Here is a 60,364-nt window from a genome sequence, read left to right on the forward strand (position 1 = left end):
GATTATCTAAGTATACTCAACTGTGCTATTTTGGGACACCATTAATGTACATCATCAAAAATCCGTATTGGACCAATTAGTTAAGAGAATCAGTGACATTATTGATAAGGCAAGTTAACTGCAATGGCACCTACCATCTATTACTCAATAAAAACCTTGGTCCATGTTTATACCCCCCAATTTTAGTACCGCGTAGCTTATTCTGTACATTAACTAATAGGTACATACACCAGTGCGTACATAGGAAGTATATGGAAATAGGACTGTAAAATAAAGTGCACCATTTTACATAAACATTACACAGGAATTACCAGTTCTTCAAACTTTGTTAAACTTTACCATGTATATGCCATTAGTAAGTATAGTAATGTGTCTTATTACTTACCATATACTGACACTATGTAAGTGACCATTATTGCACACACTTGTTTGTAAGTACTACATATTTACCATGTGTATACTAAGTACAGTATGTGTCTTGTTTGTTACCACATAATACCACAATTGTTTTCCGTAGGTGCTACACATTTACCATGTACATATCATTAGTATGTACAGTAGTGTGTCTTATTAGTTGGGACTTGTAGTACACTTGAGTGTGCTAGTGTATGAAAGATGGGTTCAAGTGTGCTACAAGTGGTAACTAAATACATTTTTTAAGTGCAGAGATAGTATGTTAAAAGTGCATTTTAGTTCATATTCATGGTGTCTCAAAACAGCACAGTTGAGTACACTTAGATGATCTTAAGTTTACCTTAAGTGTACCTTAGAAGTACACTTGTTTTTCACCTGGGACAGTAGCTACAGCAAATTTTAATATTGCAGATTTATTGCTAATATGAAATATGTTATTGGAATTACTTATCTGTTGAGATTCATTCTTTCTCTATTCAAGTAGATAGCAGCTGTATTAGTATTAACAAGATGGCTGGCGAATTAGTTGACCTGCTTTAAAAGGATTTTGCTGTTACTCACTCCTGGACTCTCAGCATATGCAATTAAGCTTCTGCAGCCGGTCCGGGCACCTGCTAACTGGCCAATATTCAACATTCATAGATACATGTAGCACCTGAGCTCCACTCCCTACACTGGCTTCCATCCCTGCTTGGATCAAGTTCAAAACAAGATCAAGCATACAAAGCATTTAACAGGCAAGAACCACTTTACATACAGCTAATGCTGAAATCATCCTCTTTGGCCCAATATGTTTATGTCATCCACTCTCAAATCTGTGCCTATGGATACTGCATAACATTGCATAATGCATTAATAATGCAGGGGTAATGATGAATTAACTATTACATAAGAAATACATTACTGTGTGGTTTTTATAAAATACTACAGAGAAAAAAAGTTTTTAAAAGTTTGTATACACACTCCCTTTAGACTTCTCATCCTAACACACACATTTACAAACATCCCCCATGGAGAACCACACTCTCATTAACATCTACAAACACTCCGATATAAGTGTACACACAGTTTATGAGCTCCACACTTTTTAGGATTCACAGTTTAGTCGGTTTAATCAGATGTGCCATAAAATATGAAAATGCAGTCACATTGTGCATATGAAAAGACTGAGTGACAGTTCACATGGATCACTATGAATGGAGATAACAGCATCTTCTCCATATGGAACACCCGCCTAAAAAAGCTGACACAGAACAGAACTTGTAGTTTAGCCCGTTCTTTCCCAACCCAGCAATTTGCAAACCATGTATGCATAATTTATGTACATATCCAGGGCTACCAGGAATGAAAGCAATAGTTGTGCGTTTATAACCAGATGCATTCAGTGCTACAGTATAAAATGTTTATAATGTTTATAAAAGAAAAAAAAAAGAAAAACTTCAATTGCAAGCCAAAACAACAGCTAATTTCCAGAATAATAATAGTTTTGGTGTTTTAATTAGAAGTTACAATGTCTGGATGATCTGGCATGCAATCAGGTGTACATCAATTAAAAACAAACTGCTATTTAGTCATCATTGGCAATGTATAACCCTTAAAAAGGAGCTTCTAGTAAGAATATGTGCCAGTGACAAGCACACGCACGTATACATACATACACACATATAATAAATTTAAGAAATACTGCACAAGTAAGACTGCTTTTGTTTTGAATATCTCAAGGCTGTGATTCAGCCGTAAGCACTAGGCCACAGGCCAAGTGCCGCAGGTCATTTTAAGTAGTTATAAACAGACAAAAAATAATGTTTATTCGCTTACATTTTAGACATGATACAGCAGGTTATTTTGTCTCTTTTTTTCCTCTGTCAATGAAATATATATTCCAAACGAAAAACAAAAACAGAAACAGAAAGTTGCTACATATACGTATCTGAGTAACATAGTGGTATTTTGTTCCTGAATAAATCAGTGTTTTTGAACAAAGCATGTGAGTAAATGATTTAGTGACTCACTCATAAAGACAGTCACTCAGCACCACCTACTGGTGTAACTATGTAGCATGACGTAAAATGGCAGGCAGACAGTGTGTCTGGAACAAACCCAGACAGGTAGATTGATACAAACAGTGAAAAGTCCCAGTGCTGTCAGTCCTCTTAAAACACTGTTAACACAACCAATCAAATTAGAGGACCGGAACTAACTGTTATACAGTATAGTAAAGGTCAATCCTACACACACACATACTGTGGTGATAAGAATGTTGTTCTGCTATGTGACACTAACCTTGTTGCAAAGTTTATTGGATGCCCATAACCTCATTTTGCCTCCGGTATACCAAAGTCAGCTATTTATTTTCTCTCTCGCTTGCTCTCTCTCTCTCTCTCTCTCTCTCTCTCTCTCTCTGTGTGTGGTGTTTTGGCAGATAGCTCTCTCTCATATATTCAAATAAAAATTCACTTACTCCATGGCATCATGTATTCCTTCACAACTTGTGCTATACTAATTTCCATATTTCTCACAATAATGTACGCTTGTCCTCACCAGAGCCCAAATGACAAACAACCCAAATGTGATTGTATGTGTTAGTATCATTTATTGAAACAGAACAGAGAACGAGTGACACCCAAACCAAGCTGTTAAGAATGTCTCACACAGTCTTTGGCTCGTGTTTTAAACTGAGGTCCAAAATACTGAGATGAAGATCAATCTGGGATTCAAAATCTAATTTAAACCAGGAAAAAAAAACATTTCTCAAATTACACTGTAAAAAGTGATAAGTTGACTTAACTTAAAACTTCACAGTGTATGTTGGAGAACATGATCTTCACGTTTTATTAAAACCAGTGAAGTTTGCTGCTGCCATTAAAGCTAAAGGAAGATGAACCAAACACATTCTATAACTCATGTTAATATTTCAGTTATGCTGAGAATATAATTTGTAAGGAAAAATGTATTAAAGGTGCCATAGAATGGAAAACTGTGTTTACCTTGGCATAGATGAATAATAACAGTTCTGTACATGGAAATGACATACCGTGAGCCTCAAACACCATTGTTTCCTCCTTATGTAAATCTCTTGAATAAAAAAGACCACTGAAAAATAGGCGAATCAGAACATAACACCGACTGTGACCTAACAGTCGGGATCACTAATAGTTACGCCCCCAATATTTGCATATACCCACCCATGTTCTAGGCCAGCCACCAGCCGAACCATCAGAAGTTCTGCAGGTATTGTAAAGAAACAAGCGAGGACAACAGCGAAAATGTCAGATCATGGAAATAAATGTTATGTTCCAGGCTGTGCATGGGATGTGAAGTGCAGGGATCGGTTTGTGTATATTCAGAAAGGCACGGAAAGCAAAAATAACCCGTTCTAATAAAATAATGCAAGCCACTTAAGGGACATGGTTAGCTCCTTGCTAGCGGTAGCCTGTTAAATTACATAAGATTTCACTTACCACATAAACAGAGTAAAGAGAGATGACTGAGGATGATGGCGAATGATTTACAGATCCTGAGCACCACTGACAAGCATCTGATCTTGTAAAATGTGTGGTAAGTACTGCCGCTCCATAGTATAAACAGAGTTCATGCGATCGCGAATCTCCAAAGTGAAAGTGAAACTAAAAAGCAATTGTGCATTTGAAAGCAGTTTCAATGCCCAGCATATTAATAGCGGCTCCTTGATGCCCGCATTTTATTTACTGTATAATTACCCACCGATATAACAGCATGAGAAAGTATTGAAATATATATTTTTCCTGTGTTTCCTTCCTGTAAGCTACTGAAATGAGCTGCACTGTGAAACAGCCAATCAGAGCAGAGCTCAACATTGAGCCGCACTGTGAAACAGCCAATCAGAGCAGAGCTCAACATTAGTATTCATGACCCTTCCAAATAAGCTAATAACAGGGATATTTCATTCTAGGGAGAAATCCTAGGGTTGTAAATGAACATGTAAAACTGTTTCTGGAGAATAAGCCACATACCTTCTATGTAGATATCAGAGAGCAATTTAAAATATTGCATCAATGCATTCTATGGCACCTTTAAAAATCTGAAAGAAAGAAAAAAAACAAGCAAAATATGAGGTATTTTCACTAGTGGTCTCAGACTTTTGGACCCCACGTAATGCATTCAGCACTTTTGCATTAAAATGGAAATAAACTTTGTTTCTACACCACAGGAAGAATTTTTACAAAGAAAAAGAAAAACACAGATGAATAGATAAGGACACCTTGAGAGAGATAGGGTAATTGGGGACACATTTTCATGAAGCTCTATATTCATGCTGAGTCAGACAGTGCTGGAAATCATGACTGCTGCGTGTGTTTTTACGGAGCTCGCTTTACTGCCCGCAAACCACATGGCCTTTGATACAAAAAAAAATTTTTTTAAAGGCAACAAAAGCTTAGCCCTTTAGTTTAACCTTATAATATATGTGCATGACAGTATGTGTTAGATTAGACATAGCTAAGATGCTTTAATGTTTTTGAAAATCTCTTATACTCACCAAGGCTGTGAAAAACAAATATACTTTAATGTAGTTTAAATATATTTATTTCATGCTAAGTATACTACAAATATATTTACACATTTATGTACTTACTAAAAATACCCTGTAATTGTACTTTTGGTATACTAAACTGGTTTACTTAAAGTCTGCTAAATGGAACAACTAATTTTGAACTTAATGCACTTTTAACTGTGCGGAAGTAGTGCTCAAGTCCAAATAAAGATACACTGAAGTATATTTGATTGTGCTAAAGTGGAACTATTGCAGGTATACTTAAGGTACACTCAGTGGTCTAATTGTAAAAAAAAAAAGAAGAAGAAGAAAAAAGAAAAATCAGTGGGGTTGGTGTGGTCAGTTTTTTTGTTTGTTTGTTTTTGAGGTGTGTGTGTGGGGGGCTACATTTACACAATGATTACAAAATTTGTCTCATTTTTAAAAAGGTTTTTATTTAATGAAAAGGGCCAGAAATTAAGGAATTTTGGTCTATATTTATAATTAAACAATATTTTGCTGAATGTGTTTTTGTGCTGTCACCTTGACTGATTTAGGCCTGTCATGGATAAATAAATATGACTATAAAACTGCCAGTAGGTGGCAGCAAGTCCCTGTTTTAAAAAATGATTTATTGAATACTTCAAATTAAATGATTCATTCAAAACAGCAAGGCCTAAATCAATTAGAAACTAAACAAGTGAGTCTATCTGAATGGAACGGTGAATCACTAGCTCACTCGATTTGTTTAAAAACAGATTCATCCAAGGATAGAAACGCGTGTTGCTCTCCACTGTTGTATAACATTAATAGCACATTTGTGCTCGCACACATGTGCTGATATTCAGAAAAGTACACGACTTGTGCAATGAATATAATAACATAAAAACTCATATATGGGCATTTTTCTTTGATTGCTTGAACTGTAAGGGCATTCTAACTGCATTCTAAAGGCCAGTTCACACTGCACAGACAAACACCAACAAACTAGTCTGTTGAAGTTTGCTGGATCAGTGTGTTACCCCTGTTAGCCTTTGCTGGCGTTGGTTGGGGTTTGTTTTCACCCGACTGAACATGCTTAACCCCTTCAGACCTGGCATCCATTGGAATGGACATTACATTAGATCAAAAGCATGTGTAATTATTCTCAGGGTCCACTTTCTTGACTATTAAAATAAATCAATTGCGAAGTCATAGCTTAGCTATGAAATGCTAAGTTTCTGAGTCTAAACCAATAAAAAATCTCTGATTTCATTGTTTGGATAATGCTTATTACTGATTGGTTCCTGATTATCCAATCACAATGGAGAAATTACTTTTGACTTGATCTGAGAGAGCTTCAGACCTCAGACAAGACAAGCATGGGAGGAGTAAGTGCCTATTTTTCATAAAAAAAATGATAATTTATGTTCATGCTAGCCTAATACATTTTCTCTCAGCATAATTTTAACAATTTCAAGTGTTAATATTTCAAGTTATTTTGAAAATATTTCATTTCATTAGGTTATAGGATTTTTTCAAAGTTTAATGTCCATCCCAATGGACATCAGGAGTCAAGAGATATTAGCCAGCACTCAGTTAGTTCATGCAAGAAACAAAATACCTATAAGCATTTCATAGCTAAGCTATGACTTCACAATTTATTTATTTTAATAGTCAAGAAAGTGGACCCTGAGAATAATTACACATGCTTTTGATCTAGCTGTGGTCAACAGTTGGTTAGATTACAGGCTGGATGCCAAGAGGGCCAATCTCCAGACAAAAGACACCCTGGATCTACTCCATTTCAAGATGAATGTGGCCCAGTGTCTGGTGAGTGTCCATAAACCAGTGGCAGCAAAACGTAGAAGACCCAGTATGTCTCCAGAACCACAACCGCATGCCCACAGACCACGAGTTCAGGATGCAAGGCCTCTACCTGAAGTGCAGTATGATATGGTTGACCACATGCCGAATTATGATGAGAAGACAGAGGCCACCAGATGCAAGAGGCCATGCTGCACAGGGAAAACACATGTATTCTGTGACAAATGCAACATCCACCTTTGCTTTGTGCCACACAGAAACTGCTTCAAGGCTGCTCATTGCAAATGAGAGAATATATGGGAATATCCAGCAGATGTATTTTTGTTATTTTCCATTTGTTAGTAATTGTGTGATCTCTTATTAGCTTACAATGTTAAAAGTTAGCAATGCGTTTGGAAGTTCCATGATAACTGAACGCAAAACTGATTTCTTGGGGTTACATTGCCCACAATCATCCAACCCATTCAATCCGCCAACCTCCTATGTTAAAAACATGGCCTTTTTTAATCTAAGATTTCATGGCATTTTACGTTCATTTAGTCATGGCGTCCATTGTAATGGACATGAAAAAAATATCAATAAAAACATGAGTTATCAAAAATGTTTTTTTTTCCCCCCCTTTATTTCTGCTGGAAGGGAGTAAAAATCAACTGAAAATTTTTTTTTTACTCAGCAGAAAAAAATCGGGTCTGAAGGTTAATTGCCATTTGTTGGGTCGTGGAATGTTTGAGCAGAGTGAAATGATTTTCTACAAATTACAACAAACTCTGACGTAATCTGATGTGGCCACGAACCGTTGCCATGACGATGCACATATTTCACTTTTTCATTAAACACTTCACTATTTAAACTACGGCCTCTTTCGTTTTATTCGCCATCTTTCAGGCGAAGAATGACAAACAAAGACATTAATAACAGTAAAAATTTTATTGTGGCTACAGGATCATCCATTTCTTCCCCAGTCAGACTTAAGCCTCGTTTATACTCGCGCCTGGCTCTGCTTCGCGAGACTCCGCTCTGTCCCTTCTCTGACAAACGCCTCGATTATTTCCTGTTTTTATGAAGCCCCTCCCTCAGAAATACGTGGTGGGCTCTGATTGGTTAGCTGGCTCAGTGTGTTGTGATTCACTAAACCGCCGAGTGTGCGTCTAAATGTCCCACCCCTCAGCTCAGCGGCATGTGCTCCGGTTGTATTGTTAACAATGGCATCGTCTATATTGCTTATCAATTTGAGCCCGATTGAGACGCAGATGATATTAGTGAAGAGGATCGCGCAGAACCTGTGCAGGCACGGCTCTTAATGGTATGTTCGTTTGTTTGTTTGTTGTCTCATACTTTTAGATAACCTGTTATTATGCTACTGCTTATGTTAGCTTTTAATATACGGTTTTATTCTGAATAAAGCTTTAATACAGTATGGCAACCACACACGCGTCCATGTATAACACTTCTCATTGCTGTGTGAAAATGTATAATTGGAACAGTTTGTTGGAGCTGATCTGACGATCTGAATGAGAGAGAGAGAGAGAGAGAGATGCAGAGCAGGATGACACGAGGAACAGTATTAAGAAGGCTGTTTTAGAACATTAATTTTGAAACTTGTGAATCCATTAGAATCGTTAGAAGACAGAATCGCGATTCATATATGAATAGATTTTTACGTACTCCCCTAGTTTTCTCTTCCTCTTCTCTAAAGCAGCACAGCATGGCCTCGCCCCCTTCCTTACATGTTCCTGAGGGCGGGGTTTATCTGGGTTCGTGACCTAACAGACCCGGGAAGTAACTCGTTGTAGTCCCTTATAGAGGTCTTCACGGAGGACCCGAGACCCGGGACCCGTACGGGTTCGGGTCTATATTTTAAATGGTCAGCCGGGTCCGGGTTGGGTCCCAATCTATTACTTCGGGTCCCGGGTCTGTTTAACATTGTGTGTAATACCCGAGTCAATCGGAGAACACTGCACCCGCCAGTGATCAGTGTCAGTCAGCATGCGTGTGTTTTGTAACTTGCAGTTTGTAAAATTAGGATGATAAAATTGTGAGTAGGAAATAAGGTGAAAAAAAAAAAAACACGCGTTACCTCAGCCGCCAGAGCACGGGCGGAGTTAATGTAGCCTACAGCACACGGACTGTGATCATGGATTCCTTCATGAGTGATTTGGGAAAAAAAAGAGCTGAAACAAAACTGAAGAAGAGACGCACCTGTTATTGAACACACACGCAGTAAAGTGTAACGCACTTCTTGTTCTGCACGTTTTTTGTTAAAAAATAATTGCTCCGAGTCTTTATTGCAACCAGCAAAAAGTATTGTTATTGTTGCGGAAACGCAACAGTTGAAGTTGACTCGAGATGGAGAAAAAAAAAAGAAAAAAAACCTGCTAAGTTGCATTAGTCATCTGTTACTGACTAGAAGGCTTCTATGCTGCTGCTTCTCTATCTCTTGCCACCCTCAGCTGGACGGAAGAGGACCAAAATAAGTCCAAGTGATGCAGTGGACAAAATGGTGCACTTTCACAAGGTACGTTTATATGTCTCATTTGTTAATATTCCATGAGAAGAGTTTTTTTTTTAGTTCTATACACTTGCCAGCTTTTCCTGTCCATATTTTGCTTTTAAGTGCGTTCCTTCTAGGGATGTGACTGTGAGAATTTTCCCACTGGTTAATCGTCGTGTGACAACACCGGTAATACCGGTATCACTACATATACTGGGGTGTAGCGGAGTTTTTCCCTCTTTTGCTCCTCGTTTTTAAATCGCTAATTTGAAAGTGAAAGTAAAATGGGCACGGCCGCACAGGCATTCATAACGGTGCCCATGTCTCTCGCTGAAGCTCAACTTTCATAAGAATGAAAAGCCTGATCTCTTGAAAGTGCGTATCAATAGCACGATTTTCTGTTTCTATGTGGCGTTCTATTTATACAGAGAAATGACTTTTCCTGTGCATATGATCCGCACTTCTGGCGTACCTATAATACGTCCCCACCCCACACCCCTACCCATTACGTATCATATGCAAGCAAAAAGTAATTTCAGTGTATAGATAGCACGCCAAATGCAAACATAAACTCGTGCTATAGATACGCAGTAGGAGATCGTGTTGGAGCAAACTGAGAATGCTCGCTCCACGCCAGTGGTCACGCACCGTTATGAATGCCCATGCGGCCGTGACCATTTTACTTTCACTTTAGCATCAATTCGGGGGCGGCAATTGCTTGAATATTGGGTTAATTATTAAAGTATAAAGACAAACTTGCTAAATAGGCGCTTTAACATTTCACTTTGAAACCAAATCTTCCACCATCGTCTTGTCAGACCGTGAGGTGAAATCTGACTCCTGCTGCTGATCTTACTGTTATTACTGGCCAGTATGTCCCAATTATTTGGGAGGACTGTTTTCCCATTGAAATGATCTCAAATCACAGGGGCAGTTTACAAAGTATTACATTAACATGGACCAGCAAGTACCATATTCACTTGAAGGTGTACACATTTATAATATATTTTTTCTTCTTTTAGTCATGCTGCAGCATCAATGAATATATGCAGGAAAGAGAGGGTAAACAACCATACATCCTTGCAGTTGGCCGAACCCAGAAGACGATTGATGCCTTCTACATCGCCGTTGACAAACAGCTCATCCTCTGCCAAGCCACCAGCTCATTGGGTGCTTTTGATGAACTGTTTAAATCCCACTACGTCTTTAACTTATCTTATGATGAGTCCCTGGTCCATTTCTACACTTTTTTGCAGACAACGGTCTACAACATTGATGTTACCACAACAGATGAGTCTCCAAGAGTTTGTGAGTTACGGCAAAACTTTTGAATAACATATGATTATGTTTAAATGTTTCATTTGTCAAGCAGTGCATGCTACCAGCCAGTGCCTAATAACTCATTTGCGAATCGGACACAGTTTCTATCCAAGCACCAGGTTTAAGTTAATTTGTGCACAAGATGATTGTAGGCGTCAGTTTTCAACATTTGCAGGTTTAAAAAAACATTTAGTGTGTGTTCATAAGAGTTGTCAAAGTGGTGATGCAGAAACCTCAGAGTCATTTCAGGCTGATTTTCACATTTTACAAAATGGTACAGAAGTTGCAGGAACAAGTGTCGTGCAGAGCCCTGATGCTGGGTATTTTGAGAACAATGGATCAGGCCAAAATATCACAAACACAAAACATATCTGTGCTACAATTGTTGCCAAACTCCATGGTAGTGGTATGGCAAATAGTGTAGTTTCATCAATTATTAGTGATTTGGAAGAACTTGCTGGTGGACTGCACTCCCAAGTTCAGCATGAAATACTGTCCGCTGTGCCAAAAGATAATCCTGTAAGATCTACATTGGAAAAGGGTTTTGAGAATTTTGAAAACCCATTTGTGAGTTTTAATACTGAAACTAAAAGAATGAAGTATTTCAACAAGAAATGGGGGATTGTGGAGCCAGTGCAAAAAAATTTAGGAGTTCGATTTGATACAAGGCGAAATAAAAATACAGGTACTTATGATCAGGTCCCAGTAAAAGACACTTTTGTTTACATTCCAATTTTGGAAACTATTAAATTTATCTGTCGCAATTCTTATATTTGTGAACTACTTTCAAAACCATGTGAATCAAAAGAGAGATATGAAGACTTTTGTGATGGAAGTTATTTTAAGTCACATCCATTGTTCTCAAAAACACACACTTCTTTACAAATTCAGCTTTACTATGATGACTTTGAGACTGCTAACCCACTGGGTTCAAAGCGTGGTGTTCACAAAGTTGGTGCTCTCTATTTTGTCCTCCGAAATCTTCCTCCAAAGTTAAACTCTGTATTGATGAACATCCATTTGGTTGCATTGTTTCACGCAGAAGATCTGAAAAAATATGGCTTTGATCCTATTTTACAGCCTCTGATTGATGACATCAAAATATTGGAGAGTCATGGCATTGATTTGCCTTTCTCATCTGAAAAGGTCTATGGCACTATATGTCAGATAACTGGGGACAACTTGGGGATGCATGGAATAATGGGTTTTGCAGAGTCTTTCAGTGGACGTCACTTCTGTCGTTTGTGTTTGATTTGAAAAAGATGATGCTCAGAATGTTTACAAAGAGGATGACCCAAAGATAATCTTGCGTGGAAAAGAGCTTTTTGAAATGCACTGCAGTGAGTTGCAATCAGATCCACAAAAGCTGTGTGTGTTTGGTCTAAAGAAGAATTCAACTCTTAACAGCCTACAGTACTTTCATGTTTGCTACAACTTTTCTTTGGACATAATGCATGACATACTTGAAGGGGTGGCTCAGTATGAGATTAAGTTACTGTTTGAATATCTCTCTGAAAATGTTTTGGCAAAACCTGTTCTTTTGTCACGAATCTATGCTTTTGACTATGGCTACTTGGAGCGCAAAAATCGCCCGACAAGGGTCAACTTGGACAGTATAGGCAATAATATAGGACTCAACTCTATTCAGACTCTTTGTCTGGTAAGAAACATTCCTTTGATTTTTGGTGACATTGTGCCGGAAGGAAACCAGAATTGGACGTTGCTGTTGCTCTTACTGCAGATAATTAACATCATATTCTCTCCATCTGTTACACTAGGCATGACTGTGCATTTGAAGCATTTAATAATGGAACATCATGACTTGTTCAAACACTTGTATCCAAGTAGGAACCTGATTCCTAAACATCATTTTATGTTACATTACCCGTCTTGTATTCGAAAAATTGGACCATTAATACATATGTGGAGTATGAGATTTGAGGCAAAACACAGGGTTTTCAAGAGCACACTTAAAAACTTCAAGAACATCACAGTATCACTTGCCAAAAAACATCAAATGTCCATAGCATCCAATTGGGAAACCTCTCCTTTGAACCATGTTGAGTACGGACCTTTGAAAACATTTAATGTGGACAATGAGGAAAATGGTGAAATGTTTGCCCAAGCTCTGCCCGCTGAAGCAAAAGACATCTTCTCTACTAACTGGGTAAAGATCAGTGGGGTAGAGTACAGAGCCGGGTTAGTCATTTGCAGTGGCATAGAACAGGAAATGCCTGTGTTTTGCAGAATAAAAAAAATGCTTTTAGTCAACAGTGTGATCTACTTCATCGTGAACAAGCTTATGGTTGACCATTTCAGTGAGCACTTTCATGCCTACAACGTGTTTGAAAGTGATGAAAAAGATGTGATGAAAGCGGACTGTCTTCAAATTTATAAGCCTTTTGACTTACAAAGTGCTTATGGTGAAGATGATAGCCTTTATATTGTACCATTATTTTCTCTGTAAATGTGCATAGAGTTCAGTTGTATGGTGCTTGGATATTTTGCCTTTATTAAAAAAAGTTGAATTCTTCGTATGTTTATTTTTTCCTATAGTGAAAAAGCATTTTCAGAACATTGTATGTAACAACTGTCATGAATACACTTTAGTGTTATTATAATAACACTGAATGATTTAAATTAATGCTTTAAGAGTAAGGGAGTAACACGATTTAAAAGAGTTGAAAATACTATTAAAGTGTCATTAAATATCACTGAATGTTAGGAATTAACACCACCCGGTGAAAAGGAATAATACAAGTGTAGTGTAAAAATTACTCTTAAATGTGTTAAGAAACAACACTCTGGGTGTTAAATTTGTAACACTATTATGGAGTTAAAATATTATCACTATTCAAAGTGTTAATTTAACTCTGAACTGGTGAGAATTATATAAACTCTGGGAAAGTGTTAAATTTAACACTATGGGAGTTGAAATAACACTGACGTTTTTGCTGTGTATCCCTTTAATGTTTGTGTAGTATGCAATTTGACTGGAAGCGTAAAACTAAGTTCATTTTCATGAGTTTGTTTGGTTACAGGTAATTAGATTTAGCGTTCTGACTGTATGTGTGTGCTACAGTAAAAGCTACACATTAATTTAGAATGGTGACTGAACTGATTGTAATTATCTGCATTCATTGTTTTAATGCACACCTTCCAGTCAATCAGAGAATCAAAGAGTCCACCAAAAAAAAAAAAAGGTAACACTTTATTTCGATAGTCCACTTTAGACATTTTACTAACAGTAAGTAACTTTGCAACTACATGCCAACTAGCAGTCATTAGAGTATTAGTAGACTGTCTGCTTAATATCTTCTAACACTTTATTTTGATGGATCCACAACATACAACATACTGACAATGAGTAACTTTGCAAGTATATGTCAATTTAATTATGTCAACTTTTTTTGGAATGTGTTGCAGGTCTGAATGACAGGAAAGGATGTATATTTACAAATGACATGAAGTTGACCAAACAAAACATGAAATATTTTGTTCATATTGTCTGCAATGATATACAAGTCAAAGTAAATTTGGAAATCACTACTTTCTTTTTTTATTTGCGTTTTCCATACTGTCCCAACTTTTTCTGATTTGGGGTTATAGATTTCATTACCTTTCCACTCCCTCAGCTCTCTCTCTGTTTTCATACTGACTTGGCACTAACATTGTAAATCCTCTTTGATTTAATTTAACTCCTCGATCTCTTCATGTCTGAAGATCTCTTCCATGGCTGAGACGACGGAGGACATGGTACACTTGGTTTCTCCAGCACTCCCACAGGTCTTAGTTCCTGAAATACAATAGCAGCTATTATGTATTCTAAACTATAAAGATAATAGTTAATAAAAGATAAAATAGATTACTGCTCCCCATTATTTGATGGCTTGTTTCACCAGAGTCATCATCTTCTGTTGAATTATATTTTTGGTCTTCTTTATTTTAGTTGTTACCAGTGCATTTTCCTGAAAATAGCAATCACACACTAAAAATGTCCATTTCCACACATTAATGTCACACTACTGAACATAAATGCTGATTTATTCTATTTTTGTGTTATCCAGTACTAAATATTGTCAGATATTCCTAAGAAAATTTACATTTAAAAAAAGGCAAATACAGTTATCATTAATAAACTGTATTTTGTGTTTATTCAGGTTTCCTGTGTTTCATGGACTTTTTTTTGAAGATCTGAACTAATTTAAGTTTAAGTTTAAGAAAGTATGTTTAGTTTAGGGATCAGTTCTCCTCTGGCCAACAAATGAACATGGTGTGATTATGATTCAGGCTGCATCACAATTTAGTGTGAAATATACAGGACTGTAGGCCTACAAGTAGCTGGTGTTATTAATCACATTTAAACACTATCTAAAATCAGGTTTACATTTGTGGCTAACTAGAATGTGAGTGACCTTTAATGCATTTCCAGAAATCAAGTCTCACCAACATCTGTTGAGTGCCTTCTCACTTTCTCTCTTCTCCTCTTTCCAAATGCTTCCTCTGTTGCAAACAGGTGTACACTGAACACTTTTCAATGATTTGTTTCCTTATGTCAATTAGGGGTTGACACTCTCCTAGAAACAAACAAACAAATACACAGTATATTCAGTGCAGCTTTGTTCATCCATTATTGTAAATGATGTACTGATGCTGTTGGATTAAGAACTGAACTGAGCTGGACAATGACATAACTAATTTCTACAGAACTGCTTATAACAAATTGCTGAGCCATAGCAGAATTAAATGCATCTATACACAGGGTTGTCACTAGTTGGATGTTTTATTAGATTAGATTTTATAATATAATTATAATTTGTTTTATTATAGTAAAAGTGTAGTAAAAACAACATTAAACCAGTTGTTTTGTCTTCCTCTCAGACTTCAGTTCTGTGTGTTCTGTGCACTCACCCGCGTGCGCTACAGACCTACAGATCAGTGCTGAAGCGGCGTTCTTCTCTTTTGTAGCATTTGTGAATGGCCTAGGAGTGTAATGTTGTTATATCTTTGTGCTTTAATTGTGATAGTTCACATATGAACGATGTTGTAAAACCAAAACGTATTTTATAACTTTATATCCATCCTGCAGTCCGTTACAAGTAATCAGCTGCTCGCGAGACTCCTTGTCAGGACAATGACCGTTGGCGCGAAGGAAGATCCCACGTGCGGGCTATTAATCTACGCTGGTGAAATATTCCATAGACAAATATTTTTTTGTACAAAAATAGTTTTGTACGAATATTTTATAGGAAGTCTACATTACAAAAATAAATAAATAAATAAACACTTGCCAAGTCTACTGTAACCACAGCACTTGCTACATGTTGCACAATACAACATAACTGCAGTACAGGGCCTATACAAGAAGACTTTAATGGCAATGAAAAGAATGAAATTACTGAACCTAATCATAGGAGCTTTATTTTAAAAATGCTCATAAAAAATAAATAAATTAAAATAAATTTAATCAGACAGACTTAGAAGTTTTTGCATCTGAAATCTTCACATGCATTTCAGCATATCACTGAACTGCAGTTATATTGTATCTATACTTCATTATACTGAAATCTACAGTTGCACTTCACTGTACTGCAGTTACACTACTTTGTACTGTAGTTTTACTGCAGTTGTACTTCAATGAACTGCAGTTATTTACTTCATTATACTGCAAATGTCCAGTTGTACTTCAATGAACTGCAGTTATTTTTTGTAAGGGTAACATTTACGCACAGTACAATGTCGGGGGAATGTCTTTAAATTCTAATCAAGGAAAAATCATAACTTCTGTTTTCTTTTTAAACAACTTCAAAAGTTGCGCTTAAACCATTTTGAGTGAAAAATGATGAAACCTTGCTTCAGCTTGTGCGCAGCTTGTTAGCCTACTGAGTTCTGATTGGCCAGTTGCTGTTATTTAGTTAAGAAATGATCATAAGTAGACAATTTAAACATTTAATTTGCATGATGAGTTTTACGTAATACACAACATAATTGTTAACAACATAATAACCTAAGGGAATGGTAAGGGAGATGGTGGTTTTACAGAGGGGATGTATTTGTAATTTTTTCATCCAGGGGGATACCATATTATTCAAAGATCATACAATCCTCATCAATAGTGACATTAAAACACATTTTGAGTTTAGCATTAAAGGTGCAATAGGTGATTGTCTTCACACAGCAAAATCTCCAGTGTTGAAATCCTAGTGTTAAGGACTTTTAGAGTAAAGTGTTAAAGTTGTGGTGTTGAACTTCAGGGGATTAACACTAGCTAGTGTAAACAGCACCCTCTGGCCGGTGTAAATACGCAGAGAAACTCTTATAACACTCTGTTGAGTGTTATTAGTCACATCCGGGACATTTGCTCGTGTGCGCGCTTGACCCATCTGGAATATTTTTCAAAGACGCCATTTTCTTAGACTCGCAATGCGGAGCATATGAGGACGGAAAACAGCGAAATTAAGTGTTTAATCTTAATCACAATATGTGTTTTGTAATATCATATAGTTTTATAGCGATATTTATGAAGTGTGTGCGCATGAACTTTTTTTAAAGACATTTCTTCCACTCGCGAGGCGGACCAGACGAGGATGTTTCTTTTTAAAAGGGAAACGCCGAAAGTTAAGTGTTTTATCTCATTTGTATGTATTTCACAACATCATATTGATTTATAGCGATATTTGTGTGATGTGCACTCCTAAACCTTTCCTCAGAGAGATATTTTCCTTCACTCATGATGCGGAGAAGACGGGGAAATTGGTTTTATCATGGAAAACACCGAAAGTAAGTGTTTAACCTCATTTACATTTTGTATTTTATAAAATATTACTTTATGACGATATTTTTATGCTGTGCGCGCCTAAACGAGCCTAAACGTTTCTCACAGATGCATTTGAATGGCTATGCATTGATGCGGAAGTTGCTTTTAACAGGGGAAACATAAGAAGTAAGTGTTTTACCTCATTTAAAATTTGTGTTTTATTACATCACATATTGATTAATAGCGATATTTATGTGTTGTGCGCTCCTAAACCTTTCTCAGAGAGACATTTTCTTTCACTGGCGATGCGGAAAACACTGAGTGAGTTAAATTGTTCGTCATTCAAAGTGATTTTGTGCCCTCACAAGTCTTGGAATATGGCACATGAGTCGCATAAACTACTTTAGACACTTTATTATCTTTTTTTTAAAGCATGAACTTGTTTTGTGTTCAGCAAATGTGAATCGTATAGGTTTGGAATTACAACTTTAAGTTAACTGTTCCTTTAATATTGTTACAGATGGTTCATGCTGGCTTAACAGAAAAATCGAAAGGAGATGATGTGTTGAAGAATATGAAGCCACCAATACATTAATTGGGATGAGAAGAGCTTTGTTAGGACACATACCAGAGACATGGCTAAGCCACAATTTCATATTTTAAGATTATTGATTGTCATGCTTAATTTTTTTGATTATTAAACAGTAATAATAAAGAGTGATCTCCTAAAAATGTTTCATAAAAAATGCATCAAATGTAAGTTTTTGGTATGCTTGCATTGTCATTTATTTATGTGCTGTCCCATTTATGTGCAATCATTTTGGTAGGAGTCCAACCATAAGTGAACAGTAAATGTTTACTTGTACTCATGCCTTTCCACAGATGCCATGTATGACAGTTTCTTCTGTTGATTGTTCAAAATATCTATTTTTGTGTTCCTCTGAAGACAGAAGGTCCTACAGGTGTGGAAGCACATGAGTATAAATAAATGATGACAGAATTATCAGTTTTGGGTTAACTAATCTTATACTGTAAGTGATACTTGTCCCTGACATTTCACCTGATAAATGGATGTGAAATACCGTATTGTCCCGAATATAAGACGACCCCCCTTTTTCCAGATGTACCTTTTGGAAAAAGGCTTTTTGAAAACCAAATCTTGTTTTCTTGTTTGTTTTTCTCTTTGTAAAACAAATTTTTTTCTTAAATTATTTTCAAATTGCATATTTTTCCTATTTTAATTTTTGTTTTGAAAGTATGGTAAATACTGGTAAAATGTACCAACAATGACATTGAAAAATATACACTTTTTGATATACCATAAAAATAACAGGTAGCCCATCTGATTTATATAACATTTAGGCTATCCATCTCATAGTAGCCAACCAAAATTTTATTAACAGTAGAAGTGAAATCTTATTGTAGTCTTCAAATCTGGGTACTGTCTTATGTTTTAAAATCACTTAGAGGAAGTTTGGTCCCATCAGGCTAACATGACAGTCACGACTGGTGCCGCTGTAAGCTTTTCTTTTTGTTTTGTTTTCGCCCGCGATCTTTACAACACACATTATATTACATATTTCATTGCACACTCGTTATATGCGTTTTTGGCGCCACCTATTGTTGTGGGTGTTTTACTGACATGTCAAAGTCTAGACCCCGAATATAAGACGACCGCGTTTTTTCAGATGTATTTCCAAGAAAAAAAACATCGTCTTATATTCGGGACAATACGGTAATCTTTTTTTTCTCCTATTTTACAGGAGCACTTTTGTGATGCTGCAGGTGGGAGTTGGGTGTCTTGCTTGGCTGAAAACTGCAGGGAAACGCATCTCGTCTTGCTGAAAACTACTCTTTACAAGGAGGTCCAAACACCATTAGCAGAGACTTTGTTCAGTTAGCATTAACATGCATTCTGCCTGGATGCTAATGAATAGGATGCTGTTGTTTAAGCTGATAAATGTAAGCATTATAAACCTCATGACATTAAGTGTACAAATGGACCAAATAAGAATATGTATTCTGTGCCTTTGCACTGATTTGCTTTGACATTATGATGTTTTAATTGTTGTAAGAACATGTTCTTTACATGCAAAACATTGAATGTGAAAACATTTTTCTCAGGGAAAAAGATTTACAATGTTTCAATTAAAAATTAATAATTGTAAAAGTGTATTGTTTTGTGGGTTTATTTTTTTATATTTTTACCTGAACATTGGTGCAGTGTTCACCAGTTGAGGGAGTTAAATTCACTCTTTAAAATGTGCAGTGTAGGTATATGTTTTAATCTGCATTACCATTTTAAAATAAGTATTTACAATATTTACATTAAATCAACATTAAATAAATACACTGGGTGTGTAGGATTAATCACCATAAAGTGTTAAATGTGTATACTTGCTAGTAATAATTTCTTACTACCCTTAGTGATTAAAATTAAACACTAACACAGTGTTCGTATAATAAACACTTTCGTCAGTGTTGTTTTAACACTAGCAAAGATGAACCTGTATGTTCACCTGGAAAGTGATAATTTTAACACCCATGGTGACAAATCTCCCAACATATTTTTGCTGTGCAGAAAAATTTGTTGTTATGCTGGTTGAAAGTCTCTTCACATCCCAATAGCAATCATTAAGTTAAGTGGTCTAAATGTATTTATCTGTATTTATATATTCTGTGGAAGGCGTAGGACCAAGAATGTTCGTCCAATCAAAACGCTCGGTCCGAGCGTTTTAATTGTCTCTCCTGCCTGCCTGTCTACGTATGTATTTGCATACCTCTGCGCACCCGGTTCGCGCAGACAGGATACGTCATCAGACAAATATACCTCTGTAAATAAATACTATTTAAATTTACGTCTCGCACATGTCCAATTCGCAAGGCACTTACAGTTGAATAGATCAAACGTTGCATGTGATAATAGAGAAATTATGAAATGTAATAGATACATATGAAATGTGAAAGGTGGGGGGCGCAAGGACTGGAATTGGGAACTGCTGATGTAGTAATGAGCGTATGAGTTCAGGGGGCGTGGCTTTGGACGGAGATTGCAGGGAGGGTGGGGCGTTCGCTTTCAGTGCTATCAGGCTAAATTTAACATTTTCCAAGATCTCCTACTGCACCTTTAAGAAATGTGCATTGTGCACAAGTAGTACTACAAATAAAGTTTAATTGTAATAATTATTGCAGTCGTCTCAAGTGATATGTCAGTAAATATATGAATAGATTTGAACTATACTTATTATGAAATAAATACATTTTAAATTAATTTATACTTTTTAGCAGGTGTATGTATGTATGCAACAATGCTTCCTTTGCAAATGTGGTAAATAACAGTTTTAGATTTAATTTTGGCTTTAATTAGAGTAGCATTGGATGGTTTGGAGAAATGAATACATGAAGTGAAGTAGGGTTTTGTTTTTTGTTTATTGCAAAGGGGATTGAGAGGTACTGACACCTTTATGACCGCTACCTGAACAAACTGAGTGGACTGTTCCATGCCACTTCCTCCCTGAGTCATGTTAATAGCAAATGACTGAATGTCTCCTCCTTCACACCAGTCTGTAATATACATCAACATGACCACAGGCAGCCTGAGCTCTTGAGGGAGTCATGCTTATAAGACACAATGAACACATGCACTAAATATTTACATTCCATAGACTATATAAATGCAGTACATAAACTAAATCCTGATAGGCTGAAAGAAAAGATCAGAGATTATAGTGAATATTTTTTTGGAATCCGGGTGTTGAGGAACCCTGGCAAAAATTTTGCAGTTGTTGTTTGTTTTGATGTTTTAGGAGGAAAGAGTAAATTGAAAATACACACTATTGGGAGGCTTCTGGCGATCACAGTGAAAGTGTTGCTGATTACTGAAAGGCGATTGGTCCCCCCCACCCCCCAAGTGTTTCTGCAGAGCTGACATAAAAATTACTGCCAATAGACAGAGCGAATGATGGGAATTTTATGTGCTGCTCTTCACAAACAAAAGCATCACAAAAAGCATTTCATGAACACATGATTCTTCCTTCAAGTGCCTAACCCTCACCCAATTCGTGAATATGTGACAAAAATACACAAGTGAGAGCACCTGCCTGCATGTCTCCTTCATAAATGTGCCTTGTACACACGTTTTTTTCTTTCTTTCTGCATTACCCTTATACCCAGTGTCACCTTTGCAGAGGGTTAAATAGCACTATGGCTAAAGTGTATACAAACTGATTGGGTTTGAAATAAGCAGGCACGACAAACAGGGTTAGGCTGAAAAAAAAGAAGGAAAAAAGAGAGAAAAGAGGGGTGGCAGGGGGGTTAATAAACTGGAGCCGAGTATGAATGAATTTCAGCCAAAACATCTCAGCCTCAATTCAGAAGCGCAGAAGCTTTGAAAGACTAACTGATTTTGTTCTACAATTTCAAAGTGATTGTGCACAGGTGCATTTGTGTATGTGTGTGATCATCTGCTCTATTCGTGCGGTATTTTTGCAAAAGTTTCATTAATTTGATAAATTTTGTTCCGTAATCAAATCCATTGAGCCCCATGAAAGCATTTGTTATTTTATTAGTAAGCCATTTGTCTTCATTAATCAGAGTAAATTATGTTTTAACACTCCTTTTTATGTCAATCAATTTTCTGTCCTAGTCTTGATGGATATTCTTCGCTAATTACCTTTGTGTGTGTAAGATAGTGTATTATTTATTAAATGTGTATCCTTGGGAATAGCATGACATTAGGCTAGCAGAAATGCTTTTACTACAGTATGACCAGAAAATCCGTCTTCTTGATGTTTTAAATACCGCGTTAATGTGATTATTCTGCACCTTCAATAATATTGTGACCAAATATGACTATTATTATCAAACGGAAAGCTAGAGGACAACATCTGAGATTGGATTTAATGCTGCCATATACAGATTTTTTTTATAGCGCTGCTAATCTTGTTAACAGCGAGCCTGTCCTAAACAGAATCAGGCTACATAAAAGTGTGACAGAAAGGCTTTATAGATAGACTTGATGTTGTACTAATACCAATTATTATGATATTGGAAGCAATGGCAAGTGAAATGTGTTACAACAGATTTGAAGTGTATGTTTGTGAGCACTATCATTGAGTTGTTCACTGCTTTTTAGAGGGTGTCCAGTGGTCTGTGAAGTCAGGCTATTTTCACAATTGATAGTCAAGTCACAGCACACACACTGTATTCCCCAAATAGACTGTTCTCAATGTCACCAGATAGAAAAGCATGACAAACATCATAGAACATTTTCAGTAGAATCAAATAATTTTTATATCCCAGGGATTGAATTTTATTGAAACATATTTCAAAAGTTATTCTTCTCTTTTTTTTTTTTTTTTTTTTTGTTATATGAAGGTCATGTCATTTATTTATTTATTTAATTTGTTTTTGATACTTTTCATTATGTGTAGAATGTATTATTTTAGCCTTCTCACAGACCTAGACTTTCAGTCTTAAACTATGAAGATCTATTATAAAAATATGCATTATTGCAAGTTTAAAATTATTACGACCATCATTTGAGATATAGGTGGACATGGCTATGTGGTGGAAATAATTTTTAGAAACATGGAAGACATGTTCATGTGATGTGTTTATGTCTATCGTTAGACATTGTCACTGGACAAATCAGTGATTTGTGAAGCCTGTGATTTGAGAGAGTTTCTTTTCTATTCCTTAGGGTCAAAATCCCCACATATAAACTTAAATGTTTGAGACATTCAGGCTGTTTATTTTTGGCTCAACTGTAGTCCAAATGCAGCACAAACTGATTTATTTTCCTGTAATATTTTGGAAGGAGTTCTGATTTCCTGACTCACCAGTACTTTTTAAGGTATGTTTTGGGGCTTTTATACTTTTATTTTGGCAGGCCAGTATGAGACGGACAGGACAGGAAGCAATGCAAGAGGAAAGAGGGGAACTGGATAATGAAAGGATCTCGAACCGGGACTTGGACACAGGTTATCTGAGGCACTGCCACACCATATGTCAGAGCTCTGCCCACAAGATTATGGCTCTGACAGTTTACTGCTATTTTTCATTTATTTGTTTAAATCTTTATTTGGCTTTTTATTACAGAAAACCATTAATAACAATGAACGCAAGGACATGTGTCAAAAATCCAACCTCCTTAAGAATATCAAAAGTGCAAAAGTTTATGCTTTACATGAGAAATACATCCATAAGAACTTAATTAAAAATGAATAGCATTACACTAATAATAAAGTAGATCAGCTAGACATTGACTTAGAATTCATAAATAAATACAAAGTAAAAACATAAATGGCAGCTTAGCCAACTTGCTGCTGTTTCCTAGGCTAACATTCATATTCCAGTTTTCCACTATTTTTAAGAATTGTATGGTTTTGATCAAGTATTTTCAAATATTTTTATTCTAGAAATATGAAACTCTACCCCAGATTTTCCACATCTCAAGCAAATTCAAATTAATTGAAAGGCATAAAACTGGGAGGGTTTCTGGTCATAAAAGTGTGATCCTAATTAGATTTGAATATATTGTGTCCAATAGAATCCCTAAGGCTCTCAATAGGGTACACACACACTGTTAACTACAAAAGCAATAGGCCTACCAATTCAAGGACTTGCCCTTCAGCCAGGCGTCAAAGTGTGGCAGAGATTAAATTTCCCAAATCAAACCTGAAACATTTTTGAATAATTTCTCTGAACACAAAGGCCACGGTTAGGCACATGTAGTGTTCAGTGAAGTCCTGCATCTGTCTGGCCGTGTGAGTGGAAATAAGAGGACACACCAGCCCTCTCCTTCATTTTAATGCTGCACTGGTTGCTAATTGATTGTCCCCACAACGTTTGTGCTCTAGTTAAAAATGCAGCTCACGCAAACACATTCACACACACGTACATGTTGTTTATACTTATCATCATTAGCATCATCTACCTTTTTCTTCATTTGACCCCTGCAGTGACCAACACGACATAGCAAACACACCACACACTGCTAAGAAATGAAAACATTACTCCTTTTTCACATGCAAACACACGCACACTGTGTATATAACAGAAGGTTTACTTTAGTTCGAGAGGAGAATGTGTGGCGATCGTGTGACTTAGCTGAAGGTTTTTAATAAAGCTTGTCAGCCGGCAATACGCCACCGGAATTAAGAAAATGGGATTTGGGGTTTTCAGCCGCTTGACGCACCCTCGCACGCACACTTCTCTTCACTAAGAGTGGGAAGCATTTGCCGTTTCTGTTGTTTGTAGTCCCCAAGCAGCATTTTGGAGGATAAAACTGGCATCCAGTGAGATTATGTAAACACAGATATACATGTTCTCGCAGAGAAGTACATCTTTATTTACACGCAAGCAGACTTTGGAAATGAAATATTGCACTGAGCTGTATGGAGAAAGAAAACAACATCCGTCAAAAGAGAAAGAAATATGCAAAAATAAAAAAGGAGGGCGATAAGAGGACAAAAGTGTGTGTTTGGTGTGCCTGTACACTGTGCTTTAAACCTCCCACGACTCTCAATGAATCCATCAGCAAAGTCATTAACAATCATTACCACAGTAATTAAATATACCAGTCGGAGATTTGATTGAGTCCCGCGTCTCATAATTACTTTTCAGCTTCAGAACTGTATTCGTGCAGGAGCAGCTGAGATGTATGGAGACACAGCTAATTGAACTAATTATACAATTATGCAAGGAGACTGAACTTCCACTGGAACTGGACTGTAGTGTTGAGAGGGAGAGGAGAAGTGAGGACACTTACTGAGACAGTGGACAGAGATTGGCAGGAACAAGATTGAGTGAAGCATGTGCTCAGTTTTTCTTCCTCAACATTCATGTAGCTTTACACTATTCTAAACAGGCACATATGCCTTCAGTTTGGGGATAATGATCTACAAATTTGGCATTTTAAAAGAATAGTTCACCAAAAAAAGAAAATTACTCTCAGGACATCTGAGGTATAAATGAATTTGTTTCTTGATCAGAACAGATTTGGAGAAATTTAGCATTACTTGCTCACCTGTGGATCCTCTGCAGGAATCCACAAGTCATCCACACAACCCTTACGAAAAAGAAGTTTATTCAAGTGTACTATTAGTATACTTCTTTAAACTAAAAATAGGAAAATTTACTTTTAGTCTACTTTTTATGTACTTCTCAGAAATGGGCGTTATGTTCTTCTCATAAATATACTTAAAATGACATTTAAGTATACTTGACTTATACTTAGAAAAAGTCTAAATATATTCGAGCTACTTGTGCTCCTAGAATCCATATTTTCATTGTTGTATGGTAGGGGGCGCTAGTACACATCTTCTTTACAGAGTTACCAAAAAAAAAAAAAAAACATAAGTGAAGAAGAAACTGAAACAACAGATGCTTCCACAGGATCAACAGACATAAAACAGCATTGAAACTGTGTAACGTTATGGAATAAAATGTCGACCAATGAAGACGTAATAATGACTGTCAAGCTTTGGGGTGTTGACTGGCTCCATCTGCATTTTGATTATCATTGTGAATCCAGTTCGTAGTCTTTTTTCAGCTTTTTGTCCAAAATGTTGTTTATTTCCCACCTTTAAGTGTTTAAAAAAAGAATGCATAAAGCTAGAATAAAATGTTTTTATTTGCAAGCAGATACCCTGTTCTTCCTTTTGATGTTTTGTATGTTCAGATATTCATATAACAAAATATATACAAATTAATAAATAGGGAGATAGTAGTATACTTAAAGTATGATGTAAAGTTCACTTAAAGAAAACTTACGAGTATACTCGCGGTATAAAACTGCTAAACTAATAGTGTACTGAGACTATACTTCAAAGTATACTAAAAATGCTACCACAAATATTTATTTAGTAAACCATCAGTATATCTATAAATTCACTTTTAGTATAGTTGTTATGGATAGACTCGGACACGAAGGTGAGTGGTAAATAAAGAGTGGTTTATTAAAACAGGTGAAGCACACTGGTGTATGATGCTCTTGTGGATAGGTGAGTAGATGATCTTGACGTGAGTCTTTCGTGGATAGGTGAAGGATGATGATATCTCTTTCTTATCCACAGCGTTTCTAGGAGACAAGACGGGGGAATCCACGACGACACTCACACACTCTGTTGACGGGCACTCTGGGAGGAGAAGAGGACACAAGGAGGAAGAAACACAGAAGGTAAGGCAAACAAGGTAAGTCAATTCTTCTTGGAAGGATATAGTCTTGATCTTGGATGCAGCGGTGTCGGAGTCCACGTTGAATGAACGAGATCGGACAGTGAAGTGAGTGAGGATCCTTTGTAGTGAGTGTTGATGAGGTCGTGATTTGGTGCAGGTGTGCATGATCAGAACTCTGGTGAGGTGGAACGCTGTGATTGGTGGAGTGAAGGGCCTGACTGATCCGTGACAGTACCCCCCTCTCCACGGCCCGCTCCTGAGGGCCTACCTCGGCGTCGTGGTGGTCTGCCCCTGCCTCGGGGTGCTGGGCGATCTGGGTGTGCTGTATGGAACTCTTCAAGTAATGATGGGTCTAAGATGTCGTCTCTGGGTACCCAAGAGCGTTCCTCAGGGCCGTAGCCCTCCCAGTCGACGAGGTACTCTAGCCTGCCACCACGACGCCGGGATTCCAGGATTTCTTTGACCTGGTAGACTGCGCCTTCGTCCAGGATTTGTGGGAGAGGGGTTTCTTCCTCGAAGTCAGGCCCTGTGGAAAGAGGTGGAGAGAAGGGTTTTAGTAGTGAGACATGGAACATAGGGTGAATCTTGTAGTGAGGTGGTAATTGGAGTTTGTAGGTGACAGGGTTGATACGTTCCAGAATGGTGAAGGGGCCAACGAATCTGGGACTGAGTTTCCTACAAGGCAGGCGCATCCTGATGTCCCTGGTTGACAGCCAGACCTTTTCCCCAGGTTGGTAATTTGGGTTTTCCGATCTTCGGGTGTCGGCTGTCACTCTCTGTCTGCGCACTGCCTGTTGGAGTTGGTGGTGAGCTGCGTCCCAGACTCTCTCGCTCTCCCGGAACCAGTGATCGACGGCGGGGACATCCGATGGTTCACCTGACCAGGGAAACAGGGGAGTCCCGTGGATTGTTGGTGCAGCGAGTTTTGGGCGTACTCGGCCCAGCCTAAGAACTGGTTCCAGGAGTTCTGGCGGCTATGGCAGAAGGTTCTCAGGAAACGCCCTATTTCTTGAATTTTACGCTCGGTCTGCCCATTTGACTGTGGGTGATATCCGGAAGAGAGACTGACGGTCACACCTAGGAGAGAGAAGAAGGCCTTCCATACCCGGGAGATGAATTGGGGTCCTCTATCTGATACTATGTCTTCTGGGATACCATAATATCAGAAAATGTGGTTGAACAGAAGTTCGGCAGTCTGGAGAGCTGTGGGAAGGCCAGTGAGTGGAATGAGACGACAGGACTTATGGGTATGGGTAATGGGTGGAGTTTACCTGCTGGAAGATGACAGGAGCTTTTGAATATGGCACAGTCTGGGCAGCCTTGCACGAACCTCCTTACATCCCTGGCCATGTTGGGCCACCAGAAGCGATTTCGTAGCAGCGAGAGAGTTGCGTTGGCCCCTGGGTGGCCAGTACCAAGTGAGGTGTGGGTGGTGTGGATTAGTGGGGTCCGTTGTGTTCTAGGTACATACTGGAGGTTTGGTGGGCAGCCCGGCGGATTGGCGGGTGGTGTGGAGGAGGCAACTGGCGGAGAGGTCCACTGAATGGGACTGGAGATGATTGCTGGGGGTAGGATATTGTCGGGTTCCTGATTATTGTTTTCTGGTGCATGGATCCTAGACAGAGCATCTGCCTTGATGTTCTTGGTACCGGGTCTGTAGGAGATCGTAAAATGAAATCGAGTGAAGAATAATGCCCATCTTGCTTGTCTGGGGTTGAGGCGCTGTGCGTCACGAAGGTACTGTAGGTTTTTGTGATCTGTGAGAACTAAGAATGGATGTTTAGCCCCCTCCAGCCAGTGCCTCCACTCCTCAAGGGCTAGCTTGACGGCCAATAGTTCCCGGTTTCCGATGTCATAATTCCTCTCCGCCGGGCTGAGTTTCTTTGAGAAATAGGCTCATGGATGGAGTTTGGGAGGCTTCCCCTGCTGCTGAGTTAGGACGGCTCCTACGCCCGTGGTGGATGCATCCACTTCGACGACGAATGGTAATTCTGGGTTTGGATGAGCAAGGAGCGGTGCGTTGGTGAAGGCGGTCTTGAGGTCTTCAAAAGCTTTTTGGGCTTTCGGGTTCCAATTGAGTGTCTTGGCTTTTCCTTTCAGGAGGTCTGTGAGTGGACTGGTGGTTGTTCTGTAACTGGGAATGAATCGTCAATAGAAGTTAGAGAATCCAAGGAATCGTTGAAGTTCTTTGACTGTGGTAGGAGTTGGCCAGGAGGTTACTGCTTCCACCTTCCCCTTGTCCATGCAGACGCCACGTTGATCAATGATGTATCCGAGGAAATGTACAGAGGATTGATGGAAAGTGCACTTTTCAGCCTTGAGATACAATTGAAAATACCGGAGTTTCTGAAGGACCTCCGCAACGTGATGGCGAGTAGATGAGGATGTCATCTATATATACGATTACAAAGCGGTTCAGGAACTCCCGGAGCACCTCATGCATGAACCCCTGGAAGACTAAAGGGGCGTTTACAAGCCCATACGGCATCACCCTATATTCATAATGACCAGTAGGGGTTATGAAGGCAGTCTTCCATTCATCTCCTTTCCTTATGCGGATGAGGTTGTAGGCGCTGCGGAGGTCCAACTTAGTGAAGATGGTGGCGCCGCGTAGTTGTTCCAGAGCTGCTGGGAGAAGGGGAAGGGGATATCGGTATTTGACTGTTATGTCGTTTAGTTTCCGGTAGTCGATACAAGGGCGTAGGCCGCCGTCCTTCTTTGCCACGAAGAAGAAGCTGGATGCAGCAGGGGAGGTAGATGGTACAATGTATCCCTGTTGTAGAGCCTCCGCAATGTACTCCTCCATGGCCTTTTGCTCTGGTGGTGAAAGGGGGTAGATCTTTCCCCGTGGTACTGGCTCACCCGGAAGGAGATCAATTGCGCAGTCCCATGGTCGGTGTGGTGGTAGCTGGGCAGCCCTCTTCGGACAGAAGACGTCACTAAAGTGGGAATAACATGAAGGGATCTCGACGGATAGATTTTCTTGAGGGCTTTCAATGGAGGTGGTACCAATGGGGATCTGCGGCGATCTTCGACGATTCGGTTGAGGTAAGTTGGGAAAACAATGAGGGAAACACTTCTCACCCCACTTTAGGACTTCTCCTGTCCTCCAAGATAGGTGTGGATTATGCTGCACCAGCCACGGACGACCCAAAATGATGTCCACCGTTGAACCCTCCAGAACCAGCAATTGAATGTCCTCTCGATGTAATTGCCCAATCTGCAATTGCACCAATTCGGTGCAGAGATGGATGGAATCCTTTGTGAGGGATTGACCCGTTATGGATTGGGCTTCATAGATCTTCGGGGTGTTTGCGGTAGGGATGCGGAGTTGTTGGAGGAGGTTCCCCGAGATGAAGTTCCCCACGGAACCAGAGTCGAGGAGGACGGTGACTGCAACGACATGTGAGCAGGCAGTAAGCAGAGCTCAAGTTGAGAGAGGTTTGAGTTTAAGCATTGTGGTAAGTACCGAACTCACCAGGACGTGGTGGTCCAGCACGCGATGTCCATCATCTCTGCAATATAGGCATAGTCTCTGGGAAATTCGTCTTTGCCGTTCCGGCAGTGGTAGACGAGTGGAGTTCGTTTGCATGGGTTCTGGAGGGTCATTTGTCTCTGGTCAGCGAGGAGGAAGAGGAGGAGTAGCGATGGCTGAGGATGGATCCGGAGGGCAAGACTGAATGCGATTAGCACAGCGAATGGCTAGTTGTATGAACTTCTCCAGACCATAGTTGTCATCATACGCGCTGAGATGTAACCGTAAGCGGGGGTTTAATCCTTGGCGGAAAGCCGTGATGAGCGAGGGCTCATTCCAACCGCTGGCGGTAAGGCAAACAAGGTAAGGCAAACAAGGTAAGGCAATTCTTCTTGGAAGGATATAGTCTTGATCTTGGATGCAGCAGTGTCGGAGTCCACGTTGAATGAACGAGATCGGACAGTGAAGTGAGTGCGTGAGGATCCTTTGTAGTGAGTGTTGATGAGGTCGTGATTTGGTGCAGGTGTGCATGATCAGAACTCTGGTGGGTGGAACGCTGTGATTGGTGGAGTGAAGGGCCTGACTGATCCGTGACAATAGTTGCAGTACAAGCTAAAAACATTGATGTAAACTAGTTGTGTACTCAAAGTTTACCACCGTTATACTTAAAGTATACTTAAAAGTATATTTTATATACTAGAAATTTAGTCAATTTAGTCCCAAGGAGTATTGAAATAGTACACTTATGAGTATACTACTAGTACACTGATATTTGTATACTTACTACAAAAAGTATACTTAAAAATATACTTCAAGTATACTTAATAAAATAAACTTGAAGTATACTACTTTTTGGTAAGGGAAATCCAGTCCATCAGTTGTGAAGTGAAAAGCTGTGTTTTTGTCATAAACAAATACATCAAGTTAAGTTTTAACTTAACTTTAACCATTGCTTCTAGTCAAAATACTCCATAATCCATAATAATGCTTTCCCACTGACAAAGCTCACCAAAGGGATCCATTTTTTGAGCAAATGATGTAATGCTCTCCAAATCTGTTCTGATGAAGAAACAAATTCATATACATCTTGTAGAATGAGGGTGAGTAAATTTTCAGCAAATTTTAATTTCGGGGGTGAGCTATTAATTACAAAAATTTGATTCCAGTGTTAATACAAAGTAAAGCCTATGACCACACTAATAATACAATATATATGGAATAAATTTACGATAATAAAATATACATACACAATATTCAAATATATTTGAAATACATTTATTTATATACTATAAATACATTTACATATTTGTGTACTATAAAATTATAGAAATACATGGCAACTGTACTTTTAGTATACAAAACTGCAATCAAACTCTGCTAAATTGGAACAACTAATTTTGTATTTAATGCACTTTAACTGTGCAGACATAGTGCTGAAGTCCAAATAAAAATATACTGAAGTATATTTGATTGTGCTAAAGTGGAACTATTGCTAGTGTATTTCTACTGTACACTTTAAATATCTCGCATTTAAAGACCAATACTATTCAAAGATCATACAATACTCATCAATAGTGACATTAAAACACATTTTAGGCATAATATTAATAAATGTGCATTGTGCACAAGTAGTACTACAAATAAAATTGAATCATATTTTTTATATCAGTAAGTCTCAAGCAATATGTCAGAAAATATGTTAATAGATTTGAACTATATGTATTTATTTTAAATGAATTTATTTTAAATATTACTTTTTTACTAGGGGATCAACACTATATTTATTTATTTAAAATTGATTTAAACTGTAGTTATGGAGAACATGTATTATGTAACATAATATTCTATACTGTTTGTAGGCCACTAAAATTAATAAATAAAACTCAAATTAATACATATTTAATGCATTACTTTCCGTAACTATTCTAATGCAACTTATTGATATTAACACAGCTACATATATAGCGCATTCTGTTTAAAAGTAGCATTTCACAACAGTGCTGAAATAAAGATTCAGGAATGCAAATAAAGCTATAAAATCTATGCCCGCAGCTAAAAGAAAATTAATGCTATGTAGAGAAGGAAACAAATGGCACTAAAACAAATTAAACCAAAAATAAAGATGCAGAAAATGGGGAAGAGAAAATCAATATTACCCTTCCTCACCAGAAACGGTTGTGGTCATGATCCAGTTTGTCCAGTGCTGAGCTTAACCAGCTGATGTGTGTTTGCTTTCATCCCCTTTCACAAACAAACAGCTGTTTTAGCTCTGTGTCTCTTATTGATCAGTTTGCTCTGGATAAATAGCCTTGAGGAAAGCAGCTCCTTAAATTGCAGAGAGAGTTTTGGACATGTGACCTCACGAATATTTATTTATTGCATATTAGTTATTTTGTGTGCAGAAGAGAATTACAATAATCATGTTTTTGCATTAGATCTATTTTAAATCATTTTGAGATGGGCGTGTTATGCATGCATTTTATAGATTCTCTGTTCATTTCAAGAATGTGACTAAGATTATATTGTAACATTTTCACACTAACTGACTCAATAACGGTAGGGAATGTCAAACCAGCTGAAATCTTGCCCTCCTCTCTCTGTGGATCTGTCACACTCCCCGATTAGGCATTGAAGAAGGGTGACAAATTAAACGACTGCCTCTGAAATTTCCCTGTCAACTATTGCACCACCCGATTTTGGCAGCAAATCAACTTGAAGTTCACTGAAATAAGAGCAGGAGCACTGTGTAAACGAAAACAGTTGTCATAGACTGAATTAGGACACAGTTTGTGGAGTGCTTTTGCCCTGTGAATGTGTGTGATGTGTATTTGTCCCTTCAGGGCTTGCCGTAGAAAATATATGTGCATGTGAGCTTCTGTGAGAAAAAAAGACATCCTTTCAGTAAACACAGTCTGTTACTTTTGTATTTTATTAGTCATTAAGTTTAGGTAAACTCTTGGTTTCATAATCACAGTGCATCGCATTATGACTTGCTGTTGTGTCTGCAGTATGTGCCTTTGGGTTTGCAGAAGAAAAATGGCTTGTCAGTGCTTCAGTGCAAATCAGAGGTGAGAAGGAGCTCACTGGTCAGTGCTAAAAGGGTGTGAGAGCATGGACCACTGACTGCCACTAATAAATTCCAGCCTGCGGGATGTTCTAAGAGGCCATGAAGACAGTCAGTAGGAGACCATTAACAGTTATAGAGTCGCTGCTATTAACATTTATCTGTTCTTTTTCTTCATACAGTAGAACAGTTTTATTCAATATGGTATCAACTAGAAAAAAAAATGAGAATACATGCAAAAACACAGGTATATACCGGTTTATATAGTTATGCCAGTAGGTGGCAGTTAGTGATTGTCTATTTATTAGTGAGTCAGTGAATAATTTGTTCAACTGACTCATTCAGAACCACTGATTTATTCAAGAAAGAATTTATTCAAGTTGTCTTTATGGCTGCAACCTGAGTTGCTACTTCTTTTGAATAAGCAATTACTCTGTGACTGTTAAAGAAGTGCATTCTATGCATTATGTGTTCCAGACATGCTAGATTTGTCATATGACCTACCAGCATCAGTTGCATCATTTATCAATATTGCGTCTAAAATGTAATGTCAACTGCTGTATAAAGGCATTCTCAAAATCATGCCTCCTAATCCAGTTACTTCTCAGAAATATCTTCCAGACACATCTTCTGAACTCGCAACAGAAGATCCTGACTTTGTCTTATCTACATTTCTATTCTCTTTCCCTCTATCTGTGGAATGAACATCCATATTTCACATATCATTTTATTTAAAAAAAAAAATTCTATAGAGACATTTTTTAAACACTGATAAACATCACTAATATACACAAACATACGAACTCTTGGAACTGTGTATAGAGGCACTGCTTTTATTCAAAGCCTATTTTTATACAATGACTTGAGCTTAGTAAAAGAGTGGATGTTACAGTCCATCTACAGAGGTGAGCAGGTTGCAGTTGTTGTGTGTGAGTGAGTGAAATAAGGATAGATTAATTACAACAGTTAATAGAGGCAGTAATTAAGGAAACAGCAGGATGTGGATGTGTGTGCGTTGATTTATGACCCGTGCCTGAGGGGTTGCTCTCCAGTGACAGCATGCATGTGTGTGTGTTTCTGTTTCTATGTGTGTCACTATATCAGGTTTATGACTCATACATCAGATTCTATCCTGCCTTTTGTTGGTGTCATAAAACAGCTTATATTGTCACAGTGAGGTTGATCCATAACTCACTGCTCCCCCTCTGTGGAAATCTGGGTCTAGAGAGACGAGTGTACACTGTTGCTGTTTTTAGTTTAGTGTGTGTGTGTGTGTGTGTGTGTGTGTGCGTTTAGAAGTGTGTGCATCTGAGAGCCAGAAATAAAGTTTTCCAAGAGAAATTTACATTTATCGCTGCATGGTAAAATTGTTGCTTGCATGACTCTTCCACAGAGGATGTGACCTGACAGGTGTGTTTTACTCTAGTTTACTCTAGTTCTAGTGTTGTTATACTCTGTGTGCCAACAAAAGAAGAAAATAATGGCTGTATAAAGCATCTAGTTTCTGGTCTAATTAATGTGATGAATATTTTTAAATATTGGTTGATTTGCTTGTTTTTGTTGCTTTATAAGCTTCCCTCAGTTCCCAACGTTTATGTATTATGACTAATTCTTCACTCTTGCTTTCTCTCCCTCATTAGCTCAGCAACATCTGTGTGTTTTTAGAACACAGAGGATCTCTTGAGAAAAACTCTGAGGAGGACACACCAGGCTAATCGGCCCACAGATGCCATCGTATTTCTGTACATCACAAAGACCACAGCAGGGCTCCAGACAGTGACTAAAATATGCATCAAAAATAACAATATGCGACAAAAAAATTAAATCAGGAGAGGTTTGAGTGCGTCCGTATGCAGTTTTGTCTCATTATCTGGTAAGCACTCGTAGCGTAGAACAATGAACACAGTGCGAGCCATTTCCGATTCTCAAAAAGAAGACTCTAATGAGCTGCTTGTTTTTAACAAATCAGTCAAAAGATATCCAAATAACAGTTAAAATCACTCTTTAGTTAGTCATCATTCATTCATTCATAAATCAATAATACTTTATTAAGCATACAAAAAAGGCTTAGTTATTGTTTTATATATGAGAGATTCTGTCATTTGTCAGCTAAAAAGTAATAACTTAAAACCACTTTTTATGAGTGTTAATGTACACCATGAATGTTTGTGTGCAGTACTTACCTCTCTCTCTCAAGTGTCACTTCATTATTGTGGAGGAGTGAGACAAAGTCACAGTGCATGATTGTGTCTGTATTACCTTCATTAATGAATGCTCACAAAGCATTACTGTGCCTAATTGTGTTTTCTGACACCTCCATCCTCAGCATGTTCTTACAAGTATTAATTGAACTGCAAACCAAACCGAACAAAACCAAATCTCCAAGTGATCATGACCACAGGCATGGAAATGTGAGCTAAAAATGAACTTGTCAGGTGCAATGGGTGATAATCTTGTTTTGCCAAACAGTTCTCAGGCAATTTCTTAACAATAATGTGGTGCACTAACCAGCCACAACAATGTCAAGCAACATTTTGTGTCTTCATTTTAGTGGCATTACATATGGTGTATCCTTGGAAGGCAGCCTTTTTGTTTCATGGTCTTGTATTTTGAAGGATGCAGTATATCCTTCGCATCACCCAAAATCCTTTCCACACTCCAGTTCACAAGTCGGCACTGAGCTTGTTTGTGTTCATCATAAAATAAAATTGTTTTCAGAGATAAACGCATTCATGATTTTATTTGTTTTGTTGTAAATTAATGTTAATTTGCCCATGACGTAAGCCACTGGGAAAATACAGATGGTGCTCATAAAATTTTCATTCACTGTATTGCATTAATGTAAAGTCAGTAAATACAAAGGTTTACATAGTCTTCATGAGTGAGTCATCATTCAGTCAACTGATTTGTTCAAAACCATTCATTCATTCTGGAAAGAAATGATAAATGAATCACACTTTTGAACGTCCACATCACCTCTTCAGCTAGGTATTTGTTTATTTTTTGTCTCTGCTCAAAATTCAGTTCAACTTAATCCTTTTCCTGGAGGCCTCACAACAAAACACACTGTATATGTCTCTCTTAACTGATTTTAAACTTTATAATTACTTAGATATAAACCTTGTGACAACAATTCGTAACAAATTATGGCAATGAGGTGTAATGAAAATAAAATGATTTTATACCATGCAAAGTTTTAATCATAGCGACAAGCATGTACCACAGTGAATAACAAGGCAAATTATATGTGCATACCATACAAAGCATAAATCAGTATTCAAATTTCAGAATTAACACTTTGACATTTGCAGTATATATTTTAAATGGATAGATCACCCTTGCTGTCTATGCAGGGTCAGAAAGCTCTCGGATTTCATCAAAAATATCTTAATTTGTGTTGCGAAGATGAACAAAGGTCTTACAGGTTTGGAATGACATGAGGGTGAGTAATTAATGACAGAATTTTCATTTTTTGGGTGAACTATCCTTTATCTGGGGTTAAAAAGTTGTTGATTCTTTCCTACATGGGAATGGATCTTAATGGTATCACAAGAACAGCATCCGATGGTGAGCAAACCAGACTGCTGGTCGGAAACTGCTGTTACATATGGCTCCGCGGCTCTGCAGATAAACATATCTCAGTCTGTTTACACTGCAATTTTTATTGCTAGAGATCGCCAGGTCACTGTACTGTGTCGTTGCTGGATGCCCCAACAATGGTAGGCTGCAGAACTTAGCATAGCTTTGGAAAATCTAATCACAAATTACATATATTGTCATCAAAAATAAGACATTGTTCTATCTTAACAAAATGAATCATTTTTATTGCTGATAAAATCTAATATTCTGCAGGGGAAAGCCGTTGCATGATACATCATATCATGAACAACATTAGCGATTACAAATTCATGAATCAAACTCACTCAGAATACAGTCAAGTTCTGACACTGTTTTCTATGCATAATTTTTTTAATTGCTGTATGTAGGCTGAGGCACATCATAGAGATCAGCGAAATCACTCATAGTAACATTACCTTCTCTTCCATCTTGCCCACACTTTAATGTGTGTAGGCTCGTTAATGCAGCACAGAGAGTCAATGAAAAGGCACACACATCTGCAGCATTTTTAACACATTTGATATTAGATATAATGATACACTATTAGCAGAAATTTGACTCTTCAGCCCACCTTTACACACCACTGATTGAGCTATTACATTGTCCATAATCACCTCAGTTTCAGTAAATGTTGAATATGAGCAGCATTTTTCTTTTCAGCATTTGTAAAGACATACCCATTTCACAATGTTTAGTAGTAGTTTAGTAGTGAATGTTACATTCTAAGCTACCATCCAATTTTTCATTTCTGAAATGTAAGACTATTATAGGCTATTTCAGTCTTATAAGTAAATAAACGCATCAACTTGATGCTTCAGCTACACTGTAAATAATGAATCACAGGTCTTGCAAATTTCATTTAAAAAAAAAATTAAGGTGATAATTAAAAATAGTGTGTATATTTCATTAAAGAAATTGTGGTTCAGTGTTGTATAGAAAATATTGAGGACTTTTTACTAATAAAACCAAGAGATGCGTCTTCCTCATTATTATTATTATTATTTTTTTAAAGGAAACTTAAGCAGTTTTGAAGCTTGAATTGAGGAACTGATTAAACTAAAAAAAAAAATAATAATAAAAAAAGAAAAAAAAAGAAAGAAAGAAATAAAGAAAGAAGGCTACCTATTTATTTTAAGAGAATTAGCTCAATTTTGCAGTTTTATTTTAGGGGTGATTGTTAAGCCCGGTCTTATGAAAATGCGTATAAATAGTACGCCAAATAAAAACGAAAACGCATGCTATTGATACGCAAAAATAGACTTTGGCGTGCATATGATACGAACATGTTTGGCGTGCATATAATACACAGTTTTTGCGTGCATATGATACAAAATTTGTTGACGTGTATATGATATGCAGTTTTCGTGTACATATGATATGCATCTACCCCACAACCCTAATCCTACCCATCGCGTAGCATATACACGCCAAAGTCTCTTTTTGCATATCAATACCACGAGTTTTCATTTTTATTTGGCGTACTATTTATATGCACTTTCATGAGATCGGGTTGTATTGTTAGTTCCCAGCATGCTTTGTATATGGCTGGATATGGAGAGTAAATTTTGAAATGAAATGCTATATTATGTGTTTTTGAGTGAAGGGAAACATCTATTAATGTTTAATGTTCAGTTATGTTTGACATTTGAAAGAATTTCTGTTACGTTGAAGTTTCCATTGTCCGGTGCAGTCGTTACCATTGTGCAGAAGAGTAGGGCTTATGGTTATGGATACTACTCCTCTAACCCATTAAGCCTTATTCAATAAGCAGTAGCTTTGCTAGTGCTAGTGCAGTATTACCAGTATTTCTCAAGTATTTTTCTACTTTAGCTGTTTGGTTGTATACAGTCTTTTAAATGTACAAAATAACTCAAAGTCAAATACAAACAGGCCTCACTCAAAATCACAGACTTTTGAGAATCAACTTTAAAATAAATGAGCACATTTCACTAATTATATTAAATTCATTGTGTCATAGATTAATTAATATTAGGAGATTTTACATGATTTATTCAGGTAGATTCCATTAAAAAAGCAAGTCTTAAAAACTATTCAAAAATATTATGTGTAATATTGTTACCATAATTTTAAAAGTAGATAGCTCGTTCCATGTTATTTCAACTCAGAAGATTTCTTGAGCAATGTGTGGACTAAACACAAACAAGACTATTTGAGAAGAAATGGCCAGTAATTATGCACAAGGCAGGCAAAAGCATGTGAGGTACAGTAATTTGAAAAAGTATTCACTCCCAACCAGCATTATTTCATATTTGCTACACTACATGCTTTTTGAGCTTGACATTAAGGAGACTTGTGTACTGAGTAATAAGAACTCTATTCATTCTCACAGGTGATATTCTTAAGTAAAAGTTTTAATTCCCTAGTTAAATCAACCTTATTGAAAGGACAATTAAAGCCATCTGACTGAACACTGCCACGTTTGATTAGAGCTAGTCATGCAAAATATAGACCTCAATCACCAATCTGTCTATCATTCCAATTAACCTTTTCTGCTAATGATTAAGGACAAGGAGAAACAAGCCTTATGACTGGACTAATTGACAATACAAGACTTCTGAAGTTGAGATTTAGATCCCAGACATTTTATGTTCCAACACCAAAGGAGTTTAGTTGCTATCTCTAGTGTCTAATAAATGCAGAAGACTTTGAAGCAGTTACAGCCCTTTGCAGTTTGAACTTACTCCTTTCCTATACAAACGACAGTCACATTTCTTTTATCTGAAATGTTGATTAAACTTGGCTTTTCACCAGATGGAAAATCCTAGGAAAAGCCCACTAGTTGGCAAACATGGGCATATTTAGGTCACCAACTAATCCAAGAGAGGATTTTGTCAGATTTCACAGCTAATCCTGTTGCAATGAAAGGTGCACCTTTATCTGGCTTTGTAGGCAATAATGAATGACATGAATTATATATAACCTTTGGCATTAAATTATATCTCTGAGGCTCCTAATACATCCAGAAAAGCAGCTAAATTTGCCATTTTCAATTTTCACTTGATCACTAATTCTGATAGCAGCTCTGTTATCTCACATAGAAATTTAATTAGAGCCTATTTGAATTAAGCTTCGACTATATTGCAGAACAAGATGGGGATAGATGTGTCGCTTTTAAGGACAGTAAGTTTGAGTAAGTTCTCCAAGAATCACAGCACAGCAGTTCTAATGGCAAAATAAAAATGTAAAAAATTGCAAAACTCACACTTAAATGTGTAAATTACTTTCAAATGTGTTTCTTTTATTTTCAGAAATCTCAGCAGATTTTCCTTGATATGAATATTATATGTGAGATGCTTTGGCTAATGACCAGGATGATGCATTTTTCATCAGTGTGATGAAATAGTACATTTTCAGCCAAAAAAAAAAAAAGTCATTACTCTGCAGTCAGAAATAATCTATATACTTGCATCATATTGCACTCAATTACATTAACTGCTTTATTACGTTTTCCATCTAAATAGAAGATAAGCCAGTTATTTCATCCTTTTCCCGTCACTAAGCTGTGAATGCTAAAACATGCTCTTCTGAATAGTCAGTTTTTCTCCTGATAGGATTCAGACTTCTTGGTCTATGGTCAGAAAGGGTTTGTTTACCGGTGCTATGTTTTGTAAAACATGCTATAGCAATACAACCTGCTAATTTTGTATAGTTATTGATAGAGATTGTGTGAATATGTGTGAGCTTATGTGGTTAGAACTGTTTGACAGATGTCATGAAATTGTGTAATTTCTCTCTGCAGATGCGGAGACCTTGCAAATGGCATATTGAGTCTTTTTGTGTAAATACTCACTTTCAGAAAATATTGTATGACAGGTTGTTTTGTGCAAAATAAAAATAATACAAGGTCACCTGAGGCTAATTGTGAGTCTACCTCACATTTCTCTCACCTTCATGTAAGCTAAAAGTGGTGAAGTGTGAGAGGGAGAGAGAAAAGAGAGAAAAAGAGTGTTTGATAGCATGAAAGCAGTGCTACAGATGGAGCCTAAATAAAGCCCTATTAGTCTAAATTAGTCCATCACACATCTGCACAACAGGGAGGCAGTTTTTTTTTGTTTTGTTTTTTTTTGACAATGCTGGGTTTCTCTCAGTGTCAAGCTGATCCTAACTGTACGTTTATTAGATGATAAGCTTTATCTAACCAGGAGGTATGTTAGCCTAAGTTGAAAACCCCATTTTTAAAAGATGGCTGGATATGACAGTCGGATCAAATGACTGATCGAATTTTACATCGCCATCATTGAGACTATTCTCACCTAATCAATCACTGTCTGGTTTGGGGCCACGTCTGCCCACACCAAGGACAAGCCACAGCACATTATTAAATCTGTAGAGCACATTATGAGTTTCACCTGCCTTCTCTCAACAACCTCGGGGCAAGGAAGAGTGTGAGGAGGTCCAAAGCCCACCCGTCCTCCCCCACACCAACCGTTTCCTTTTCCAACCCGTTCCCTCAGGTCAGTCAGAAAAAAAGCCAAGAAAAACTGCTGCTTTCAAGCAAACAGTGACTCACAGGTACTCTCCTTTACTGTTGACATTACCTACAATGCCCTCACATACGTGAGGCTAATATGTTCAAATGAATATTCTGCATACCGATAAGCTCCTTTTATCATGTTTTGTGTTGTTCTAAGGCCATTTTAGCTATGTTTTAAAAAAGATTTGCAAACATTCCCATTATATATATATATATTTAAAAAAAAAAAACATTATTTCTGAATATTCTCTGAACATTCAAAACAGCAAGTTTTTTTAGAACAATGAATGAGTGTTCTGTTAATGTTACTAGAAGAATGTTTTAGTTTAGTTTAGTTTAACTTTATGGTCTGTACAGAATTCCTGAACAGAAATTCATCTTTGACACTGGCATAGAAAATACAGCCTAACAGATAATACTACCGATACAACTATACATTCACATATCACATAATAAAACACTGAAAACAATGAAAAATCCCCGAATACAATAAAATATATCAGTATGCCCACACATATGCATACACATGCCTACCCAGAAGATACCTCATGATAATACCTCAATTAAGAATTTGGTTTAAAACAGTCACCGCCAATGGTACAAATGATCTTTTATATAGTTCTTTTTAGCCAGCGGTATACGCAGCCTGCGCCCTGAAGGAAGAGCTTCAAAGCAGGAATGGAGTGGATGAGTTTGATCTGAATAAACTGCGATCGCCTTTTTTTCAAAAAAGTTTAAAAACAGCTCTTGCATTGTACTCTGTTTCTGGCCAGTGATCTTTTTCATAAGGTTCAGAAGCTTACCAAAAGTTCTGAGAATGTTCCCTGTTAGCTGGGTTATGTGTTTGTTTCACCGCCATCACAACTAATTCCTGCAGGTAAACATAGCTGATATTAAGATTGAGATTACTGTGAAGTGGAATGATGGATGGATGCAGGTCAGAGAGTCCTCCAATCAGTCAGACATCGGAGATGATCAAAGAGATGAAAACACCAAAGAGTTTATGGGACATTACAGCACAGGGAAGGTGCATTAGTTTCACCAGTGCTGCAGCACAGCTGCTTCAGCTTTTATGTGGCTTTTTCGTAGTACTTTGATCGTATTTAGCGTGTTATTTATTTCTATTACTTACATGTTTTCCAGCTCCATCTAGTGGTGGCCTCTGTTCATTTGGCTCAAGGAGACCTATAATAGCCTATCAGGAGACAGCTATCCGTTAACCTTCTCACACATCTCCATAGCCGGAAATATGCAACCTGCCTTTCCATTTTTGTTCTTGGACAGTTTTTTGTTTTAAGCCAATTTTCCTTTGCCCTAAAAGCAACTAATTACTCTAGAGATGCAGGAAAATATGCAACCACTGACTGAATGACAGTACCACAATTATGCGCAGTCTCAAACCCTTCACTAACGACTTTCCTGACTAGTAACGTCAAAATGTCAAAACAGAAAGGCAAAAAAATCTTAAAGTTCATGTCACGGTTTTAAGAGACCTCCAACCCTTACGAAACAAAAAAAAAATATTTGTGAATATATTGGAAGATATAATGTGATATATTAATATATTTTGATATATGGGACTCTAGTCCTTATATTTTTCAATATTCTGCAATGCATGAATCATGTATAGCCATATATTGATACATATAAAATATATATTTAGCAATAAAACAGAAACAATACAGTACTACATAGCTTTATTGAAACATTCATTCCTTTTTATTAACACATGGGTTTACATGCAAAATTAAATGTCTCAAAAATACGTTCCCAATATGCCTACAAAGGTCCCCAATTCTATGCGTGAACTATATAAATGTATTAATAGAGCTGTTATTATCATTATTATTGTCTCTTTCCGGCTCAGACTGCATTGGTTAAGTTTATGGGGCTGTCACGTGATGAACGAACGACTCAAACCCAAAGACTTGTCAGATAAGAGCTAATCATAGACTAAAGACCCAGGTAAACAATGAATTAATATTTTCTGTTTCTTAAAGCATTGTTTTGTATGTGTGTAGTGTGATCATCGTTTGCATAAGTAGTAGATGTGTTAGGGAAGTAGCACGTAACATTTTAATTATATTTTGCTGAAGGAAATGACTCGAAAAAAGTTTGATCATTTTGCTGAAGGAGACTCAAAGGTTCGAGTCAGTAAAATGATCCGAACTTCCCATCACTAGTTTGCTGCATTAGTGCGCGCCTCTATTTGATCGCGTCACGTCATTGTTCGGTACCCCGTACTAACAATTCTTGGTTCCCAGAACGTTCTGGGAAACGTTAGTTTTTGGTTCCCAGGACGTTATTTTTATGGTTTGTTTTTGGTTAGCCAGGAAAGTTTTCTTAATGGAAATAGAAAGTTACTTTTTCGTTTGTAGAACGTTATTATAACGTTATCCTAATGTTCCCAGAACGTTAGTTTTTGGTTTTTAGAACATTATTCTAACGTTTCCATAACCTATTTACTCCAGTATGATCACTCCACTGTAGGTCAGTAATCATCCAGCACACACGACCCAGTATAGTAAGTGGCATGGAAATTATCTGTATGGATGCCTAATCGGTATTATAAAAACCATATCTTGTTTTATCTATTGTTTAATTGATAAAAATAATCTGAACACATCAACTATCATATGTAAAATTGAATAAGATTAAATCCGTCCATTACGGGGTAGCTACCCAGATTTTATTTCTTCAGCACCAAATAAAAATGACTTCACACAATGTTTATAAAATATGACGTTTATTCACAGACATTAAAAAAGAAGAAAAAATTACTTGACTTAAAGTAGGATATCAGTACATTCGTTTCTTACCACTTAAGTGTACAGTTTGTACTAGAGGTCTTCACGGGTCCAAAAATTCCCGAAGAGACCCGTAAATGTGCTGCACCTAACCGACCCGGACCCGTATTTTATTTGAAAGTGGGACCCGAACCCGTGCAGGCCCGAGAAATGCCTTAAATGTACTACCCGGACCTGACGTGGACCCGAACATTATTCGAAAGTTGGACCCGAACCTGGCTGGGAAGAGACCCGACTGCACCCGATCGGCACATATTGCACCGCAAACTGCTATTAAGTCAATAACAAGTTGCGATGCATCCTCCTAGTCAATAAATTTCCATCCATGTTGGCTGTTCGTTCCTCTCTATTGCCGACTGAAAGAGCCTTTTTAATCCCCTGACTATTGCTTCAAAAGTCTACATGCTGTCACGGTCAGTAACAGATGACTAATGCAACTTCGCAGTTTTTTTTTTTTTTGTTTGTGTTTTTTTTCTCCATCTCGAGTCAAACTTCGACTGTTGCGTTTCCGCAACAATAACGATACGTTTTGTTGGTTGTAATAAAGACTCGGAGCAATTATTTTTTAGCAAAAAACGTGCAGAACAAGAAGTGCGTTACACTTTACTGCATGTGTGTTCAATAACAGGTGCGTCTCTTCTTCAGTTTTGTTTCAGCTATTTTTTTTTTCCAAATCACAAATCATGAAGGAATCCATGATCACAGTCCGTGTGCAGTAGGCTACATTCGCCCGCGCTCTGCTTCTGGCGGCTGAGGTAATAGTGTTTTGTTTTTTTCTTTCACCTCATTTCCTGCTCACAATTTTATCATCCTAATTTTACAAACTGCAAGTTACAAAACACACGCATGCTGACTGACACTGATCACTGGCGGGTGCGGTGTTCTCCGATCGACTCGGGTATTACACACAATGTTAAACAGACCCGGGACCCGAAGTAATAGATTGGCTGACCGGCTGACCATTTAAAATATAGACCCGAACCCGTACGGGTCCCGGGTCCTCCGTGAAGACCAGTTTGTACAGCGGGACACTCCTCTTTTGATCCGTAAACAAAAACGTCTCTCTTAACATCATGTTCTCTTCATTTAGGCATGTCAAATCCCTCCGAAATCATATTTACTGTCATAACTATATTCATTTTAAATAAACATTCAATAAATAGATCGATAAACGAGCGAGTATGAGTACAAGCAAAGACTAGAATACCCAAGACATGTCACTGGTATAGTTTTGAATGGGGAAAAATGCAACGCTCAATATGGCCGCTCAAACGCAGGAAGCCCCGCCTTCTGAATGAAAGAGCCAATCGCTAATTGGTAAAGTCAGCGCGTCACTGCAGCTGCAGTTAGAAGGCCCGGTTGCTATAGAAACAGTCAGCGCTCTGAGACGTGCGCTGAGTGCGCATGCGCACTGGCTGATATAGCCTGAAAAATAAGCTTTTTATAAGGCTATTTGAGCAAAAGAAACAACATTTGTGATACCGTTGTTGACAGATTTCTTTGGTGATTTCAAATTTAATCGTAAGCTTAGTGAACAGTTTTGGAGAATTTGATGTTTCCCCATTCAGGGCGGATCTAGAAAATAATTTTTAGGATGGCAAAGGGGTCTATGAGGGGTGGCAACACCAAAGGAAGCCCCCATGCATATTTTTGGGGAATTTATTGTCTGACATGCACAGTTGCCCCAGGTGAAAAAGAAATATATTTAAATTGTGCTTTTTCAGACACACTTAATATATTTATATTATACTATACTAAGTGCATATTAAATGTATTATTTTGAAACAGTTTTTATAAGTATATTAAGTGTATTTCAAGATATGTTTAAGTTCAATTTTAATCTATTTGTAATATATTTAATATATTGAAATTGTGTTAAATTGGAACCAGTATTAGTATTATATTTAGTATTAGTATTAGTATTATAGTATATAGTATATTAGTATATAGTATTAGTATTATATTTTTCAGTATATACACTTTGAGATCTAGAAAACTTGAATGTATTATATATTGTGTACATTACAAATATTCATAAAGTACATTAAAAAGTACAGCAGCATATATACTTCGGTGAAAACAAAAAAAACATACTATTAAATGTATTAAAAATGTACTTGAAATACAAGTATGTTTATAGTATATTTGTATTACTACAAACATACTCAAGTACATTTTAAAAAATTATACAAAAAACATAATAAATGGAAAAAAAAAAGTTGAATGCTATGGAAAAGCTATCTTATCCATTTGTAGAACATTTCGGTTATACCTGTATTACTGAAAAGTAAAGAATTTTACATAAATTAATAAATAAAAATTACAATGCAATTTTCTGATGAAAAAAAACAAACATGTACAGAAAAACAAAGTGCAGAAGTGAATAGATGTGTGTGCAAAGACTGAAGATTATAAAGTTCAAGCAACAGAATAGGGAGGGATGGAGGGGGTTTTGGAGGTGGAACGAGGAGATGGGGTAGGAATGATGAGAGGCAAAGGTGCGGGATGATGGCAGGATGTGGCGAAGGGATGGTGATGGGAGGATAACGATGATGCCCTGGCGGCTTAGATGGAGTTTGGCACATGGGACAGATCCAGAGTATCCCAGTGCTGACAATACACGGCGTAGTCGAGGGAGGGAGGAGCCAAGATGTAGATGGTGTGGCTGCCGACATCTGGGGGCCAACTGATGGAGACAGAGCTGGTGGATCCGAAGGCACAGACGGAGGGCCGATGGAGCAGAGCGTCGTCGCAGGTTCCGGAGACCTGGGCACAGCCTAGTCGTCCTGGCATACAATATTTTGCACAAGTGCCTTGCAGCTTTAGAAAAAAACAAAACAGAAACAGAATTAGATAACGGATTTTTACATGAATGACTGAAAGAAAGTACAAATTAGCCACCTGGAATGGACACATTGCTAAAAATTTTCTTCCAAGATTGACCGAATCACCCTCCATTAGGCCTGATTCAAAAATCTCTATAACAGAGGTGATCCGATATTAAAATATACTTACTATTAATTTGCTTGTCTCTGCACTCAAATTTCAGTTTGTCTTCTATAGCAGCTGATCTGATAAACAACAAATGTTAATATTTCTCACACGCACAAAAAAAGGCAAATGATGATTGATGATTTGTTTTCTATTTAAGAATGAGGGAACAATGTAACTGGTCGGAAATATAGTCAAAAACCTTGTTCAGGAAATCAGAAATAAATACACTTCATGTTGCAAATAAAAACTGTTAATGTTGTACATGTTATAATATGACTAATTTTATTTTTTTATTTATTTATTTTTTTCTGCCAATGCATGTGTCAAAAACATGACTGGTACAGAAAAATAACGTTAATTAAATACAAATCTTACCTGAAGTCACAGTGAAGTTCCAACAGCCAGACGCCATACATGCTTGCAGAAGCTGGTAAACATGAGAACATACAGCTATATTTTCTAATTAATTTCATAGTTCCCCCAAAACAATTTGAATTATGTCAGCACTCACCCTTAAGATGCTCCAAACCATCTAAGACTTTCGTTCATCTTCGAAAGAAAAGCGGAGATATTTTAATGAAATCTGAGAGATTTATGTTCCTCCGATGAAAAGATTTACGTTCACATTTCAAAAAGTTCATTGCAAAAAAACATTGCCAAAGTAATCCATATGAATTGCGTGGTTTCCTCCAAGCGCCCTAAAGAGACACGATTGCTCTATATAATACTGTTTAAATTTAGACTTATATTCACATTCAAGGGACATTTGCACGCACATCATATTTGATTTACTAAGCTCTCTGCTGCGAGCTCATTATCATACGAACCAATCAGAGCCGTTCAATGGCTCTGGAACCAATCAGGTTTAGTCTGTGTTGTTTGAATTTAAACACAAATAAAGTTGTTGTTTTTTTTTTTTTTTTTTTCAGATATGATGTTGAAATCCTTGTGGGAATTTCAGAAATATATATTAGAAAATAAAGGCATCAAGCTTGAACAAATTTATAAACACCTAGCTTATTACAATTAATGTATCATGTAATGAACAACAGCCTAATCAACTAAAGTAGCACAACCCATATTAAACAACATATTTTAAATATTGCAATGGTTAATTTATTTGACAAAGGTTTGTAAATTGTAAATGTTAAAAATGTTTTTCAAAATATCGTACTTTTCCAAATATTACAATTATAAATACATAAATATTTAAAATATAACCATGTGTAGGCCTACTGCAATATAAAGTACATTAAAAACCTGCTAAAAGTGTAATCATTTTGTTATGTTCTTAACATAAGTAAACAAATTTATTCAACACCTGCCAGCCAATCAGAATCGAGTATTCAGACAGACCATGGCATAAGTAAGGGATAATCAATGGCTAGCTGTGCATTAAACAATTTGAATGCAGGCGAAGAACCACCCGACGCCAAGAGCGTATATATACAGTATATACTGTATGTATGTATATATATATATATATATATATATATATATATATATATAATACTGTATTTATATATTCACACATACATGACACAATACATTTGCTCATATTTGGATAGATATATTTTGCATACATTACACTGCATATATATTAAATTATATGTGTAGCCAATATTTATATATTTACGAAATATATAATTCCACATATAAAAATATATTAAAATAAATATTTACCTTGAATTGTGTTCATATATTGCTAATACATATTCCCATATAAATGTGACTATGAGCACCATATATGTTGACATATATTCCCCAGTATATGGAAAGCGGCAATTCCTTATCCATTATTCAGTCTATTGTAATATATTACCACAATGTATTATTCTATAGAATTATTTTCTTTCCGTAAGGGAAAACTGTCCACAGGTAAAATATCTACTATAATATGTTGAAAAAATGAAATTTAAGATTAAAATGAGGCTACTTTTGAATACCCATAATTCAAGAAACAGTCTTTTTAATGCACTTATGATGCTAAAAATATCTACATTTTAAATTGTCATTTTCATATATTTGTATTTTTACTAGGCCTGTTGAATGAATTACATGATATGTTTATAACTGAAATTAATTGCATGTATAAATATTTACTGAGGAAATTGCAGTGTAATCGTGGTGAGAAGATTGCAGTAGATAGTCTGGGGCATGAATAGAGTACTCTCATGCTTTTCCTGTTCTGTTCCACTCTGTCTTCAGAAAAATCTCCTCATTACCCGGCTGTAGTGCAATCCAATATTCACGGAAATTAGATCACATAGGAAATCTTATATGGAATAGACAGCAACTTGAGAGAGAAGTGTGTGTTTGTGTATGTTTGTGTTCTGTTCTAGAAACTAGAATACTGAAATATTAATAAATAATAATTGTTTGTGTTTAGGTTGAGTAGAGCGTTTAATGCCTTGTTGCATTAATATTTATAAGGAAAATAGCAATGATGAAAACATTATATTTACAAGTGAAATTCTTGACTGGTCACTTTCATATTTCCTATGGCTTTTCAAGTCAGACTATAGATGGCAATTAGAAAATTGAATCAGAATTTTCTGAGAATTTAATAAACCACTGTGCTAAACATGCATATGAAAGACAATACAACTAGACAACATAAAAACCATTTAATGCAAGTTGTGTCCAGTGTAGTATATTACATGACTAATTGTAGTTTTGTTCTACATTTGAAAATGGAGTGGACTTTTTGTACCTTCTCTCACTGTAAATATGAAGTGTACACATGACAATATTTGCTCATTTACAAAGCAGAGTTGCATACTTAACTGTACAATGACAATAACTGCTATAGTCTTCATTGTTGTTTATTGTTTTACTGAGCTTGTTGTCCTTTTGATTGAGTTATAATGTTGGGTGTCACTGTCATAGTTGTCTGTGTGCGGGATGTTAAATACTCTGCAAAGAAATTAGTGGTAGATATTTGCACCAAGTATAGCATCAAATAGTATCTTGTTTAGGTGCAAATAGGGATAGACGCTATTAACAACAAGTGTAAAATAAAATGAAATTCTATATATTTGAACTATCTGAGTGATAGTAATGAAGATAGCCTTTGCCAAAAAGCTTTGCAATTTGCAGACTACTCATATGTAGGTATAATCCTGATGTATTTAAACACTATGGTTGTATTTGATTTGAAGATCAGTGAGGTTATACTTTGAAATGGCTTTTTTTAGCTTCTCTGGTCTTGCCTCTGCTGTTTGGTAGGCCTAAATGAAAGTGAACCGAGAGGACATGCTCAATCAGTGGCCACATAAATCACACTTAACCTACATGTGCTGTGTTCATATACCAGCCCTCTCATACTCTCCATGAAGACTCAGTTAGCACAGTCCATCAGATTTGCCATCACTGTGCTTTTCACTTAAACTTGTGCTAAATTGCTAAGAGAATATGGCAAAAGATCCATCAGTATAACATAATTCAGATGATATATCATCCCATTTTTATGCATTTTTACAGGAGAAAAAAACATTAAGGACACTTACAATAACGTTAAAAGAACATTCTGTCAACGCTATATACTGTACATGTCAAATCACTTACAAGTGGATTTAATGGCTACCCTGGACTCATCCTTTTATTCTTAAATACCTAAAAAATGTATTCAAGCTCTACACAGTAAATAATAAGCAAGCAGGGGAGGTGGTTGGTGTCATACAGGCGGATGTTGAGACAATAAGCATTCATGCCCTCTCCTACTGTGTCCACAGTGAATTTTGGGTAACTCCCACGATGAGTCTATGAGAGGGCAGCTGCTTCTAGTAGTTGGGAGCAAGCAGATGGTTGCGATTGTCTCTGTCAGTTATGCTCGGGTGGAAAAGGTAAAGCAGACGCTCAGCGAGTGAACAGCAATGTGCTGAACTTTTGTTCGAATACACACTGTACGCCTCCACATATTTACTCCCTACTGTTCACTAGACTCACACAGAGAGACTTCTATGTATTGCAAACATGTAAAACAAAAACTTCCCTTTTCTCTGTTGTTGATCACATCACAAGGACCCGACGGTCCTCTCAGAGTGATACCACACATGCTGTTATATTACCATATTAGCAGTCTACAACATTCTTCATTGTGCTAATGTAGTTTGACTGTGATACACAGAATGTATATGGTCTGGACCAACATCAAATGAATCAGATTTATTCTCTCATTTATTCTAAATTTCAATTTGCATTATATCCAACACTTATTTCTGGTTCTTAGATTGGCTAAGTGGCATTTCAGGAGTACTGGTATGCATTGCATCTCTGACATTTATATTATTAAAATGTATGTGTACTTGAAACCTGAATTTATAATCCACTTTCACATATGAAAGCTGTTAAATTACAGTAAAATTGCCAGATTACCTTTCCCGGGAAATTATACAAAGTGATAGTGTATATCTTCTGTTCACACATGTAACTGCTTTTTCTCTCTCTCAAATCCAGAGAAGCTTTTTCATTTTTAATGTCTATCTAATTTGACAACATTTCTCTCCACAGTGTAGAAAATCACGATTTTCAATTCCCGTGTCACAGGCTTACAGCTACTAAATGGCATCAGTAATTGCATCAGCTCTTCAGAACTTGATTGGCTCAATCTCTTTGACAGTAGAACTCTTACGACAAAGCATCCAATCATACGTGCTCAAAATGTAAATCTTTGATCACACATAGCAACAATACAGAACAATACAATAAATGTTAATTTACTTCTGTAACTATTAGATGGTATATCTTGCAATTGTGAATTAAAGTGCCCTTATTATGCCATTTTGAGGTTCCTAATAGTGTTTTGCATGTTTACATGCATGCAAGGTCAAACAATGCATTAGTTTTCTCAAACTATGCATTTAATGTCACTTTTTCCAACGATGCTAAAATGATTTGTTCAAAGCAGTTCTAAAATTTAGTGTCTCTAAACCCCTCCTTTCAATGTGCCAACTCTGCTCTGATTGGTCAGATGGCTCAGTCTACCACGTACAACACGTGTTGAAAGCATACGCCATTGGCATAGTTCCATATTTTCAACGCTCGATAGAAATAAACATCTATTATTTATCATTGTTGTGATTCAGTGGAGCCAGCTGGTCCAAATAAACTGGGTGCTGAGCCATCTTTCAAGAGCAAGCGTTTTGTGAATCCCGGCATGATCTCCCCAAGATTAGAGAAGCAGTCGTTAATAAAATGACAAGTTTGAGAGCGTTCACAGCCGGCCAACATAGAACATTGGTGCGCATTATGCAAATGTGTTTCCCCATGATGTGTAGCTGTCACGGAAGTGGAATTCGAATTACTAATGACTCGTTTATGCTGTTCAGAGTCATTTCTTTCTTTTGGGAGACAATAACTTTATTTTTCGTGCACTTTCGGCTTTACAACTTTCCAGACCGTTTGCATTTACATACAGCTATGTTACACAGTGCATGAAAGGCACTATTCAAAATGGCATACTAGAGGAACTTTTACTTCTCACAATTCTGAGTTTATGTCTTGCAATTCTGACTCTATTTTTTCTTAAGTCCGAATTTTGAGATATAAACCCAGAATTGTGAGATATTGAGAACTGTGAGATAAAAGTCAGTTCCATATTTATTCTTTGGAGAACACCAAAAGAAGATATTTAAAATGTATCTCTGTTTTTGTCTATAGTGAATGTAGTTTTGGACCCCAGTGACTTTCATTGAATGGATAGAAAAGCAGTTGAAACAGTCTTCAAAATACCCTTTGTGTGTGTGTGTGTGTGTGATTCACAGATGAAAGAATGTCCTTCAGGTTTCTTATGACATGAGTAAATGACAATTCAAATGATTCATTTGTGGGTGAACTATCCCTTTAAGGAAAAGGCTGTATGTGTGAAAGCATATTGTCTGTCAAGGTTTAAGATCTACCAACTCCAAAACTTGCCTGTGGTGCTACCTGTTATAGCTGTTTGTACTTTGTTTGGACATGAGAATGTCTCAAAGGGAATTATTTATTACCTTCTGCACTGGTTTTTTTGATTATTTTGTTGTTTTTGTCTTTCATTTAGAGCCCAGAGGCTAACGTCTGCCTAGTTGTAATGGAATTTGTCCCTTAGGCGTTTTAACCCCACAAAAAGATTGTTCTGGAAGTCCATCAGGGGAGAAACACACTGGAGACATACAGCTCCATTGCCCCCATTTTGCCCATCAGTAGAGCAAAGACACCCTCCTGGGAGAAAGTGTGGGAAATTAAGGCTTTGATGTAGAAGGTGTATTTGTGTCTGAGAGAATGTGAGGGTTTGTTTTAATAGAGAACTAAAAAAAGGAGTGCACATATGTGATGCCATTTAGGAAATAATATACAGTAATTTTGTGAACGTGTCTCGGTGTGCTGGTAGACTAAATGGTCTATGGCGAATACATTGGTGTGCAACCATTCATTTAAAATTACATCAAGAGATGAGCATTTGATATAAACACATGGATATTTCACACATATATTGCATATATGAATATGAATATCACACCTGTAGGTGCCATAAAAAAAATCATTTTCCTAATGCATTCATATTTGTCCAAAAAAAAAAATGAAACACCAAACTAAACTCCCTTCCTATATCTAGTTGAGCTCATAACCTCTCTCTAGATGATTGTGTGTGTGTGTGTGTGTGAGAGTCTTGAAGATTTTAGTACTGGATGAATATTTAACATGATGGGGAAAGAAGGTAAAGACAGTGAGAATGTGAGAGAGAGACAGAGAGCAATGAAATCGGAGGACAGAGGGGTGTTGGGCTGCAGAGTCTCCGAGGAGAAAAGAAACCTGCGATACAGCAGCAGTGAACACACACTCGTTTGATCTGCTTCTCTCCTTTTATTTCCCTGTCTTCTCTTTGTTTCATTCTGTTTGTCTTTTTTCAGAAGTGAGAGAGGAAACTCAAGACTGAAGAAAACGAGCAAGGGATCGTTCTCGATATGAGATGGGTAGATGAAACTGCACACAAATATTAGCATGAGCAAACAGACAATCTCAAACTTGCTTTGAGACCAGGCACTAGAAGTGGAGTGCTAACAGGGTCTAAACATACACTCATTCAGTCTATGAACCACTACAGTGCTATACTCTGTGGGGATTTTTCTTTTTTAAAGTACTTTCTCAAAATGTGTTTGCAGAAACAACTTTAAAGGAGTTTTGATATTGACTTCCATCATATCAGTCATCTTATGAAAGCTGTTTAGCTCGTATGAGTGAATTAAACATGACTGGCTAATAAAAAAGGACACATTTACAATGAATATCCAAAGTCATTAGACACTGAATTCCATTAAGATATCTTAATTGTGACCCTGGACCAACAATGGCTATGGGTTAAAATTATAGATTTTTCTTTTATGCCAAAAATCATTAGGATATTAGGTAAAGATCATGTTCCATGAAGATATTTTTTAAATGTTCTACCGTAGATATATCAAAACTCATTTGTTGGTTAGTAATATGCATCGCTAAGAACTTCATTTGGACAACTTTAAAGGTGATTTTCTCAATATTTTGATTTTTTTGCACCCTCAGATTCCAGATTTTCAAATAGTTGTCTCTTGGCCAAATATTGTCCTATCCTAACAAACCATATATCAATGGACAGCTTATTTATGCTGATGTATAAATCTCAATTTCAAACAATTGACCCTTATGACTGGTTTTATGGTCCAGGGTCACAATTTGTTGTCTGAATTTCCAGAATACTTGTGTTGTCCTCTGCATGTGTGTGACTATGTGCAATCGTGAAACATCTCTGGAAGCCATGCAAGATTTCACTCTCTCATCACTGATGTTCTCGAATCCAATTTTCTATGGTCCTTTGCACCCTGCTATTTTATCAAACTCCTCTTCAGGAGTGTGGTTACCTGGGCCTGTCATTATTCCATTAACCATTAACCGCTTTCGTGTTATCAGCTTCCACTGCCATGCTTGTCTCCCTCATTAACATTGATTTCTCTCCCAAACACGGAAGGAGTGAGGTCCGGCTCACAACACCGCACATCCATCTCTTTCTCACAAACACACACTCATTTGTCATTTATCTTCTGCTCTTTTTCGCCCGTGTGTCTCTTAGGCAAATATATGCCTTGACGCAAACCTGGCCACCATTTACCTTGAATTTCTTCACTCACACACATCGCTGGATTCCAGTGTGTGTAAACACATGCACACACACAGCTTTCTTTAATCACCCGTCTCATTCTCGCCCCTTTTCATGTTGAGATCCATACGCTCTGCACATACTAATAATGTCTCTTTGTTCATTTCAACCCTTGCAGAATTCTTGTGGCTTTCTCATTTTTGGATTCGCCCCTTCTGTTGTTTTCTTCTCCCTCTGTATTCATTCATTCATTTATTCATCCTTCTGCTCTGGCTCTCTCTCTCTTTCTTCCCTCTCTCTGTACTGATGTAAAGGTTATCAGTTCCTGGCAAAGCCTCTCTGCATTATAAATGAACAGCTGAAAATCCACTCCAGGGACAATTAAACCTGAGGCTGTTTAGCATGCAGAAAGAAAAAGAGGGAGGGATTGACGAGGCCGAGGCTGGGCGAAGAAGAGAAGGCTGGCACTTGAGCAGAGGATTTAGTTTGTTTGTTAGCCCTGAGTCTGCTTTGAGCAGACACCTACATTCCCCTGAACTCACCATCCATGTGAATCATGCCGTATTTGTGCACTGTGATGTGCAGCAATGCCAACAGTAATGATTGCATCAGTCTTGATTATATTCCTGCTACATCTCCATCACACCATCCTTCTCTCTGCTCCAGCACCCTCATTTTTCTTTCTCTGTTCTTCTCCTAAGCACTTCTCCTACTCTGTCCACAGTGCATTCTGGGTAACTCCCACAATACACCTATCTACTTCTAGTAGTTTGGAAGCACCAGATGGTTGTGATTGTCTCTGTCAGTTATGCTCAGGAGGAAAAGATAAACCCAACTTAACCCTTCTCCAAAGTTTTCTATTTGTCATTGTAAATTTTGAGCTTTTGGAAGTGATGATAGCCATGGAGGCCGTAAGAGACTATGTAATATTATTCATTATTTTTCTTTGTTGTTTTCTTGGGATTATGGCTTAATGTTGTTCGGTAACACTTTATTTTGATAGTCCCTTTTGAACATTCTGTTGATACTAAGTAATGTTGCAACTACATGTCAACTAACTCTCATTAGAATATTAGTAGACTGTCTGCTTCATATCTGCTAACTCTTTATTGTGATTGTCTCCCAACAGACACTCTACTGTAACTTTCAAGTACATGTCAACTTATACTAACCCTAACCCTACCAGTCTACTAATACACTACTAACACTCTAATGAGAGTTAGTAGAAATGTAGGCGCAATGTTACTTATAGTCAACAGAATGTGTTAAAGGGACCATCAAAATAAAGTGAAACCTAATGTTCTTGTGATCTCAACATAAATGCTCTCGTCCAGGTGAATAAAGCACTTTTTTTTTCTTCATATTACTTTAAGACATGATAGTCCAGTAGCATCATTTTTGTTTAATATTCAATGGGACAAGATAGACCAATATATTTAGTTAATCGTAGCAACTGAAATTGTAATTGCATTTCAAATGTATAATACTTATTTCATATGCAAAGATGTTACCCAATCACAGCATTTTCATTACCATTTTAAATCAGAGGGCCTTTTATTTCTAAATTATGACAGTTTTTGATGTAAAAATTGTGCATTTTAAGTGGACCTCGGGAAACATAATGGCCTTGTTTCACAGACAGGGCTTAGACTAAACCAGGATTAGGCCATAGTTCAACTAAGACATTTAAGTCATTTTAATAAACATGCTTATAAAAAAACATTACTGGGGTGCATCTTGAGACAAAATAAAGGCACTGATATATTTTAAGATCAGTCAGTGCAAGTTTATTTCAGTTCAGCTCAGACTTACATTTTAGTCTAGGACTAGGCTTAAGCTTCGCCTGTGAAACCGAGGGTATAAATATTATTTTTAAAAAGTGCACACTCTTTTTGGTTTATAGTTTATAGCTCCATACAGTTAAGTGAGTGGAATTCACTGTTGTAAATGCATCACTGAGGTAATTACAGTGGATAGCTGTACACGCGCATTTGTTGGGGGGGAGTAAACAACACAGTTACATCACTGCAGTTGCGTGTGCGCTAAGGTGGCAGAAATATGGAAGGTGGACAGGGCAAAAGTCTTTAAACAGAATGCATGAAATTTGAGTTTGTCAGCATGCACTGTTTGTACATGTTAAAGGGATAGTGCACCCAAAAATGAAAATTTGGTGTTTATCTGCTTACCCCCAGGGCATCCAAGATGTAGGTGACTTTGTTTCTTCAGTAGAACACAAACAAAGATTTTTAACTCAAACTGTTGCAGTCTGTCAGTCCTATAATGCAAGTCAATGGGCACACAATCTTTGAGAGAGAAAAAAACATGCACAGACAAATCCAAATTAAATCCTGCGGCTCGTGACGATACACTGATGTCCTAAGACACAAAACGATCGGTTTGTGCAAGAAACCAAACAGTATTTATTATAATTTTTTTACCTCTAATACACCACTATGTCCAACTGCCCTGAGCGTGTGCACGGCATCCGGTGCGTGACGTCTGTGTGTGCTCTGGCGTAGTTTATGCAAGCTCAATCTCTGTGCATTGTGTAAATAATGAGTGATGTATACACACGACAGATTGCTTGCGGCGCTTGCATAAACTGATCAAGGGCACCTCAGTCATGGTATTGAGGGTGTAGAGAGCGCTGGACATTCACTCCCCCCACCTACAATTCCTGCCGGACCTGAGACTCGAACTCGCAACCTTTGGGTTACGAGTTCGACGTTCTAACCATTAGGCCACGACTTCCTAAAAGGAACATCTGAAAGTAACTTGAAAGTAAAGTCATTAGTAATCTGATTACTTTTTAAATGCAGTAATCAGTAATTTAATTTTAAAGAAGTAATTAGTAATTTGTAGTGGATTACTTTTTTTTGAGTAACTTACCCAACACTGGTTGTGTGTGATTTCAATCTTATGTCATGATTTGTCATGTCTTTTTTAGTTGTTTAGTTCAATGTCCTTTCACAGGTAGAAAAGTCATTAATTAGTTTACTATCGCACAATAGCTATCAGTAAAGCAGTGCCGCAAAGAACTAAGGAACTGATTAATATGTGAGTAAATCTAGGTAAACCTGCTTTAAAAAACATGGCCAGAATGTGAGAGAGACATTTGAATTTGTCGTCTAAACATGGTAAAACTGTGTCTTTACATGTACTAAAGAAATGTAGTGAAAACTGGTGCCTTAACACGACCAGATTGTGTGTCTACTCATACAAAAGAAATGTTTTCAAAATTGCCGTGTTCAAGACAAACAGTGTGTGTTGACACGGTAAAATTTTACTCATCATGTTTTGACTTTTGTCTACCTTTCATACAGAAAATCAGTGGTAACAATTGCAGGAAAATGGGCAAGATCTATGCAATAAGAAAATTGTCGTCTTGTGCCTTTGGAAGTCAGAATCGGAATGCGAAAAAAGGTGTTCTTAATTTTAATAGAATACCACAGTCACAGATACACCTTTACAGTTCTAACATTAAGATTATAATATTTTCCACAGATTAGATAGTAGTAGTAGTAGTAGTTCTAGTGTTTTATCATAAAAACAGTTAATACTAAACCAGACTTGCATATGCAATATATTGTTGTTTGACTTGTTTATAATAGCTCACTTTTTCCACAAGGTGTACAAAGATGTCTGGTCACTGTAATTTTTGCCATTTAGTTGGGTCCTTGACCTACAGACCCGACAGTGAGTATGGGTCAGTAAACCTCACCCAGTTGCTGAGGGTTAGCTTATTAGTGTAAGACAACCTGTCTTTTCTGCAGGCAAACCATTAAAATAATTGCAGATGGTATCCACCTCTTGCAAAATCATTGATGAGATGCCTGCAGAAACACACACACACAAATGACGTAAATGGCATATTTTGGATTAAAAATAGCACGTATTCCTGAAAGGTCAAAATAAGTCTAGATCATGATAAAGTTAAGTGGATCACGCCACAACAAGACAGAAAAAATGAATAATGCATGTCCTTTTTTATAGATAGCATTGTTCGCTTGGCATAATTAAAACCATAATGTCCAACTCCACTCAATCCTGTTGGATAAGCTCATTTGGCTAGACGTGCAGGTTTGTATTTGTGAGTGGAATCAACAAGAAGAACCCAGAAAAGCTGCACTGTGTAATGCTGTTGGCTGCCAGGTGGAGAGAGTGTGGATTGTACTTCAAAGCCCAGGAGTGAGCCGGGATTGCTTCGGTTGGAAAAAGACAGAAATGAGCAGATCAGCTCTGAATGGGATGGACATTTCTGTTTTCTTTTTTTCATTTCACAGATGCAGCCCACACTGTGTCATGTTCCTGAGGCTATGCAGCATTTGAAGAAAGAAATCTAAAATAAATGCCATGAAAATACCCAGCGCAATCTCTTTTAGTCAAACAATTAATAATGGACTGTGATGATATTTTCATCTTCACATTCCATTGGCTGTAGTATATTCTTTTTTTCCCCCCACCTCTCTCTGGTCTGTCTTCCAGTAGTCAACTATCCTGTAAATGGGTAAAGCTATGTGGACACTTTGAACTGAAATGTTCTGGCATTTCCAGCATGGATTCCCACTGAACTGCAGGGCTGTCTGCCACTGTATGCGTCCAGGGAACAGTGCACTCAACTGGGGCTGGAGATGATGGATGTGGCCCTCGCACCACTGGAGGAAGGCTCCATGTGTTTCAAGCTCCATAATACACCTACTCATTCATCTCTCTCCCTCTTTTCTCTCTCCCTCCCATCTAGCACAACATTCCCATATGCTCTCAGTAATTACGGCCTGTATTTTCTCTCTGATGCACAGTGGAGGGAGGAACACTCTGTGGATGCATCTGTGAAGGTGCGTATAAACGGTCTCCTTAAGCTCCTCTTCCTCTTGAGCGAATAGCAGCAGCGCTCTTCCCTCTCGTTTCTTTTCTTTATCTGTCTTATTTTAGACCTGCGATCTCATTACAAGGCTCTTGGTGAATTTTAAAGGCTCGATTGGACAAGTTTAAAAAGGAATGACTAAAACTGAAAGTCAAACCATTTTTCTTCTTCTTCTTCTTCCTCCCCGCAAACACGCCGCAGGAGTGGCCGCTGAGCCCGGTTAAGTCTCTTAGCATCTCACCCTCCTGCTGAGAGACATGACAGATCAAAAAACCTTCTCTCTGCGCTCTCCTTCTCTCATACCCTCCCTTTATCCATGTCTCTTTCTTTCTTCCAGCCTCTGTCATTTCTTTTCCACTTATTCCAGTTCTTTATTTTATTTTTTTCCCCATCCCTCTTAATCAGTCCTGTCCTATTTTGGTCATCTGCTTTCATGAGGCAGTTTGAGAGACTGACTCG

The 60,364-nt window shown here is 37.3% G+C and overlaps 1 protein-coding gene and 2 long non-coding RNA genes across 6 annotated transcripts; 2 read left to right on the forward strand and 1 right to left on the reverse strand.

Moving 5' to 3' along the window:
• The first annotated feature begins 9,140 nt into the window (after positions 1 to 9,140).
• LOC131541023 (uncharacterized) lies at positions 9,141 to 13,030 on the forward strand. 2 transcript variants are annotated; one of them, XM_058776498.1, is made up of 2 exons: positions 9,141 to 9,245; positions 10,244 to 13,030. In XM_058776498.1, exon 2 carries the CDS (start codon positions 11,872 to 11,874, stop codon positions 13,006 to 13,008), a length of 1,137 nt encoding a protein of 378 aa, XP_058632481.1. In that variant the 5' UTR covers positions 9,141 to 9,245; positions 10,244 to 11,871; the 3' UTR covers positions 13,009 to 13,030. The 2 variants fall into 2 exon arrangements, with proteins under 2 accessions (XP_058632481.1, XP_058632479.1); XM_058776496.1 differs by having other exon boundaries at positions 10,244 to 12,984.
• A 786-nt stretch (positions 13,031 to 13,816) lies between these two features.
• On the reverse strand, positions 13,817 to 15,668 carry LOC131541644 (uncharacterized). Its single transcript, XR_009271552.1, has 3 exons — positions 15,453 to 15,668; positions 14,988 to 15,118; positions 13,817 to 14,509 (listed from the first exon to the last, which is right to left on the reverse strand). It is a non-coding gene; the product is annotated as an uncharacterized LOC131541644 (long non-coding RNA).
• A 1,192-nt stretch (positions 15,669 to 16,860) lies between these two features.
• On the forward strand, positions 16,861 to 19,296 carry LOC131541363 (uncharacterized). Of its 3 annotated transcripts, XR_009271478.1 has the most exons (5): positions 16,861 to 17,321; positions 17,425 to 17,484; positions 17,581 to 17,619; positions 17,819 to 17,912; positions 19,062 to 19,296. It is a non-coding gene; the product is annotated as an uncharacterized LOC131541363 (long non-coding RNA). The 3 variants fall into 3 exon arrangements; XR_009271477.1 differs by having other exon boundaries at positions 17,819 to 19,296; XR_009271476.1 differs by lacking the exon at positions 17,581 to 17,619 and having other exon boundaries at positions 16,862 to 17,321; positions 17,819 to 19,296.
• Positions 19,297 to 60,364: the final 41,068 nt, after the last annotated feature.

The sequence above is a fragment of the Onychostoma macrolepis genome, chromosome 05 (assembly GCF_012432095.1).
Source record: "Onychostoma macrolepis isolate SWU-2019 chromosome 05, ASM1243209v1, whole genome shotgun sequence".
Classification (NCBI taxonomy): Eukaryota; Metazoa; Chordata; class Actinopteri; order Cypriniformes; family Cyprinidae; genus Onychostoma; species Onychostoma macrolepis.

What these genes read in the sequence shown, in the direction of transcription:
- LOC131541023 (XM_058776496.1), top strand. Translation starts at nt 10,560, where the DNA reads ATGATTATGTTTAAATGTTTCATTTGTCAAGCAGTGCATGCTACCAGC.